The 72,089-nt window shown below is 38.2% G+C and overlaps 1 protein-coding gene across 3 annotated transcripts; it reads right to left on the reverse strand.

The window, feature by feature from the left end:
* Positions 1–6,297: 6,297 nt before the first annotated feature.
* Positions 6,298–51,182, reverse strand: AGTR1 (angiotensin II receptor type 1). 3 transcript variants are annotated; one of them, XM_067737554.1, is made up of 5 exons: positions 50,959–51,182; positions 41,657–41,741; positions 22,388–22,533; positions 14,388–14,631; positions 6,298–8,291 (listed from the first exon to the last, which is right to left on the reverse strand). In XM_067737554.1, the coding sequence occupies exon 5, from the start codon at positions 8,243–8,245 to the stop codon at positions 7,166–7,168; it is 1,080 nt and encodes a 359-aa protein (XP_067593655.1). In that variant the 5' UTR covers positions 8,246–8,291; positions 14,388–14,631; positions 22,388–22,533; positions 41,657–41,741; positions 50,959–51,182; the 3' UTR covers positions 6,298–7,165. The 3 variants fall into 3 exon arrangements, with proteins under 3 accessions (XP_067593655.1, XP_067593654.1, XP_067593656.1); XM_067737553.1 differs by lacking the exon at positions 14,388–14,631 and having other exon boundaries at positions 50,959–51,181; XM_067737555.1 differs by lacking the exons at positions 14,388–14,631; positions 22,388–22,533.
* Positions 51,183–72,089: the final 20,907 nt, after the last annotated feature.

The following is a 72,089-nucleotide window of genomic DNA, read 5'->3' on the forward strand; positions in this document are numbered from 1 at the left end:
GCCCAGTCTGTGGCTAAAACTGCTTGCTCCCCAGGGTGCGTCTTTGCCCATGTATTGATAATTTCCCTTTTTTCTCTGAGTCCCCTCTCAGGGGCACAGGTCCTGACCTGATTGTTTCTCTTCCCTTCCTGCCCAGTTCCTTGTGGATCTTTCTTACAGCCTTGGCTGTACAGGAGTCTTTCTGCTAGTTTCTATTTAGTTTTCAGTGAGAATTGTTCCATATGTAGATGTATTTTTGATGTGTTCATTGCGGGGGGGAGATGAGTTCCATGTCCTCCTACTCTGCCATCTCTATCGATCTCCTCCATTACTACTTTCTGATTCACATTAGTTGTTGGAATTTCCATCATGTCGTGGTCATCCTCTCAGCCCATGGCTGAATCACCTTGTTTTTAAGTTTCCTGTGTAACCACTCCTTTCTGCGTCTTCTGCACCCTGAAGCAAAGGTGAAGCGGTGAGCATGTTTTGCCTGATCTGTTGCAACTCTCTTCTTAGCTCTCACTGTTTCAAATAGTATCCATTTTAAGGTGATTTTCAATGATGCTGCTAGAACTTTCCTCAGGACTCATGGCTGTGATCTTATTGCCTTTATTCTCTTGGCCGCTGGACACAGTTGAGATAAATCACACTTTTGTTTTCATTATTCTAGGTATATTCTTCAACTAAATTTATTGCCAAATCTGAACTGTATAACTTAAAAGGAAATCTCTCAAATGTAATATAGTTTCTCCACAATGTTTTCTCAAAAGAACATCATTCCATTAAGTTGTAAGAAGAAAATTTGACATGAAAAAAATTAATTTAGGAATTTCTTTCCCTCTCCCATTTAGTAAATACTATCTAAATTCTTGGCTGCAGAAAAGACCAGAGCATTGAACTAATTACTGTGATAGTTAGCAGTCATAGCCTGTTTATTTGCTAGACCCAATATAAGCTCATCCAAAGTAATAGTCATGTTGATTTTGAATAAATAGACTTGGGCAGTATTTTGGAAGGTACCTGCATGATTCATATATATATTTTTAATGGGATTCTCTCTTTTTTTAAATTAATTTATTTTATTTTTGTCTGCGTTGGGTCTTCGTTGCTGTGTGTGGGCTTTCTCTAGTTGCGGTGAGCCAGGGCTACTCTTCATTGCATTGTGCGGGCTTCTCATTGTGGTGGCTTCTCTTGCTGCGGAGCACAGACTCTAGGTGTGTGGGCTTCAGTAGTTGTGGCGCGCAGGCTCAGTAGTCGTGGCTTGCAGGATCTAGAGCACAGGCTCAGTAGTTGTGGCACATGGGCTTAGTTGCTCCGTGGCATCTTCCTGGACCAGGGCTCGAACCTGTGTCCCCTGCATTGGCAGGCAGATTCTTAACCACTGCGCCACCAGGGAAGCCCCTGATTCACATTTTGTGATGCTGTTTTTTTGGAAGGGGGCAACATAGTTTAGTAAATTAGAGCACAGATTCTGGATTCAAAACGTCTGGGTTCAGATTTCAGCTCTAGCATTTGTCAGTCACGTTGCCTTGGACCAGTTATACAACATCTCTAAGCCTCATTTTGTCTCATTGGATAATAATAGAACTGATAAGATTGGTTGTTGTGAGGATTACATAATATAATGCATATAAGCATAGAACTCTGTCCTATATTAGGAATTTGATAAATGGTGGCTCTAATGATTTTGCTGAAGATTGGATTTTAGTGGATAATTTTTTATTTTTTTTTCGGTATGCGGGCCTCTCACTGTTGTGGCCTCTCCCGTTGTGGAGCACAGGCTCTGGACGCGCAGGCCCAGCGGACATGGCTTACAGGCCTAGCCGCTCCGCGGCATGTGGGATCTTCCCGGACGGGGGCACGAACCCGTGTCCCCTGCATCGGCAGGCGGACTCTCAACCACTGCGCCACCAGGGAAGCCTTCCCTTTAGTGGATAATTTTGACAGGAAACTCATCCTCAGCCAGCTTAAGAAAAAAGAGAAGTCTGGCACAGAAAGTCAATTCTTGAATGATATCATAAAGGCTTGGTTCCTCTCCAATTCTTGGTCTACCCTTTCATTATTTTAGTTTCATATGTTGACTTTACTCTTATGCTTTCTGTGAAAACACCAGGAAATTTCTGCCTCTCCCTTTGGAGTGACCAAATGCTGCATTTGCTTCTCACATTTACTTAAGTTCTGTATGATGAGAAAGAATAAGCATTTTGTCTGGTGGCCCCTGGCAAAATTAGGAAATTCACCTCGATTGGGTCCTTTTAGGTTATGTGCCTATTGCATTGCAGTCAGGGGAATATATGGGCTCATTTGCTTAGGTCTCCTCACATCCCTCATTGCATGTGTTTGGAATAGGGGTAGAGCCCTATCCAGACTCTACACTAAATGTGGGGCAGAGAGGGCACCGACATGGAAACAGGGGGCTATTTCTGTAGGAAGATGAAACAGATATGGGTACTCAAGGAACAACTATAAAGGTGATATCAGTGAAAAGGTTTTTTTTCCTACTATCCATTTACTACATGAATGAATGAAAATAACGGTTACTTATTTGCAAGGGCATCAGATTATGTGCTTGGGAATCCTTTCTCTCTCTCTCTTTTTGTTGTTGTTGCATATCTCCAGAGACTGAAATTGAGGTGCATCTTATTTTCTGCAAGTTATCGTTTAGCAACTCTGTGTGCCAATATGGCATAGCAGAACTTTATCAGGCTTGGAAAAGAAGTTCTGTGAGGTATAGCCCAACTCATTGGGATGTTCAGCCAGGATTCCTATTTCTCTTGTTTAGTTTTTCAAAAGAACCTTTGTAATACATGAAACGAATCAAAAAATGGGCCCCAGGACATATATGGCTCATCATCATTTTGATATTTGAAGCAAAGTAATCATAATAGCAAACTGGTTTTTAATAGTTTCAAAATTAACATCATTTATTTATCAAGTTTACATCTCTTGTGCACATAGATAAATATTTTCCTATCATGCTGTTTGAAGGGCAAACCTCAGGGTATTTAAGCTCTTTGAGGTTATTATACAAAGTTTCTTTGTATATGAGTGACAGAATTAAATAATAATAAAGCTAAATTCTCTCATTCTAAGTTATTGTCTTTTGAAAAAAACGACAATAATCCAATTCTGACTCTTTCTGATTGTGAAAATTCATTTATCTCATTTCTCAAGTAAGGTGGATGGACTTGTTGAATGAAGGCCTTTTCTGTTGTATTTGGGCAGGGTAGGATGCAGTGTTCACAAGGTCTGTGAGATCTAGAGAACATCCAGGTCATGGAGAGAGGGGAGGGTCCAGACAGCATGTGGACCATGTATTTGAACTCTCAGGGTGTGCAGGGTGCTCATTACCTCTCTTTACTTATATTTAATGGTTCAGATAACACTTATCATCATTTCCTGGGCAACAGAAGAGTGTTTTACCAGTGTACCACCTCAGGGGAAGATCTCAGTTTATAATAATTTACAGTAGTAGGTACTGTAGTACCTTCAGTCTCATCTAAATATGGGTCCTTTGCTATCAGCACACCTCTTCCGCTCTACCACACACAATCCTAGATGTCTTGGTCCTCGCCCTTTGATAAGGAGACATGTGAAAAAAGGATGGTCGGGCTTCCCTGGTGGCGCAGTCTCATCAAAACCTCCAGTATGGACAGTTCTTCAGAGGACTTTTTCTTTCCCAAAATGCAACCTGAAATATATAAAAATTGCTGAGTTTTGCCACATACCATTGTCTACTGTTTATTACTTGCTTCTCTTCCTGGGATTTAGGTTCTTTCTTCCTCTGGTTGGTCTGGGTCTAGTGGATCCAACATGGCCCTGGGGGCCTAAACATCTGTATGCAGCTCTCCTGGGGGTTTGCACCCTGACATTTGAGGCAGTGTGTGGCTGTCCCCCAGCCTCTACCACTCCTCAGTCTTCTGTATCTCATCTGCTCCTGATTTATTTTCTTCACTGCTCTCAGGGAAATCACCCTTCATACCAGTATTCAAAATTCCCTGGGACTCCTTTTCTTCACTCACCTCACCTCACTTTTGTGACCTGTCTGAATCTACTTTCCCACCTTTGGTCCTCCAGGTTGGCATGTATTGTTGGAAAAAAATTGGCCTGGTATACAGAGTTATAAAACTGAGAACCTGTGGCGTCAGACCTTTGTGAGCCTTTCCGTGGATTGGCAGCCAAGCTATTTCTCACTTGGTTTGCTTTCATACTCTCCACAGCAGCTGGTTGAAAAGTTTACTGTGCATTTTAAGCTGTATGTTACATAACTCTAGTCCTCCAGCACAGAATGGGTAAGCAATACAAAATTTATTGAATCCATGAATTAATGAATTATTGACTGAAAAGATGAATCTTTCATGGGGGAAACAAGGATTGGAATATCAAAAAAATATATATATATATATATATATATATATATATATATATATATAGACCTTGAGTTCTGTTGGGCACCTAGATCCTCATGGTAAATATTCCTTTCTGATTAATTTTAAAAATATTCCAAAAAATAAGGAATCCACCTAACCTCTAAATATGTTCATGAAGAATAACATAACAGAATAACAGAATAACAAATAAATCATGGTATACCATCCTAACATTTTGGTAAGTAGAGTCTCAACTTCAGTATTAAGTTGGTCTCACTGATAAAGCAAGATTAATCATGAAGTTATCAGTATCTATTTCACAAAATGGGATGGGGAAATATCACAGTATAATTTGATGAAATTCAAATGAAAACGAGGCTTGGAGCTCGTTATTCATACCAGTTAACAAATACATGAGATAGAGGGTATCTAAGTACAATTGTCTACCAGAAATCTTATCAGCTATAACTTATTGTTTCAGCAAGTTTGAAGTACTTGTAATCACTTGGCTTAAGATGATTACTGAATAAAAAAACGAATTGTTACACAGCTGACTCGGAGGGATTTCAAATAGGGTAAGTTTACACTATAATTTGAGACAAGCTAGAATTTATTTTTTGGAGGTGATTGTGAAAATAGTAAAGGACCTTTGGAGTTAGTGGCTGGCATTTTATGTCAGTGGAATTCAAAATAATATAAAAGGAAAACGAGGCACATGTAACCACATTTATTCACAAAATAACTCTATCCTTGGAAATGTGAACGATAGTAGGCTGCTTTGTGGAGATTCTGTCCAGCATTCTGTCTGACATCATTCTTTGAGTGGACCAAGGCCTCTCTGAATGCTCCCCCTCCCTCACGCCTCCCATCAGCTCCTTTATACATCACCCCAATCCTTGGCCACTGTTTATGGAGTCAGATGAGTACCTCTGCCTGCCCTGTGCGGAGCAAAGCAGCAGAGGCATCTAGGATGCTCCGAGGGGAGCAGGAACGCAACAGCACTTTCTTCAGTGCAGTTGCATCCTTGCTCCTGCATGTGGCCCCTGAATTCGTACAGTAAATTTTCCTTTTTTGCTTAAATCTAGTATATAGTCCATGCTGCTGAGGCTGTGGTGAGATGTCATACATAGTTGGTAGTATTGTAAATTGTTACGTTTTCTGGAAAATATTTGGCAATACGTATTAAGAATATTAAAAACATTCATATCTGTATATGCACTTGTACCACTTCTAGGAGTCTATCATGAGGGATTTATCAGATTCATGCACTTGAATATTCATGTACAATGCAATTTATGATACTGAGAAATCAGAAAAAAGCTAAATGTTCCAATTTGAATATTAGCTAACTGTATCATGATGTGTCTGTATTTTGTAATGTTATACAATTATTAAAATGTTTAGAAAAACATTTAATGGAGTAGCAAACTACTGTGCTGTGACATTAAGTGAAAAATGTGTATACAAAATACTACGTACTTTATGACTCCAGTATCATGATTTATACATGTACATGTGTATAATTAGTAAGACAAAAGTAGAACATTGCACCTAAATGTTAAAAATGGTAATTTTTGAGCAGGAGAACTAAATATGACATTTTTTTAACTGCTTTCCTGTATTTCTTACAATAATCATGTATGTGAATAGAAAAATCCTATTATTAAAAAATTCTGTGTAAAATAATACATTATTTTAGTGTTAAAAGGAATGAGTTTTTTCTTTGTTGCATGAAAAACTTTGGAAAATTCAACATGGTGTATTTACTCCGTGTTGTGCAGTGGAATAAAGTGTGTTCTTTATCTTTTCATGGCAGGATATAAAATCTAAAACCAACAGTGTTAACCTATCAGTTGTATCAAAATTTAAATAGAAATATGTTTGTACTTATTCACAGTTGTTTTAAAAATAAATCAGCATCTATTTTAAGTAATGAAGATTAAATACATTACAGTAACATTATTTTAATGTGAATATAACTTTGCCAGATTTTAATAAAATAACAACAGTTTAGAGATACACATATATAGGTAGAATATATACTTTTTAAAATAGTAAGGCATATTTTATGATATATAATCTTTTTACCACAAAATACATATGCTTCTCAGATACGAAATAAAACTAATATGACTAGGAAGACACTACTACCTGGGACCAGAATAACACCTTTACAAGTAGTTTAATTTTTATACATGACTTTAGTAACATCATTATACAAATAAGCCATTTAGCAGGCGTGTTTTGGCAGTGTGAATCTATAAGACACTGGTTGAATTTCACATAAACTTCTGCAACCTGACAACTACTGCTTAGCAAGTCTTTGTATAAAGTGTGCAGTAGCAGGTACAAGTGGGCCCCAGTTGCTAATAGGTAAATAGGCACAAAAGCTTTGCTGCCCTTTGGAAGTTGGGCAGAGCAATCTTGAGCTCTGATCTCCTGTTGCTCCTCTCAAGTTTTAACATATTCTAAGTACCTTTATGTGGAAATCAAAAATAACGGAGCAAGAGCAGACTGGGGAGATGGCATTTCTACCAGTAAAATTTTCCAAATCAACACACTCATCCAGTTTCCGACATCATTCTTTGAGTGGACATCGTCTATCTGATGCAAAATGTGGCTTTGCTTTTTTTAGTTGCAAAGGGAGAGGGAAGCTTTTGTTCAGCTTTTGTTTAGAAAAGTCAGTTCAGTACACATAATCGACTTTCTTAATTCTGAGAAGTAGCTCATGCTCATTTGGTAGTGAAGTGTTGTAGAGGAATGTTTCTCTTGCTCCATCTTCAACAAGATGACTTCACAGACAGGTTTCAAGTGTGTCACTCAACCTCAATACACGGGACAGGCTTCTTGGTAGATGAGCTTCCATTTTCTGAGGGGCGGTAGGAAAGTGTGCTCATTTTTGTGGACAGGGTTGAGTGGGATTTGGCCTTTGGGGGAATGTATTTCAGAAGCTGGAGAAAATGTTTTTTAAATTTTTTCCCCAGAAAGCCATAAAAGAGAGGATTCAGGCAATTGTTAAAATAAGCTAAGCAAATAGTGATGGGCATGGCGGTGTCGACAATATCTGAAATTTTACAGTCATGTATGATGCCCAACTGAATCAATACATCCAGAAAAGTGAATATTTGGTGGGGAACCCAGGAAAAGAAAAAGAAAAGCACAATTGCCATAATTATCTTGAAAATATCATCTTTTCTTGGTTTGTTCTTCTGAATTTCATAAGCCTTCTTTAGGGTCTTCCAAATAAGAGTATAACTTGTGAGAATGATCAGAAAAGGAAACAAGAAACCCAGTATATTCTTGGTTAGGCCCAGTCCTACGGGGAGGGTTGAATTTTGGGATTCGTAATGGAAAGCACAAACCGTGATATTGATATTCTCGATGAAAAATACATTGCGGTGGATTATAGTTGGCAAACTGGCCAAGCCAGCCAGCAGCCAAATAATGATGCAGGTGACTTTGGCCACGAGCATTGTGCGCCGAAGGCGGGACTTCATTGGGTGCACGATAGCCAGGTAGCGATCAATGCTTAGACATGTGAGTAGAAACACACTGGCATAGAGGTTGAAGCTGACGCTGGCTGAAGCGATCTTACATAGGTAATTGCCAAAGGGCCAGTGGTATTCCATAGCAGTGTAGACAGCCCATAGTGGCAAAGTCAGTAAAAAGCATAAGTCAGCCAGTGCTAAATTCAAAAGAAAAACACTGGCCACAGTCTTCAGTTTCATGTAAAAGTAAATGACAATCACCACCAAGCTGTTTCCAAATATTCCCACCACAAAGATAATACTATATAAAGTGGGGATCATGACAAATATGTAATTGTGCCGTCCAGCTTTGGGACAGTCCTCTTGGATTCTTTTAATACCATATTCGGTGGAAGAGTTGAGGATCATTTTGATCTCCTGGGTTAGCTGGTCTCAGACAGTATGCCAAATGCACCTAGAAAAAATACAAATGAAAAGGTAAAAAATTTTTAACTTCCAGTTGTAAATGAATAGGTTTATTTCTCAATCATTAATACAGTAACTCAACTTTAGTTTTTAGGAAAAAAAATAGATCATATTTTCTGGAGAAAAGCTGTGAACTGATAAAACCTAAGATTGCACATTTAAATTAAGTTTTGGAACATATTGCTTTTCTAGGAAATGATAAAGATCCTTCAGACAAGTAGACGTGGGGTTCTATGTGAATACTTATCTAGGTCCTTTGCCTTTTTTCTAGGAGTAAATCCTAGCTTCCAAATTGATTAGAAAAACATAATCTAAATTTCAGAAAATACTACTGAATTAAATTAGTTATTCAGAAAGACTTGAGTTTTTCCTGAGGCTAATTAATTTGTCTTTAACCTCAGAAATGTGACACATCCATATCTTATTCTTTGAACCATTTCTTTCATATCACAATCTTAGGTAAAAAAATTATTAGCATCCTCCCTTAAGTGGTCTGAATAGCTGCCTCTACGTTCTGAGGAATTGATTTAAGAGGGGATAAAAGGGAGGGCTCAAGGCTTTGGGGAACAGCATTCTTTCTGTGGTTTTCCAGGTCACTACAGGCAGTTACCACTTATTCTTTAACTTCCACCCCAGTCTAGCAAAAGGGCCTGAATCTCGTAACTTTTGTGCCCACAGTCCATTTCTGGAATTAACTCTGCGGTTAACCGTTTGTCTAACAAGGATGTCAAATAAATAGATTAGGTCAGGATTATCAATAAAACATGTGTTTTGGGGGGGCTCAAGATAGCAGCAGCTTTTTAGGATTTTAGGAAGAATCAGACGCTCAGGAATGAGCTCCATAGAGACTTTTGCAAATATTTGCTCCAATATTTTACATAATCAACAATCAAGCCATTCATTTATGTGATTTAGAAAAGCATCAGTTTCTGCCCTAGACAAGAGTCTAACAAAAAACCCTTGGAAGGGAAGCTGAAGATGCTGTGAGGATAACATGGCAGGGTGTGGCACAGGCAGGCTCCGAGGTGAAGGCCAGCCCTAGGCACAGGCGAGGCTGGCCAGGCAGGGTAGTGGTGTTGGGTAAAGACCCTATTGCTCCACCAGGAGTGGGTCCCTAGATGAGCATGGGCGTGCTTTCCACTTGTAGCAGATGATCCTGGGTAAGGAGAGGAGCAGGAATAAGACATGAATAGTCTGCCCAGGATAGCTGCACTTGGCATCCAGGAGAGCTGGATGAACTCGCGCACTTAAGGTGGTGTCCATCTTGGTGCAAAGTGGTGCTATGAAAAGGATGAGTCTCAAGTAGCCAGATTTTAAGAGGTAACACTGGGAAAGAGAGGTTCTTAAGTGGCCTCTTTGCCTCCCCCAAGGAGGCAGTTATTCTCCCTACCCAAGCTTTTGGCTCTATGCCCTCGTCTTGTACTCAAGACTATATAATCTAAATCCCTTTATTCTCTTTTCATTCATGGGGGCATCAGCATCCACCAACAGGCAGATGTCACATCATCTGTGGAGCCTTCCTGACTTGTGTGGGCAACTGGCTGTTCCATTTCTTGTGCTGCTTTGGCACTCTCGATGTAGGTTTTGACCTATATATTCCAATGGTATGTTGACATATCTGTCTTCTCCACTGGTTTGTCAGTGGCTTGAGGGTAAGGCCTGTTCGAAGCATCTTGTTCATTAGTATAGGCCCTGACACCTTCCTGGAAGCAGATGATAAATGTCTGGTAAATAAGAGAGCAAGTGGACAAATTGAATGAGTGAATATTATATAACTTAAAGCTACAAGTAGAGAGTATTGAGACTAATTTCTAGGGGCTAATGAAATCAATTTACATTCTGCTCCCAAAGAATCTGACAGAAAATACTCAGTGTCAACCTGGGCTTCACCTTGGATAACAAGCCAAAACCCAAACCCAAATCTAATCCCGAACCAAACCAAACCATACTGACAAAAAAATAAAAAACCTTGGCACTTTTAGAAATCTGTAGTTTACAAAACAGAAGAAGATAAAAATAAGGAATTACTTAGTAGAAACTAGGGCTAGGCGCTCAGGAAGGTTTGACCTACTTCTTCCTTACCCAGAAGGATTTCTCTACACTTTCCTGATTTTTTCAGTTTTTAAAAAAGTCGTAATTACTGAAATCATGCCAATTTAAAAGTATAAATTCATTTAGGTAAACAAATACTCTATTAAAAATTAAATGCTTCTTAAAAAGCCTATGAGCTAGCAGTCATTTATACCTTAAAGTGGATTAATTTACTTATTTGCTCTCCTTCTAACATCTAGTTGTGATAAGTTGGATTTTGCCTAGGAAAAAATTGGAAATGTCAAGGTTAAAGAATCTCAAAGATTAAAAGTAGCCTGGGTTGAACTGAAAATAGGGCAGAGTTAAATATTTGTTTCAGTTTGGGCATAAGGGCACTAAATGTTAGGAAGGAATAAACCGGATTCATTAGGATTCCTTGGATGCCCTGAGCTTGGGTGCACAAGAGTAGGGAGGAAACTCTCTTTCCTCTCTTGACCTCACTTTGAGGGCACACAACTCTTGCTGGTCCCATTTTTTGTCTAGAGGGGGTAGAACTTTATTGACTAGGCTGGAACTATAACCATCATTTATAAAAGAATTTCAGTGGAAAAATTTGCATTTGAAGGGACCAATTTATAAACATGGTTTTGGACTCCAGTTCCTTCACATTCTGAGGTCAGCCTTTTCTTAAGTTTCCATCGATCCATATTGACTCATATTTAAAATGTAAAAGGTTGCTCTGAACACCTAGGGAAACATCCCTGGAAGTTTGAATGAGGTATATATTATTTTAATGAGTATATTATTTGAGAAACTCTGGGCATAGCGTTGAATATACTAACTGGAAGGACATTTTATATAAATGTTTCTATAAGTAATGACCAAAACTTTCTATCTAGTAAGGCGTCGGGGAGAGGAATTTCAGGGAATGAAAATAGCAGGAGCAAGTACAAGAAAGCAGAAATGCAAATAGTGTGTTCAGCAGGCAGTCATCCATTCGTTCCATATTCACTAAACACCTACTATGTGCTGGGGTCAGGGATGCAAAGTGAATAAAGTCACAGTCCTTCTCCTGCTTTGGATGATTTGAGTCTAGCTGGGGGAACAGGAGCCTTAAAGCCAAAATTATCTCCACTGTGTTGAATACTATACCATACCAGAGGCATGTGGAATGTTCTGTATTTTTCACTGACCCAGCTTGATGGTGGGAATGTCCAGGAGTTATCAGGCACATTTCCCAGAGATGGCACTTGGACTTTGGAGGATGTATGGGAAACAGAGTGGTTACAAGTTAAAGGCAACCACCTGGCCAGCTAAGGTGGAATAGAGATTTCGTTATTGCTTGAACTTTTCCCTCCTTATAAATGTCTGAAGCTTCATCTATGGGAAACTGCTCTTGTAAATTTACAGATATTGTACAACCTTCCAGGCAGGGGTGTGGGGTCTGAATGTGTACTGGATGGGAGGGTGACACAGGCCATGCTGGTAGGTAAGAAATATTGTTCTCTCAGTCTGCACTGTTGCCACTCATAGGCTTCCCTAGAGAAACCTGGTTCTTGAGAAAGAGAGAAAATGGAACGCTTATGATTGGAGTCACCTTAGATTGATGATAAACAAGTGGTAAAGAGTAGGGTGTTTTTCTCTTTGAAGCTTGAAAGTATGCTATTTTGGTGAGCAGCTGAAGGAGAGAGAGATGTGATCTCCTAGGACACCAAACTTTTGAGTCCCAGAAAGCAGCTACTTTTCTGTTTCATCCTGCTTCTTCTTCCAGTAGGGTTATAAGCAGGTAGGATACTGATTAGAAACACAGGAGGATCCACCTCTCTCTATTTCTGGGTCTCACTGTAGCTTTTACTCAGGCTCTGTGGTTTACATGAATTCCACAACATCATTTCCTCTTGAGGTAAACAAGATGGAATTTGGAGTCAAAATGCTTGTAATGGAATCTTCCTTTACCACGTACAAATGTGTGTGGCTCTGGATAAGTCACCCAATTTTTCTCTGAACATAAGCCTCAGTTTCCTCATCTGTAAGAAATGGGAGCAATGATTCTTACTGCACTTAATTATTGTAGTAATTAAATGCAATAACTTGAAAGTACTGGGCCTATCTTTCAAATAGTAAGTGTTTAATAAATGTGTTTTATTTGAATCTTTACTATTATTTTTTTGAATGCAAGGCAAGTGCTGACTCAGCCATGAATCAAAAAAGCATGAGAGATTTAAAAAAAAGGTTTATCATTGGTAAGCTTTTGCCATTAAAAGGCTAAAAATACCAAGCTGTTTTTCTTTCAAAGTATGAGTAAAAAATAATCTTAAGCAGATGAATAAATATGCCATGAGTCAGGTGGGAACTTTCAGTCTGCTACAAACACAAGGTTGGTTCACGGTGGCCACACCACATTTATCTACTGCTTGCTTTAGTAGGAGTTACCTTTCATTCCGTGACAGCTTCCCTGGTTCTTAAAAACGAACCTAAGAAAGAAGATTTTCTTTTTTTCTTTCTTTTTTAATTCTAAGAATATTTCCCCAAGACTTTTGATTAGAATATTAATACCTCCTTAAGCTTTTAGGCAAGCCAAAACCAATCTAATTAAATTGTTCATTACAAGCTCCTTTTTTAATGATTTTGCAATCTGAAGAAAAAAAAATACCCCGAAGTTTCCTATGATAATAAAGAGAGAACTAAACAATCAAATAATTATATTTTAGGATAATCTATCAAAGTATCTTTCTTTTTTTAAAAAATTCTCTTTAATTTTATTATCTCCTTTTATTTATTTTTAAAAATATTTATTTATTTGGTTGCACTGGGTCTTAGTTGCAGCAGGCGGGCTCCTTAGTTGTGCTCTGGGGCTCCTTAGTTGTGGCATGTGAACTCTCAGTTGCGGCATGCACGTGGGATCTAGTTCCCTGCCCAGGGATCGAACCCAGGCCCCCTGCATTGGGAGCATGGAGTCTTAACCACTGCGCCCCAAAATACCTTTCTTAAATATCAAAAGAGTAGGCCAGTGTTTGTTATTTGCCTGTAGTGCTGGACAGCTCAATACACCATCCTGTTCAAAAGGCATTCTCTTTATTGCTCCTATCTTATAATTCAGACATTAGAAAGCAACTGTTTCTGCTCCTGTGTGTTCTTCCCCTAGTAATGAATGAGGCATTCTACAGGGAACAACTGTTAGTATCCATTTGTGAATTCACTGAATCATAGAAGTTGGCATTCAAATTTTTAGGGTTTCTACTTGTTTCTTTTTCAAATCCACGTGTTCTTATTTCTTAACCTTCTGTTCTTATTTTATGGGGTCTATTTCTACCCTTATCTCCTTAACCGTTCTGAACATCTGTGTGTGAAAAGCCCCTATCCAATTGCTTTACTATTTGTAGTTCTTCAGGTATAAATTCTATTTGTTTCATCTATAGACGCTGTTACTTGGCATTTGCCTTCATTTTAGGTTTCATAATCTTTGCGAGTTAATCTCTAGTAGGAATTAACTTCTTTAGTAGGCCTGAGTGGATGGCAGTGGTGGTAAAATTTCTGCTTGGGCATACAACACTCACTTGATCTGGAAAAGTTTTAATGCCAATTCTCAGCCTAGTTTCCAACCCCTTACTTTGCAGATACTGCAGATTAGGCCCTCTACCCATTCTCAAATTTTTGCCCGTCTACAGAAGTTATTTTAGCCTTTGGTCACAATGGGAAGTAATTTTCCAGTCCTGGCTTTAACCAGGAAACCCAGTGTCCGTGGCCTTCAGTACATGAGCTTAATGGCCTTTACTTCCATTCTGGTAAAGTCATTAGAACTCTATCTCAGCTGTGTATCTGGTGTTGGTTCTTCTCTGGCCCCTGTGGTCTCAATTCTTATATGGAGCTGTAATGGGATATTTTATGTATTTAGAGAAAAAAGGTAATATCCATGATTGCTTAATCCATTATCTTCATCTTGACTGGAAGTTGCCCTACACATTATTTGGTGATAATGGTTAAGTTTCTTGGATCCAATAAGCTTTGAAGTATAGTCTTGTCCCTCTTCTTGCGCTCCCTGCCCCATCCTGACCTTTGATGAAGCATCCAGGCCTTTCTGGGTGACACTTTCCTCCAGGCCCGTAATGCTGGCAGCCATGACGAAGGGAGCATGGCAAAGAGCCTGCATCATAAGGCAGGTGACCAGAATTACTCTCAAGTCAGATCCACAGGAGAATGCAGTGCTTTTGGTCAGCAATTCCCGCCTAACTTCTCTACGTTAAGTACTTTTCTTGGAGATGATTTTGTTTGCCTCTGCAATTCCCAGATTAATCTTTCTCTTAACACAAAAGATATTTTATTAAAATTATTAATGCCATACTAATTACATACTTAAGATTCAATCTCTTCAAACTTAATGAATGCAAGTGTGGTATGTCTACGTGGTAAGTAGTGGTGTCTGGCCCTCTTCCTAAGTCAATGTCATCCACTGTGGCCTGCCCTCACAAGAAATGAAAACAGCGCAAGCTACTTTTTTATTTCTGCTCATACCATATGTAACCAACTGTAGTGACGGTGGTTAAATATTCTGTCATCCTCAACCAGTCCTCCCCTTTGCTTTGTCCAAAACAGCCCAAGAACCTAAAGAACTCAGCTTTAAGAAAGGAAATTCAGAAATTCCTTCCAAGTCAGGGTATAAATTTCAAGGAAAGTAAAATATTAATCCTAAATTTTTGCTTCTTGGAAATTATTCAGTACTTTAATATCTAATAATATAACACTAAACTACAATTAAATTTCTCTCCACTCGAGAAGCTCCAATTTATCATAGATTATAGTTTAAACAAGTCAGTTGTGATGAATATCCCAAGCTCGCCAAACAACTCTCTTCATTCCTATGCTATTTCCTCCCACTCATGGCTATCCTAAACTCTTGGCTATTTCTGTAGTATGATTTTTTTTTTAATTTCAGAAAGGAAAGATAGGGATGAAAGATATGTGATTAAGTCTAATCAGGTGCTTAATAATCTTCCTTTGACACACTGGTTAGTAGAAAATAGTCTTTTTATGTTAAATATAGAAGGCAATGGAAGGTTTTTCAGGGAGTTTAGAAAGAGTAGTGTTCCAGAGACTAGGAGAAAAGGAAAATAACATCTAACTTGGAAGAAAGCTTGTACATACATGAACCCCTGTCCTTTACTACTTCCAACTTCCTCAAATTTATGGACTCATAGAATCTCCCTGAGGGAATCATAACCACATTTCGAAAGATCAGTATCTTGCCCATCAAGGTGGAAGAAACCTCATTTTTTTTTTTTTTTTTTTGCGGTACGCGGGCCTCTCACTGTGTGGCCTCTCCCGTTGCGGAGCACAGGCTCCAGACGCGCAGGCTCAGCGGCCATGGCTCACGGGCCCAGCCGCTCTGCGGCATGTGGGATCTTCCCGGACTGGGGCACGAACCCGTGTCCCCTGCATCGGCAGGCGGACTCTCAACCACTGCGCCACCAGGGAAGCCCCCTCATTTTTAATATATGGCTTTCGGAGACTGTTTACAAGCTTTTCTTTTTCTAAAGATGAAAAACGCAGCTCCTAGGTGGGCATCTCAGTCAACAACAGCTGCTTTATCCAACTTGTGAACAAAAGCCCAGATTTCATCTGTGAAGCCACTCCACATTTGCCTCTTTGAGACTTTAAATCGGGAGCAGACACTGCTTATTTCTTTTCAAATTCCACTTTAAGGGGTATGAGGAAAGTTATTGGGAAGGAAAGGATGCACTAATTAATTTATACCCTTAAGAAATGATGATAATAGTATAGAATGTGTATGTATTATGAGTTTTATGTTAGAGGTTATGGCATATAACCATATATGGCATATGACATGGCAATTCATTTCAGATTAAAGTTTTTACTGTTATGCAAATCAGATAACCATAAATTTTAAATGAAGCTAGAAGAATTAAATATTCAGTATATTGTACATGTTTCCCCAAATTGCCAAGTGTCCTAATTGAAGCAGAAATATTCTTTGGATGATAGTCTACAAATTGGTCCTGCACAATGTGTAAGGAGACTTGGGTTCTAATTTTGGCTTTCCCACTCACTAGCAAGGTGACCTTGAACCAGTCACTTAGCTTCTCTAGGTTTCTGTATCGTCGGGGAGCTGGTACATGCTTCAGAAAATCTCCTGAAACACTGAAATTTCATAATCTCTCTTCTGAATAGGTATACATCTTTTGTATACAATCTACAAAAGATATATATTAGGTAGATATACAAAAGGTATACAATAATGGCTCGACAAGTAGAAATTACCCAATAAATCATTAAATCAGCCAGCTATTTGTTTGTCTATTGATATAGATATTATTAGTATCACAATGAGTTAATAACATTCTGTAATTAAATATAAAAACTTTTTTATTTAAAATGAAATGAAAAGAATTTTACCTTTTACTGAAGATGAATAAAGAAACTCTACTTAAGCTCATTATGTTATAGTGACAGTGCGTTCCCCCCCACCCCATTTTTTAGATTAACTATTAACCCAAAGAAATGTTTCCCCAGCAGAGCATTTGGATAGCTGATTGTGACTCCAGGTTGATGAGGTCAAGATTATAGGTTTGGACGCCATCTAGACTAGCTGTTTTCACTCCATTTATGGTCAAAGACTATGAGCCTCTCAGACATCCCTTGTGTTATTCACTGGCAATTCCAGGTGAAAGGGTAAAGACAGATTGATTCATGGCTGCAAGTCAAAATTAAAAGTATGCCCTGCAGTTAGGGAGTCAAGATTATATCATCCTATGAAAAAGGTGGCACAATATGTTATTGTTAAAATAACTTATTCAAAATGAACCTATTCTCAGATTCTCTGTGGGGAAAATACAACTTTTTAAAGTTTAGCATATACTCAGAGTGGTTCAGTTGCCCAGATAAAACATAGAGGTGAGGGCAGAGGAACCTCACAGTAATATACTATTTAGAATAATACTTCAAAGTATTATATTGTCAGTGTTTTGATGAGCTAAATGGACTTTTGTGCCAAGAAAATGAATTCTGTAAGGGTTATGTCCATTTGATTTTTATCACAGTTACATTTTTTTTCAAATACAGTTTTGTATACTACTTTTAATTTTGCTTTTTACATTAAAATGTCATAAAAATGGAGAGATATTAGAATGGTTTGACAGAGAAAGCACTGGAATAGAGTCCTGTCCAATGACTTGTTTTGTCACTAAAATCATACATAGGTAACCTAATCTCTTACTTTGTTATCCCTTAAATATTACAAAGTATTTGGAATGGGAATACCAATACCTATTCTCACCTCTATTTCATAGATTGTTAAAGTTAAAAAGTGAGGTCTTTGGAAGGTATGGAGACACTCTGAAAATATAAGCTTTCTATAATGCAAGGATAAATGAAATGAACTTCATGAAAGAAAACTCAGAACTTCAAAAGATTAATGGAATTTTTTCATTCAGAAATTCAGCAGAAATATTTTTGATTATTGTAATCTAATGCTTTTACTTCAAGAATTATAACAAGGTACTTGATTAATGCTGAAAGGTAAAATGATAAGATATTGTATAGCTTCTACATTTACATTGTAGCAGCAAATGTTTGTGTACAACGTGGGACCCTCAGGCTAAATCTGATTGACAGATATATTTTCTTTGGCCCCCAAAGTGCTTATAGCTTTTGGGATTTGAATACTCTGTGGTTCACTAATCCCCACCATTCTCTCTTTTCTGATTCTTTAGGTCAGTGCTGTTCAAAAGAAATACAATGTGAGCCACATATGTAATTAAACATTTTCTAGTAGCCACATTAAAAAATAAAAAGGAACAGGTGACATTAATTTTGGTAATATATTTTATTTAACCCAATATACCCAAAATATTGTCATTTCAACATGTAATCAATATAACAATTATTGAGATATTTTACTTTTTTTTTTTGTACCAAGTCTTCAAAAGCCAGAGTATAGTTTGTTTCCAGCACATCTTAGTTGAAACTAGCCACACTTCAAGTGCTCAGTCACCACTTGGGGCAGGCCACTGAACTGGACAGCACAGCACATGTGCTTCCCTCATGTAAGTCACCTACCTAGCCCTTCTAGCAATGGTCCTGAAAACGTGGTCCCTGGAACAGCGGCGTCACCATCACCTGGGAATCCCTTGGGAATGCAAATCTTAGGCCTCACCGCAGACCTACTGAATTAGAAACCCTGTGGGTGAGGTCCCACAAAATTTTAATGAGCCCTCCAGGTGATTCTGATGCATGCTAACATTTAAAAACCACTGCCCTACTGGCATCTTCATTTGTAACCCTTGCTTTTGTGCTCTGTGCCTGTCATGACTCATAGGCAAAACCAAATACAACAAACGACAAAAGTGCCATCAGATGAAATGTTTTCATTTGGCCCCTTTGAGGCATTAATACCTGAAGAAATAGGACAAATTCCTAAATGCAGCTTGAGAATTACACATTGAACTCTGTATTTCAGGATTGGAGTAGCTAAGGGGAGCTGAACAGGAGTCATCTAGTCAAATAACCCTTGCACCTACTCCTAGATGTCTGGAATTTCTTTAACTGGGGTGGGGTGGATGATACCCACATCTATACCCCCATTAGAACCAAGATCTACCTGCAGGAGAAGACATGCTGACTCAGGTGAGAGCCAGAGTTAAGGCCGTGGAAGAGCGTGGTGCTGGGAACCAAAGACCTGAATCAAGTACACGATTTACCTCTTACGAGCTATGAAGTTTTTAGCTTTTCACCAAACCTACGACTCATCTTATTCATCTGGAAAATAACGATAATGAAGTTCATGATAATGATGAAGTGAAAAATTATCTGTCCAGTCTGGCTCACAATACCATTGTGAACATCAAATGAGATCATGTATGTGGAGATGCTATGAGATCCTGTAGCTTTAAGACTTTTGTTAGTGTTATTAAAATCCACTGTGGTATAAATGACCAATTTTTCCCTTGCAAGCAAATATGGATAAGAAGGATTGGAAAACTGCATGTGATTCTGGAAGGAGAAGAAGCTAAAGGACCAGAAAGGGGTGGAAAGGCTCAGAGAGGGGCTTGAAGGCACTGCTAGTGAGCTTCTTGACCAGTTTTTCCAGCTCTAATCATGTTCTTGAATACCTATATAATTTTAAAATATAAATTACAGTGATACTACACCACTGATTTTAATAAAAAAAAGTTTAGACCATTCTATCTCCCATTATTTACCTCTCCATTCATTTCTATGTGGGGCTACTTGTGTTCTCTAATTAATCACCCTGTGATAAGAGGCACGGATGCTGGGCCAATAAAAGGTAAACAACACTTTGCCAACTGAAAAATACGATGAGATACCGGTGACTGCTGCTTCCTGTGAAAACTTCATTAGCAATAAATGAGTTACCAGATGTCACCTATCAGATTTGAAATTAAAATATATTCCCAGTATTTGTGTGCAGTCTGAGGAGGACAAAAAAATGAACTGTTTCCAAGAGAGCTGCATAAGATAATGCACCTCTTTGCCTTCGATTGTTTGTTTCTCCTCTAAACGTAGAATAAATGCATCCCTTGGTTTGTACAGGGGAAATATAGCTTTTTTGCATACAAGGTTATGCAGTGAAGTGGCACATTACTCATACAGCAGCAGCCCTTTAAGGACAAGGTGAATGTTTTCAAACATTCTGTACCACACCAAGACCACCATCTCCTCTTGTTTTTAACTTTGCCATAGCAATTTCTGTCTTTTGTCACCTTCACTTTCAGCAAGCAATTTCTGCTTTTATTACCAACAATAAAACTGTTCAACTCAGCAACTGTCAGCGTTGACTCCATTTTTTCCCCCGTTAGTGCTTCCTTTTTATCATGAGATATGAAACCTCTCCTCTTGTTCTTCTGGCTGGCTAAGCCGACTGCGTTCTGGTCCTCAAAGTCACAAGCCTCTGATCGGAAAGCAACTGTGGTTAAGGAGGAAATCCCACAGTAGGATATCGGACAGCACACTTTCACTTGAGCCAGCAGAAATTTCAAATGATAAGCCAGTGTGGTAGAAATATCTAACACTCTCTAGTTTTTATAAACAAGTTTTTTGGCAGAAGAAGGCCCATGTTCCTTTGCAATTTCAAAATCTCCACGGTTTTTTGGTTCCAACTAAAGACCACAACTGTTCAAAACTGTTTATTTCTTTTCCTCCCTAGTTTATTTTTGTTCTTATCTCCTGTGAGATAGGTGAAACATAAATCAAATTAAGAGGGTGAACTTAATCACCCTCACTCCCAAGAAATATTTACACAGAATTTCTTTACGCAAAGAAATTCCCCAAAGCACTTAAAAGCTTATTTCTGGGTCATTTACTACTCATCAGATGCTGGGGATGCAGGATCTACTGCCCTTTGACCTTCGCATAAAGGAAGCCAGAACATCTTTGAAATAATTAGCTATGTCAATGGGGAAAATGTCAATTTAAACTTTTTTGCTGCATAACTTCAGCACAAAGTTACACACAAGTGTTCAAATAAACTTATTGTTTTATACTCTTCTGTGCTTCAGCTGGTATCTGATTCACATGGGGGACTTATAATAATAGTGGCTTAATATTAACAATAGGAACATTTATGATTAATTGAATGCTTACTATATGCCAAGTATTATGCTAATTGCTTTCATCTCTGTAAGAGCCCTGTTATGAACTGAATTGTGTCCCCCCAACCCCAAATTCATACATTGAAGCCTAAATCCTCAATGTGACTATATTTGGAGATAGGGCCTTTAAAGAGGTAATTAAGGTTAAATGAGGTCACAGGGTTGGGGCCCTAATCCAGTAGGATTGGTGTCCTTATTAAAGGAAGACACACCAGGAATGTGCTTGCACAGAGGAAAAAAACATGTGAAGACAGTGAGAAGGTGGCTGTCTTCGAGTGAAAAAGAAAGGTCTCACCAGACACTAACCCTGCTGGCAACTTGATCTTGAACTTCTAGCCTCCAGAACTGGGAGAAAATAAATTTCTATTGTTATTTTGTTATGGCAGTCCTAGCAAACTAATACAAGACCTATCAGGGAAGGCACCATTATTCCCACTCTTCAGATGAGGAAACTGAGGCTTAGAGAGCAGGTCCTTACATTTCTGACATTCTAAAGTTTCGAGGTTCAGTTCTTTTTTTTTTTTTTGTAAGGTCATCTCTATATACTCTGGTTAAGTGCTTCTCTATCAGGTAATTTTGCCCTCCAGGGACATTTTGCAATGTCTGGAGACATTTTTGGTTCCGATAACAGGGGGAAAGGGAGGAGGGAGTGTTACTAGCATCTAGTGGGTAGAGACCAAAGATACTGCTAATCATCTTACAAGGCACAGGATAGACCCCTGCAGCAAAGAATTATCTAGTCTAAGATGTCAGTGGTACTGATGTTGAGAAATCTTTCTGGTCTGGACTTTGTTTTTTCCCCTTTCAATTCTTGATGACCTGTAGTTCTTATCTTTCGTGGAATAAGTTAACTATACAGTCTTTTTTATTGGTGGTATTATATTCATATCTTCCCAGGGAAACTATAGATCCCTCAAAAGATAAAATTCTGTCAGGTAGCCTTTAAATGTTCAAGGTCATGCTGAATACTTAGTAGGGGCTCTAAAATTGTCAGTTGACTAAATATCTGTTGTGTCAGATCATTCTAGAAATTATCCTCTCTAAGTATTTTCCAGAATTCTAGGATTCTGTACAAGAACAATGGAAGAGAGAATTTGAGCTTAAATTCATTATAAGGGCTTCTAAGGATTTGATGGCTCTTATAGTAACTCCAAGGTTGCCTCTGGAGGAAGGCAGCCACCAGGTCCGGAAGTCAAACCCTGCCCTCTGGTGGCGTCACTGCCATAGGCAACTGCTGTGTCAATCTGAGTCATTAGTGTCTAAACTGACTGTACAATATTTGAATGTAAATTCATCTTTGCATTCACATTAGGCTTTTTTTCTCTACACATTGAATGTAGCCTGTCATCAAGGCTCTAATGAGAATTAAACCAAGTAGAGAAAAGTAAGAGAGGGATAAGCATACCTAGTTAGAGAGAGATAAACATACCTAGTTACAAATGATAATCTCTCCCAGTTGTCAACCAAAGAGTTTCAGTTACTTAGTTTGAGTCTCTGCTACTTGTCTCTTCTGCCCAACTGCTTTACTGATCCATAAGGGCAATGAGTAGTTGTTTTTGTAGCCGAAGAACATTTCTGAAAAAAAAAAAAAGGGTTTCTAAAGGACCAATATTAATAGAGTTCTATGACCAAAATTTTAATTGTTTATTGGTTCCTGTGGTATTTTTCCCTACAAATTTCTTACTGACTAGTTCTAGAAGAAAAGCACCATTGTGTTTGAAATACCAGCTAAATCTGAGGAAATTATACTTCCCCGAAACCATTGAGGACTCTGTTCTCTCACTAGGAAAACACTGCTGTACTTCTTATCACAGAATGCAGCCTTTTCTGTATACTGATGCCAAATGGGTAACATTTTAGTGGGACATTTGAAGTTGTGATATGCAACTCCATGGGAGACAAACAAGGTCATTCAGAAGGTCTTTTCATTGAGAACATCAGAGCTTTCAGAAGACTCAGGCAGCCTTTCCTGGATAATTGGGATAAAACTGAAATAAAGAAAAAGCCCATAAGGTTCAAAAATAAGCAATCAGATGGAAGCACTCAGAATTAGGAAGTTAAAAGATATGGTAAATGCTGATGCTGAATCTTAATATATAAAACCAATAGTGGTAAGTAAAAAAGCAACATAATTTAAGAAGCTGAAGAGTAGAAATCTGTTGATTGCAGGGTTTAACAGAGGGAAAAAAAAGACTGAGAACAAACAGTAGTCTGGAGCTGGGGGGTGGAGGACTTGGTGGCTTTTTCTTTGCCATTCTAGAAATTGAGACCTTAGGCAAATCATTAAACCTTCATTGGACCTTGCTCTGACCAATGGGAATGAGATGATAAAGCCTCGACCTCGCCCTTGTAAGAATGTTGTAAGATTCTATGTTTAAAATAATTTCCTCAAAAGATAATTTATTGTACTCATTCAGTGTGAACAGACTATATACCATAAAACAAGTTTAATATATGGCTGAAGTGGAAAGTTAATCTATATATCAAGAGGTATATATTCAGTACTTAGCATTTTAAAAGGGAACATTAATTTAATTAACGTTAGCAGAGTCTGGTGGCTGGCAGGCATCATGGGAAACAAACCGTAAGCTTTGCAGTCACAAAGGTAAGATCCTGGCTCAACCTCTGACTAATCTTGTAACTGGCTAATTTACTCATCCTCATTGAGCCTTAGTGTCCTCATCTTTTAAAACAGGATAAAAACTTGCTGTTAACATGAGGGTTAAATACAATATGGGGGAAAAAAGATTGCCATATATTAAACACTCAATAAATATCTATTTTTACTATCATTTTATATATTCTCAATATATATTCATATGTCCCCACCAAATACTAAGTGAATTACCCCATAAATTTATATATATGTATAAGTTGTCACATTATTACACATGGCTAAGAAACAGATTGGCATGATGTTAGAGCTCTGTCAATACAATACAGTATGGTGATACAATTTGTTGTTAATCCCATAAAGCAATGTAAAGGATCCAGGAAGGATCCATTTTTAAAAGAAGTGAAAGTATGAACACCTGAAGTGTAGATGATTTTAAGAGTACTTTAAGCTGGAGGGGGGAAAATACCATACTATAGACCTTTGGTTGATGAAGCTTACTTATACTAATTAAATGGCAAAAATTTCCTTCAAAGCGTAGGATTGAGAGAAAAAAATATCTTTGCCAAGAGCCCCCCTAGTATTCATATGTCTCTTCCTTGAATTATCTGACTTAACATGTGGTAATTGTTGTTTTTTAATATGACTTCATGAGATTCACTTTCTAATAATTATAAAACACTGTATTATTTCTGGTAATAACATTTTTTTTTTTTTGCTGTATGCGGGCCTCTCACTGTTGTGGCCTCTCCCGTTGTGGAGCACAGGCTCCGGACGCGCAGGCTCAGCGGCCATGGCTCACGGGTCCAGCCGCTCCGCGGCATGTGGGATCTTCCCGGACCGGGGCACGAACCCGTGTCCCCTGCATCGGCAGGTGGACTCCCAACCACTGTGCCACCAGGGAAGCCCCTGGTAATAACATTTTTGATATTACTTTATTACTATATAAAATAATGGAAAAACAAGTTAGGCTAAATATTTTTGTACTCAGAATAGAGCAGGCAGATTTGTGCAGTTCATTAGAACTTTGTGAGAATAACATAGTATGCTAATAATTTTGGATATGAAGAGGTTCTGATACAGAGAAAATATGTCTAGGAATCAGTCTGTTTCAGTAGGCATTGTTATATGCATGCCAACGATCCGCTTAAAAGCCATTCTCTAGATAAATAACATGCTTCATGTTACATCAACAAATTAAGATGTTCTCTTTACAGAAAAAGTCATTCTGTGACTATGGACTTTCGATTTAGGTTTGGAGTGTAGTTTTGTCTCAGTGTAGATCAGGAAGTCACAGAAATTTCTGCTATAGAAGGAAATCTAGGGGTCATATTTATTGCTTTTCTTCTTGAGAGAAATACAGGAATATATATGTACGCCCTTAGAGACACCAGGGGAGGCAGAGACAAGATGGTGGACAGGAAGAACTTGAGCCCACCTCTTCTCACGAAAACACCAAGATCACAACAAACTGCTGAACAACCGTTGACAAAAAAGACTGGAACCTACCAAAAAAGATATTCTACATCCAAAGACAAAGAAGAAGCCACAGCGAGACTGTAGGAGGGGCACATTCGCGATACAATCAAATTCCATACCCGCCGGGTGGGTGACCTACAAACTATATGTATGCCCTTTGTCCCTGTAAACATACACAATTACGATATTCTAAATGGGGTCTTGGTTGTCAGGCTACCCAAGCAAAGTCTGTTTTAACCTAGAATGTAGTTGAAATATTATTCTCTATAGTCTTTTGCTTTTATTGAGACAACTTGAGTCAGAGATTCATAACATTTTACTGCTGGAATAGGCCCTAGAAATTACATGCTTCAGGGTTCACATATTTAAATACTAATAGGGGCTGGGAGCAACAGAGATGGGTGAAGTGGGTATGGTGGTGGACCATGGTGGTGGACACTTCCCCTTTCTCAGAGGAGGTGGGGACGGGGATTCTTAATTGTGCCAGTCGTGATCAGGGGAAGATACAGGCTGATTTTTTAAGATAAGCTGGAAATTTCAAATTTTACATGGAGTATCCTATTTTGAAATATTTTCAACTAAAGCAAATGAGAAAAAATCAACACTGCGTGGAAGTAAACAGAACTCTTTTGCAGACCAAATTTGGTCCAAGGGCTGCCAATTTACAACTCAGGATCCAGGCCTAATTTTACAATTAAGAAAACAGACTTCGGGCTTCCCTGGTGGCACAGTGGTTGAGAGTCCACCTGCCGATGCAGGGGACATGGGTTTGTGCCCCGGTCCGAGCGGCTGGGCCCGTGAGCCATGGCCGCTGAGCCTGCGCGTCCGGAGCCTGTGCTCCGCAACGGGGGAGGCCACAACAATGAGAGGCCCGCGTATCGCAAAAAAAAAAAAAAAAAAATAGAAAACAGACTTCAAGCCCCAGCAAGATGCTGCAAACCCCCATTCCAGTGTTTTTATAATACACTAAATACTTGAAGTGTGCTGTTGTTAGAAATCCCCCATTCCATTTCCACATTCAACAATAATCCATGACCAAGGAGTAGCAGGTAGTGGGAAAACAAAGAGATATGATGGGATGAGGTATTACCCACCCCTGCTCTCATGAGACTAGCCTGGTGCAGAGTCTGAGAACTGTCTCAGAATGGCAGCTGGTACTGCACCTCCCCACTTCTTTGATCTTGCCAGCAACTTACCTTTCCTTTTTCCTTTTTATATTTTGGTAAAGAGACTGTTATGTTTTCTAGAGCTGTTGTTGCATTTCACTAAAGTGATGTCTCCACGCGGGTGAATACAGCACACAATCTGTGATATTTGGTTCTTGCACATTATTTTAACATCTATTCAAAAGGTATCATCTAGTGCCCAAAAGACGATCAGTAGTGAAAGGGTCTGATGCCATTTCATAGAGCCACAATGACCACATGGCCCTGGTTATATAACTGGTGATGAGGTGAGATTTTAAAACATTTTCAGTAAGTGCTGAAAAATACTTATTCTTGAAAGCTTCGTTGTCAAGTAAAGTGTTTCTAAAGTGAACTGTGATGTTCCAAGCATGAAATTATCTACATATTTGTGTTGCAAGGCTACGTTTGTGTTTTTGATATTTTTTTTCTAAATTCATTCACTGCAGGTTTAGGAACACACACACACAAAATACATAGAGAGACTATATCTGCTGTTAAGTGGGTACATTGACTGAGGGCATTACACAGGATTAATACTGGATGCATATGGAACATTTCTGATGAACAGTAATATTTGGCTAGCATATACATTTCTTGGAATTCTAGCCCTCATAAAACTTCCTAGACAAGTAAATTGATTTTTTTTAGCTTGGTTGGAAAAATAGTTTAATTCTCATGAGCATATTTTGAATTCTGTAAAAGGACAACATGTACATTTTGGTTAATTGTCTCATTGGCTGGAAGAACACAGTTCATGGTTTTATACATAGTGCCTTGGATGGGAAGGGTGGGGAGCTTCAAAAGTATCAATACTAACTTCCATTTTAATTGTATTTTGGGTGAAGAGAACAAATTTCATGCTGTTTCAAACTATAGAGTTTTCATGTGAGATGGAAAATCGAGATGGAACATGGTGGTCTGATGATGTAAACTTGCTTATAATTCGGAAGGTGCCACGTTGAGGACTGCTAGTAGCTACTCTACTGAGGAGTCCATGCCAGAGAGGAGTGTCAGTCCATGGACAGTGATGCCATCTGCTCCACGAGCCAGAGAAGGGCCTCGGGGGTGGGGGAGTCAGAGTGGGTTGGGAAAGGGCCCATGTGGAGCGCCTTTGGGAAGTCTGTTGTCTTCATCTGCTAAACCCCTCTTGAAAGGAAGTATTCATCTGGGAATTTCAGTATTAAGCAAGTAGTAAGTATGAGGCCACTGGGATCAAACTCATGATCCAGGGAAGAATATGGTGGGGGCAGTGGAAGGAACATGGTCATAGTGTCTGAAGTCTTGGTTTGAGTTTTCAGCTCCAGAAATTCTATTTCAGACATTTGAATATTGTCCATGTCTCTTCAATATGTTCAGACCTTCCCCTAGCTTCTTGAACATATGGAATTCTATCATCTGTGTCATTACTAGGTCTGTTTCTATTAATTGATTTTTTTTCTTTTTATGGATTTTATTTTCCTGCTTCTTTGCATGCCTGGTAATTTTTGAATGGATGCTAAGCACTGTGAACTTCACCTTGTTGGATATTGGATGTTTTTGTATTCCCATGTAAATTCTCCAGCTTTGTTCTGGGAAGCAGTTACATTACTTGCAAACGGTTGGATTCCTTCAGATCTGGCTTTTAAGCTTTGTTAGGTGGGACCAGAGAAGCATTTAGTCTAATTTTTTCCTATTCTTGAGGCAAAACCCTTGTGAATATGCTACCTGATGTCCCATGAACTATGAGTTTTACCCCTCAGGCTCGTGGGAACAACAACTATTTTCTGGCTCTGGATAATCTCTGTGGAGTGTGCCCTCTAATCCTTCTGGGTGATTACTCACATGCACTGAAACACAGGGAGGACCTTTCAGATTTCCACGCTCTTTCTTTGTAAAGCTCTCTAGCGTCTGGTACTCTGCTCTGTGATCTCTAGCTCCTTGCGTCTCTGGACCCCAGCTCCGTCTCCACAGCTCAGGGACACCTGGGAGCTCCTTCTGGATTATCCTTTCTGAGCCCTGGCTTGGAGCTTTCTCCAGGCAATGATGTGGGGCTCACTTCATTTGTCTTCTATCCCTCAGAGACTACTGTCCTTTGTTGCCTGGTGTCCACTGTCTTGAAAATCATTGTTTCTCATATATATATATTCATATATATATTCATATATATTCATATATATTCATATATATATTCATATATATATAATATTTTAGTAGTTTTTTTTGGCGAGACAGTAAATCTCTCTCACTCCATCTTGCCTGGAAGTAGAAGTCTCTGGGTTTGAGTTTGACCTACATCTTATGTGCTATTTAATTTTGGAAGAATTATTTAGCTTCCTCCTCTTCTTTGTCTATTTATGAAATAGGGATAATAATATAATGATTAGGCAATGGGGTCATATAGAACATGTTATAGTCTATAAGATAAGGCAAAGGAGGGACTTTCTTGGTGGTCCAGTGGCTAAGACTCTGCACTCCCAATGCAGGGGACCTGGGCTCTATCCCTGGTCAGGGAACTAGATCCCACATGCTGCAGCTAAGAGTTCACATGCGGCAACTAAAGATCCCATGTGCCACAATGAAGATCCCGTGTGCTGCAACTAAGACCCAGAGCAGCCAAATAAATAGATAAATATTAAAAAAAAAAATTAGGCAAAGGAGCAGCCATACGTTGAGAGTGGACTTTAAAAAAAGACCTGCATGGGGTGCACCTCTTTCTCCCTCGCAGAAATCACCCGAGCTCTTTTCTCTTGCCCAGAAGGGATACTTGCCTTATTTTTTTGCCCTCATACCAACTAATGACCCTGCCCTTTACCTTGTGGACCTGCTGATGAAGGGTCTATAAGCCAAAGGCCACTTGTCTCCTCTCAGAATCCATGGGGCAAAAAACCAGTTTATCTGAAACATTTTGCCAAAGCTACACCACCACACAACTGTAGTACCTCAACAGAGTCTATGTGACTTGTGGTTAAAAAAATCGATTTTTTTTCTTATTTACACCATAATTTAAAATAATCATGTTCGCCAAATTCCTGTGAAGCAGAATGCATAATACTATTAATTGAGAACATCTGTGCACAATTATAAACAGAACTCATTCAGCTTATAGTTAGTACTTTAACATTTGAAAAGAAAGTGTTATTTTTTTAAGGGAAAGATATCTTTCTTCTGCCATATTAAAATTCCAACTTACTAAAGTAGTAACGTTAAGTGAAAAAATAATAAAATCTATGGCTTTTTTTATTACATGTTTATTTAGGCCAAACCAGTATGAGGCGGCTAGATTAATTACTTTTATACTGTTAAGTACTATACATAGTTAATTATTTCATCTAAGTCGTGTCTGAGCCAGATCTGTGAATTACTGTTCATGCAGGGCAATGATGATAATTTATATACTCCCTCCATGCTACAGCCTGGTAATATACTATTTTTGATTGAAACTGGATGTTAAAAGTTTGTAGGAGGCTTTTCAAGACTACCCCATGACATAAGTTCTAAAATTATGGATTTCAAAATTCAGCTTGATAACATGCCATGATAGGAACTTATTTGGATGATGGATTTTGTCTGAGAAATGTTTTTCCCATATTTTACTCTGATCTGTTGACTCTTAAGGGTTTCAGCTCGTGCTTTTTATTCTGCCTGATTTTACGATGTGGATGTCACCTTGGGCCCTTAGTAGTTTTTCAGCATGCACAAATCCGATCTCAGGCACTCTCCCAGTATGGCTAATCAGGTATTTAATTGTGGTTACAAACGCCTAATTACTTCAAGTGCTAGAGAGGTGCTCACAACCACCATGAACTCACCACACTAAACAGATGACACTGAATCCATTCTTAAAATGTAAGGTCAACTTTACAATACTTGAATAACAGGTTCCCAGAGATTTTTGTACATAGTCAAGTGAAAGAGAACTTTAAAAGTTATATAAAGTCAAAAATTAAATTTTGAGATGACATTGAAGTAAAAAAGAAGAGAAAGATGAAGAAATCAGTGAAACACAGTGTAATAAAAAATTAGAGATGTTAGAGCGTCTCCTTGCTCCTCCCAGCTGTGGTCCTGGATGCCAGTGTCAGCATCACCTGGGAGCTTTCTAGTAAAGCCATCTCAGTCCCCATTCCACACCTACTGAGTCAGAATCTGAATGTCAACAAGATTCTCCAGGTAGTTTGTGTAGCTATTCATGTTTGAGAAGCGCTGGTCTAGAGAGACATTTAATAATCACTGAAGCTTGTGCACGGATCCAATAGTTTGCACCTCATAGAGATGGAGAAACACCCCAGACACTGAGCCCCAGTCCAGTGGAGTGTGGCTGTCCCCATGGAGAGAACCTGGGAAAGGACAGGCAAGCAGTGGCTGTGTGAGATTCTCTTGCATTTTCACGGGGAGCCCTTGGAGTTTAGAGGAAGAAGAGTCTCATGGAGGCAAAACTGTGTGCCAAGGAAAATGAAATCTATTTTTACATAACGCAGATATCTGCCAGCTCCATTCATATAACAAGTGAATTGGACATTAATCTTTCAGAGGAAAACCAATACAGATCCAGACTTCTTGCTGGGACTTTGATGGGAGGGGTCCTTGCTTGTCTTGGGAGAATTGAGAGCACCTAAAAGGGTGGGAAGTGCTCCATCTTCCCTTGTTGCACAGTATTACCTTTTTTTGATTTGTATGAACTATGTGAATTTTGCAGTGTAATTGTAACTAGCAACAGTTTTTCCTCTTTAAAATGCAAGCACCTGGGCTTCCCTGGTGGCGCAGTGGTTGAGAGTCCGCCTGCCAATGCAGGGGACCGGGTTTGCCCCGGTCCGGGAAGATCCCACATGCCACGGAGCGGCTGGGCCTCTGAGCCATGGCTGCTGAGCCTGCGCATCCGGAGCCTGTGCTCTGCAACGGGCGAGGCCCGCGTACCGCAAAAATTCAAAAAAAAAAAAAAAAAAAAATGCAAGCACCTGATGCACAATTTCCTCTTCTTGCAGAGGCTTTCAAACTGTTCAACCACTAGAGGTCTGTATTACCTATTTAAAAAAATCATACCCAACTGGTTGAGACTTTCAGCTCTCAATTTCAACACCTAGTTCTATGTTTTAAGATTTAAAATCTTTTAAAAACATAACACCAGGGAATAAAAATCACACTTTAGGAAATGAAGGAGAAAAGCTAATAGGCACCCTTTCATTCAGAAGGGTACCAAGTCTTCCCTGCTCTGTCTAGGAGACAGTACACCTTCACACTCAGAAACCCGGAAATCAACAGCCAGTTACAAGTCCAGGGAACAAATTTATCTTCTGTAAAGTAGTTTTTCCTCCAACATATTTTAAGATCTCTGTGTTTTAACTTTAATTCTTAAAGCATTTATTTTCCTATTGCAACAAAAGAAAAGTTAAAGCAGTGTGATTCGGTTTAGTTCTTAAAACACCAATCTGACTACTTTTAGGAAGGTTTTTAAATAAGAATTTCTTGTTGATCCAAGATTAGACTAAAACTTAATGTTCTTTCAGGCTTAATTTATAAGGCTTTGCTGCAACTTTATAAACCAATGCATGAGCCTGGGCTTGCCTGATTAAAGCTGTAATAGTGGCGATGATTGCCAGTGGTAGCGACTGCAAGTTGCGTCTCCCACATTTTCACTGGGTTCCACGTTTGCCGGGAATTTTTCACTAGTATAGTGCATTGGGGTCTGCCTTCTGCCAGCAGCAGCAAAGGCTCTGAGCCTTCCAGAAATGGAAAAAATGAGGTGTCCCATTTACTGCATACCTGATTAATAGTGATGAAACCTTTCCATAGCATTATAGAGCAGGCCTCCTAAAACACCACACACTCATATATTCACATACTTAAATGAAATTGTTGAAAATACTAGAGGTAAAAAACGGTAATTTACTGAGTATGTATTGCACCAGGGGTTTGGGATTTAGATGCTGGATTTTCATAGATTCTAATTACCCCCGAGTTTGGAGTAAGTGTCTACATTTGTTGCCAGGCAAGGTGTAAAGCTAAGTGGCTCCCTTCTTTTAAAAGGCATTATTGCATAATGTTCCTGGTCTGTAACGCCTCCAGAAGCATAAGCAGGTCTAGTGTGGCTTCTCTCTCAGTCTGTCACTTTATTAAAACACAACAATTTGCAAATGTTATTTAGCAGATCAGCTGAGTTCATTTCAAAGGCTAATATTTAACAGAAGGGAAAATAACCCATCCCAATCCTTTAAAAAAGTGTTTTCTATGTGTTCTCAGGCAAACTGCCTAGTGTTTTATATAGATCTCAAAGCTAGGATTCAAGGATAATTTTAGTAATGTCTTACACCGCTTGCCTATATAATCCAAATGATCAGTTCTACAGCAGAAGGACACAAATTCACAGTGCAATAATTTGTATTGCAGACCAGATTATTTAAAGTAGTTAAGTTTGTCATTTCCTGTTGCATTTCTGCATATGGCTGGTGGCATATGAATTAATTTTCTCACTGACATGTGACAGAAAAATACCTGCTTTACCCAATCCTGAACATTACTTTCAGAGCTCCTGACTCTTCTACTATTATTCAAGATGACGCTAGCTTATACTTGCATCCAACATCAGTATAAACCTATAGTTAAATATTAGCACAGTGTTCGCTTGTATACATATATGTAAAAAAAGTGCTGCTAGTGTAGCAGTTAATTGAAAAAAAGGAAGATCTCAGGCTTTGAAGAATTTGATGGATGACATCTGGGAGAGAAATGAGAACTAGGGCTTTGGAGTCAGTCCAAAATTCCAGTTCTTGCCCTGGTATTGGTTAGCAAGATGGGCCCCTTAGACTCACTGTCTGTAAAAAAATGAAGCCAATAAGAAAACCTAGCTTGCAGTTTTGTTTTGTTTTGTTTTTGTGAATTAAGAAAATGGAGATAAAGTGACTAACCCAGTGCCTGACCAACTAAGTGTCCAATTAATAGATGTTAACTATTACATTCTCTTTGTGTCTGCATTTAAAAAAATAGCAATATAATACAATGGCAATAGTCTTAGTTACTTTTTTTTTTCAGGTTTACTGAGGTATACTTTATTTTATTTATTTATTTTTCCACATAAAAACACTTTATTACCATATTAAATAACAAGTTTATTTTTTATTCCTAGTTACTTTTAAATGTTGTTGTGAGAAGGTGATAAGATCAAGTGTATGAAACTACCAGGCTCTGGTTGCTTCCCAAACTGGTCTCCCAAAGTTTTCACCCATGAAACTAGACTGCAAGTTGGGAGAGTTTTAAGGATGATTCACTCCTGGATTTTTTATTTTTTATTTTTTTTGAGTGAGAAGATTGTACCATTTCAATTACTTGCTCAGGTTGATGACTTAAATTTGTGACTCTACTAGATTAAGAAGATATAACATTGCCCTGAATAAGAGTCAACTAGAGACAAACTATTTTCAGCGCAGTTAAAAAAATGAAGTTTAAGAATCTGTTCAACCTCAGGGAACTTAAAGAAAAAACATGATGCTTAAAATGCTATTTTCAACCCTTTTATTACCTTATCCTTAGCGATTGACAAAAGTTTGTTTTCCCTAAAATGCTGTCGAGTATCTCCTTTCAGGAGAAAAATCTGGGGGAGAGGGATTTGAACGAAGCTGTGACTAACTAGCTTTTTATTAGGGACAGAATACTTATTAAATTACAGGCATTATTTTAACTCAACTTGTCTTCCTAATACTATTGGGGTTTAGAATGAAAATTGTGGTATTTTGCAACAAGCACTGAGGAGAACAAAGACCAGCTACTGACATACAACTAAAAGATTTTACTCAGAGGAGAAGGAATAGACTTTGGCAGTTTGGCCTTTACGCAGCCATTTCCAAGGACACACTAGAGTTTCAAAAGAGATACATGCTTCCTGAAATCACAGGCCCTGGCCTGGACAGAAGTCCATGTCAATTCAAACCAACTTTCATGCTTTTGCATGAGAAAAGGAAATTTCCTCATTTAAAGTTACATGCTGTATGTTCTCAGAATGTTCTAGATCTTTTGCAGGGCTGATTTTATGAGATGTCAATGATAAGAGGGGTCCTGGGAAATACATTCCTGTATAGTTGTATATAAATAACTATTTGTACCATTAACTAGCCCTGGGACCTGGAATTGTACCAGAAGAAGTTCTTTTGGGGTTATATTTCAGTTTAGAGAGCCAGTCACATATTACCAGTTAAGGACTGAATCCTTTATTTTTCTGTCAACTCAGCACAACCCCGTTTCCAGAAGCCTCCTTCTATCACCACCACTTTGGAAATCAAATCAGCATTTCTACTTCTAAGTGCATACCTTATAACTCTCCACGTGTGTAGGAGAAATGTATGAAAATGTTTTACTGTAGCATTGTGAACCAGCCACTGAGTATTGTTTTTCTAGAATAAAGGAAATTGCATTTTTTCCTCATTCTGTTCATGATCACTTCTCATTTCTTCGGTTAGAAATCTCTAACCGAGGCCTGAAAGGCAGCTGGCCTATTTGGGGGAAGCATGACATCACAGATGATTGTCTTTTCCTTGGCCCCATCTGCTGGAAATAGTAACTAAGTCCTTTGCCTAAGCTGGTAGGAGAGGAGCTGTCGAAAATCAAATTAGCAGGAGAGAAACTATTAGTCTTCATTTTCTTGTTTACAACCTGCAAATACAGATTGTTAAATATGCCTGTTCTCTAATTCTCATTAGGAAATCTTGAAGAATAGCAGGACAGGAAAAAGGCATGGGATTATGAGAAAACACTACCACTAAAAAATAATACAAAGTCAGAATTGTTCCTTCTCATTCAGACTATCTTACATATTTAGAGGTGGCTGAATTTGAAATTTTCCATTAAATAATTTTATTTCAGTTATATGTGGATGGATGCCACATGTACAATCCCAAATGTATCTTTTTATTTAGAATTTTCTTTTTGTTGGACTTGAAGATAAAATAATTTAAATGGAATAACCAGTATATGAAGTCATTTTGCATTCAGTGGTAGCCCCAGGAATTATTAAGTTCATCAGTGCATTTGTGTCAGGAGGCAAAGCTTTCACTAAAAATAATCTAATGGCAATGTCATGCACCACTAACTCTGTTACAGGGAGTTTTATTTTCAGGCCCAGAGACATGGGATTACAGGTCAGTGATAGGCAAAGTGTTTTGGGGGTATACCAAAGGTGCCAAACAAGTCACTTGGTTGTCCAGGAGGAACTGACATCAAATGCAGGTTTTTAGTGATTAGAGTTCTAGACGTAGCCCCTGACCATGATGGCTACTGAACCAGTCATTGGGGATTGAATCATGGACCTGACTTCTTTTTAAAATCTCTTGTGTGAAAATATTTCACTATATTTCAAAGCATTTTCAATATTTAAACCATTTCAGTTTAAAAATTTCATTTGTTCCCCTCTTCTAGCATCCATTCTAAATATGTCTCTAGTCTGTCAGTTTATACCCTTCAATACTGGCTTTTTGGATACTGGCCTATTTGCTGTGCCTCGAATATGCCAGTATAGTGCTGCCTCAGGGCCTTTGCATTTGCTCTGCTCTCTCCATACAGCCATCTTCCTCCAGATGTCCACATAGTTCCTTCCTTCTTACTAAGCAGGCTTTCCCTAAACTCCCTTTACAAACTGTACCCTTCTCCCTCACTGCCTCCACATTCTATTTCCATTATTCATGCCATCCAACATATATACTTTACTTGTTTTTCTGTCTACATGCACTAGAATGTAAGTCCTATGAGGGTAGGGATTTTTGTCTGCTTTGCTCACACTTTGTCCTTAATGCTGAAAATAGTGACTGGCATGTAGGTGTCCAATAAAAATACTTATTGAGTGAATAACAGCAGAATCTGTTGCAAACTGCAGCCCTAAATAGGAATACCTTGTGTTTAATATAACTTTCATTCAGAAGACTTTTTTACTGTCATGACATTTCTTTGATCTTCTTATTTTAGAGTCAGAAGAAAGGAACTTTAGGGTTACCCCACCCCTGTTCAATAATAAACTTCTAGGTCACCATAGTTGCAAACTGAAATGCCATCAGGATTTAGGCAGTTAGATAAATGCGTGAAGTGCCATTAAGGAGTGACAAATAGTTGCGTTCCTGTGCTCTTCTACTTAAAGACATTCAGATTCGAAAAACAAATGTAAACATAGCCCTGTCAGAAGAAAACATGTCTACCTGTGGTTTCAAAGGCCCACTTTGGCTGTTAGTTTGTGGTCAGTAGGACCATGAAGACATTTTCTAAGTCATGCTGCTTTTTCTACCTCTTTCCAACTATAAACTCAGGCTTGGGTATGTGCCTAATTCCACATCAGGACAGGAATATTCAACTGATCAAATCCAATTACATTTGCTTCCCAACTAAATTGTATATCACCTTCCCCTCTTGTGAGGGAAACGGCCCCTCTTGGGTCCTTGGGAGCTGATTATTGCAAACCTAATTGATTTGCAGCATTTCATTAATAAAGTTAACTAAAACTAATTATACATATTGAGTAAGAGTTTCCTGTGAAATGAATTATTCTATTTAGCTTAAGGGTTCTTTTTTTTTTTTTTTTTTTTTTTTTTTTGTGGTATGTGGGCCTCTCACTGTTGTGGCCTCTCCCGTTGTGGGGCACAGGCTCCGGACGCGCAGGCTCAGCAGCCATGGCTCACGGGCCCAGCCGCTCCGCGGCATGTGGGATCTTCCCAGACCGGGGCATGAACCCGTGTCCCCTGCATCGGCAGGTGGAGTCTCAACCACTGTGCCACCAGGGAAGCCCCAAGGGTTCTTAATTGTTAGAATAAATTGCTGAGAAGGATTGCAGCATTACTTTCTCTTGAGATATATATATCTATATATCTATCTATCTATCTATCTATATATATATATCTATATATATACACATATATATATATGTGTCAACCAATATGGATTGATGGATGTTTACACCATAGAAACTGATAAAAGAAAAAAATTAAATATGAAGGTTAAAGATATCAAAACATACTCCTAAGAAGATAAAAATCACAAAATAGATTACACATAGATCTCTTCATTTTAAGATGTCAAATTAGATCTGTTACATTTGTCATATAAAGGAAACAAGTCAATTTTTAAATTTATTGACATTTATTATTTTATTCATAGTAAATTTTTCCTTCACTTATTGGTTCATATTGTATTTCTCACTCTTTAATTCAGATGCTATGTGTCTAGTTCATTGATCTAGTTAAATCAGCATTCTAGCAGAAATCCAGAGGGAGCCTATACTAACTACTTCAAATGCCCCAAACCAGGCAGATGCATTGTGGGCCAGTACTTCTCACAGGGCCATTTCCAACATTCCCTATTTGTTCAGTTGTGTATAGATAAATATGTTCTATGTAAAATGAAGATGAGCATTCATTAATGGTTTAGAATTGAATAAAATATGGCTGGGCCATTAGTGTTACAGAATAAACTTCTATATCACATAAGAAGCTATGGTCATCAATGCCTCAAATTTGCATTGCTTTCACACTGCCAAAGCAGGTTGGATTTCCTTCTCTGCATTGTTAAGGAAGATACTGAGTTGTTTTATCCTCCTGCTCTGTACACTGACCGCACTGGAGGGACCAAGAGGCAGCAAAATGCCCATCGTGTTCTTGTTCGTTGGCCTGGAGCATCACTGAGGAGCCAGGGTTCAGACTCTAGGTCAAAAGACAGCCTTACCCACTGCTTGGTTTTATCTACAGTGGCTTTGTTTGCTTTTTATGGTGGCCCATGCTGTGTGCAGAAGTATTTTGGCTTCGCCTGGATAAGAGGAGAAGGAAGGCTGCTCCTGATTGGATTTTGGACTTGCGGTATGACATTGCTCCTGTTGTCTCACAGATGCCCAGGGAGAGTCCGGTATTTTGTTCCAAATCTGGAAAGATGCCAAAGACCTAGTTCCAGATAACTGGTTACCTTCTGCCAGGTCTGCACTGTACTATTACATTTCTGAGATATCTTAGATCTTCCTAGAATTAAAAAAAAATGACTCCTATATATCCAAATCATCTCAAGATTCTTAAAAGGAATGACTAGCTAGTTGAAGGGAGAGGAGGACAGCACTTTTGGTACTAGTGAAAAGTTCTTCCTGCCGGCAAAACAGAACCTCTAAATTTAGAGGCTAATTCTCTGAGCTCTTTTAATTGTTAAAAGTATTAATAGTTGTATGTTGAGCATATCTAGCTATATTATTTAAACCTAGGAACAATGTTACTGTAGATAAACTGTGTGAATAATAGGTTACTTGGAGTAAACCTGTTATTCTATAAAGAAAGCTATTTTTTGGTTTATTGAAGAAAAAAAAAAAAGCCCCACAAGTGGCTAACCTTTACTTTGCCTTTTTTTTATTGGTAAGACTCGGATTCATATTTAACAGTTCCAAACTGGGTCCAAACTTCTATTATTTATGCTTTCACTGAAAAATGATACTATTAAATCTGTAAAGGGAATATTGGCTGGATATTTATATGCCTTTTTCACAGCTAGTTATATAGCTATCTCAAATCCTTGATATTCAGTAACTCAAAGATAAACTTGTTTTTAATTTCTTGCCTTGTGTAATGCACAACCGTTAGTCCAGGAACCAAATTTAATTGAATTACTAGGTATAAGTGACTGGAAAGTAATTGAGACTGATGTTAAATAACAGGATCGTATCAGTGGAAAAATCGTGACTAAGAAGTTGAAGAATACACTGTAAAAGGGGGTGATTATATTAATTAAAATGATAAACAAAATATTGTTATCTGTGATACATACAATTTTGAAATCAAAATACTACACATTTCCATAAAAAAGATAAAAAGAAATAAATGATCTAATAGTTATTTTGCTTGGCTCTCCAATTGCTGAAAAAATGTAAATCAACTTTAGTTTAAAGTCAGTATCATTGAGACACATCTATCATTGTAGGAAAAATAAAATCTTACAGAATATCAACAATAAAGAAAAAATATTGGCCTTAAAAATGATCCTACATCTTTTCTAGTTTTTTCTTACTTGGAGATGTCAGTGATTCAGGTAAAAAAGCCAACAACCATGTATTAGCTCAACATAATTGTGTGTACCACTTTTCACAATTTTTAAGGAAATGAAAACCTCTAACTTTAGAAGAGTACATAAAATATTTAAATAAATATTTAAGTAAAACATTTAATTCCACATATTTTAACAGGCAAATAAGTAGGAAAAAGGAAAAGGGGCTTGTGAGAACTAACTATACACCAGATAACCTACAACTGAGAAAACTGGAATTTAAAAAATATTTTAAAATTTCCAAATAAGTATAAAAGAGCACAAAACTTTCTTGCCAAGTAGCAGTGGAAGTCCACTGCATTATTAATAGTTTGTTTATGATAGTATTGTCTAATAGAACTTTCCATAGTGATAGAAATGTTCTATATCTGTGCCATTCAATACAGTAGCCACTAACTACATGTGTCTATTGAGAACTTGAAATGTGGCTAGTACAACTGAGGAACTCGGTTTTCAATTTCATTTGTTATAATTAATTTAAATAGCCACATGGGGCAAATGGTTACCAAAGATTTTGAGCTACTGAACATGTTCTTTATTCTATGTCCGAACCAGGTTTTCCCATTTTTCATAAGTAGATTTCAACCTAAATATTTTTGGTTCAATAAAACAAGCTCTGAAATGCTGTTTACACATTACTGGTTTAAATCAATAAGAGATCAAAGTTCTGTAGTTGTAAGTTGGTGAAAGTTTTAAAGTGACAATACAAAGTTCAGAAGGCCCTTGGAAAACACTTTTTGTATTTCAATATAGTGACCATGGATTGGGATGGGGCCTTGAAGATTCTTTCACAGGAAACCAAAGGCAAAGTTGCTAGTTAGTGGCAGAATTGGTATGGCATTAGTTCTTTAACAAAAAAAAAAAAAGTCTTAGAATTAAGTATGTTTTGCTCATTCATTTGAACCTTAAAATTTTGAAAAAGTTTAAAATTTTACACAATGTTTTTGTTCAGTGTTTTCTTATTTGTAAGCAAAATGTCACAGTTATTTGGAAAATTTTGCTACAAATATGGGAATGTTAATCAGAAACTGATGGGGCTTCCAAAATACAGGAGAAGAGAGGATGGTCTAAGAATCATTTCCAGTAGGAGCCCCCCATATTGCTGTCCCGATTCTTCTGCCTTAAGGCTGATGGGGTGTTACAGACAAAGAGTTCCTTCTGATCCGTACTCTTAGGATGCAAAAGAAAGCTTCCTGTCTTGGTGTCTTCCTAACTGATTCAATAGATTTTAATGTACGTTTTCCAGAGCTGGATTTTTGCTGAAAACATGCACAGCTCAGCTTCCTAGGTTTAACTACACCTCACAAAAAAAACCCTAAAGATTTCCAGTGGCAGAACTCTGTAGAATGTTACTAGTTTAGTCTCCAAGATTAAAGCGGTCCTAAATAGTTTACTAACACCACTGTGGAGTGCCTTCCAGCAAGTGTTTCCTACTTGTCAATCAAAAAGACTAGTCACCTCTAACATATGTAACCCACCACCTATCTTATCTACCTTCTACTCTGATAAAATGCAATCACAACATATTCAGAATGGGACAAGCTACTCTTTTCATTCTCCTTGGAGAAACTAGGGAGTGTCTCCCCTGTTAGTTTGGGAAGCTGAGGGCTTGTTCTTTGAGCCGAATTTACATCAGGAGAAAAAAGTCCTGCTAGCCCGGTAAATCCAGGAGTCTTTTTATGAAAAATATCATTCAGGCCTATGTGATAGGAGTTGGACCAACAGAGCAGTCTCTAGCTGCCCTCTGAGGTTCTGAGTGTAATGCCCCGCCGTGTGACTCCACAGGACTCACATCTACCAGGGGGCTAACCTGCATGGGAATTAAAGGGCACCTCTATATCCAATTTCAGAGCCCTTTTCCTATATCTTACTGGAGTAAGGGAGACTTTTGTAAGAATAAGACTCTGAGACATTCGGGTTTTCTGAAGGTGAGCAGGTAGTTTCAAGGTTTATGGTGTTTAGACATATGCCTGCCTCTAGAAGTGAGTGCTGGGGCATCACAGAGCCCCGATTCCCCATTTGGTGGCCGATGAGAGAGCACAGTCATTTTCCTCCTGGCCCTACTAAAGCCCTATGTAGCATGGAACGCACTGCTCAGAGCAATTGGCCTATGACCATGAGGAGATCCTCGCCAAGGGTTTGCACATCTCTCACATGGTTTATCATCAATACATGAATATCTTGGTAATTCTGAGACTGTTTATATTGAAAATCATATTAATATATATGTTCTTAAGCTGTATATTGGAAGGGATGGGGTAAGACTGGAACTTCATTCTTTTCTGCCTCCTCTGTTTCTGTCACCTGACAATGGCATATGTGACTTTTTGTGCTACCTTCACTGTTGACACGTTAGAGAAAACTACTGACAGACACAGCATTATAGGTGTAAGACATTTACCTGGATGCAGACCTTCTGGGATGGCTTCAGTGACTTACTCAGATAAAACCTCAGCCATTTTAGACCAATTTATCATGTATTAAATCTGGAAAGAAAAAGAAGATAAATGAGATTCACTGAATATGGTCAGATTTTAATTTTCTAATTTATAAAATAAGCATTAACACTACATCTTAAGAAAGTTTTTGAAGGTAATGAAGCCATCTGGTTGACATCAAGAACATATTCTTCCTTATATAGACTTGGGCTCTGCTGAGTGGCTGACCTGGTCCTGTTCCTGCTTATAGTCGACATCTTCCCTCACACCCTTTTACATGAACGCTAGAGAAGGAGAAAAAGACTGTTTCTGGGTCAAAAACAGTGCAATCTTCTAAGGCATTTCTGTAGACATAACTACTAAATATAAGAAATATCCTAATAGATTAGATTTTTACTTGTGAATTTACATTTAAACTTTGCTATGATTCTAGAGCTTATACAAGTGTTATTGTACCATAATTTTGAAAAAGAATCTTTTAAAAAGATGTTTTCAGTTTTAATCTTTCATTGCAGTAATAGATGCATGTGATATAAGTGTCAACTTACAGAAACATATAAAACAAAAGTACACGTCTCTTAACTCTGTCTCTCCACATCCACTTCCCAGAGATACTTACTACTAATAGTTTCTTATGTACCCCTCTAGGACTTTAAAAAATGTATATACGTGCATATAAATGTGTATATCCATGTTTTTTCATTTTATACATTATATGTTCTGTGCCTTGCTTCCTTTTTTTTTAAACTTAATAATATGCTAGCAGAACTTTCTACATCAGTATACATAAATCTAACTCATTCATTTTAATAGCTATATAGTATTCCATTCATTGTACTGAAATATGATAATTTATTTAACCAGCCCCTATTATGGACTGTAAGGTTGTTTTTTTTTTTTCCAATTTCCCTTTTTGGATGCTTAAAAAAACACCCAATGATCATATTTATACATATGCATTTTTGTACTTATATGATTATATCAGTAGAATAAGTTCCAAATATAGTTGTTGATGCAAATTGTTTATACACTCTAAGTTTTTGAAAGATACTTACAAAATGTCCTCTATAAAGGTTACATGAATTTATGATACCAAAAATCTGGCTTGTATCAAATCTTAAATTTTTTTCTGGCTGATAAGTGAAAAGTATATGTTTGTTTTGGTTTGCATTATTTTAGTTATGAATGAGGTTGAGCTTCTTTTTGTTTTCTTATTTTTTGTAGTCATTTTTCTACTAGTTTGCCCAGTCTTGGCCTTTGCTCATTTTTCCATTGGGTTGTTCATTGTTTCTCATTTGAAAGAGCTCATGTTGAAAATGGGCGTTTTACATATAATGTGGGGCAAATAGCTTTCCCAAGTTCTTGTTTATCTTTTGACTTTGTTTACGGTGCTTTTTAATATACAACCATTTCAGTTTTTTTTTAATGTAGCCAAATTCATCAGTATTTTTCATTATAGATTTGGGGACTTTTTTAAGTAGGAAATTTTTTAAAGTTAAAGAGTTATTCAAGAAGACTGTGTAGAGGTTGCTTTTTTTTTTTTTAAACAACAATGTACACCAGCTTTACTATCACATTGTGATAACAGGAGATATAGGAGAATTTTGGCATTAGAAGTATCTATTTTTATCCCAATTTTTTGGTGATTTTGTTGTTATAGCAAAGATTTTCCCATTAGATGATCCTTCCTATAAAATACCACTCTGGTGTAAAATCTGTGGATTCTTGTAAGGCTCTAGTGTACCTTAGGGACAAAAAGAAAACAGAGACAGGGCTGACTTGCCAGTATCATTCTCCAGAGGGTTAACAGTAGCGTCTACAATCTGAAATCTAGAGTGAGTTGGAGGGAAAGGAAAAGAAATTCCAAGATAAACAGCAAGTATGAAGTATAATAGAGGTTCATTATAGGAAATTTTGAAAGCCCATGCAAAAAAAAAGGGGGAAAGAAAAAAGTCACCTTTGATCTTAGCCTTGATCTTAATAATCCTCAAAAGCATTTAAGATTTGTTATATATTTTTGCTAGTACTTTTTATCTGTTCCACAAATATGCAGGCATTTAAAAAATATATCAGTGACTTACTCACAAATCAGTGCTAATATAACTAAACTATTTTCATTAGAATACCAGTGACCCAAGTAAGACCTTAATGGCACCTTGACAAGAATCTATCAAACACATACACACACACAGGCTCTCACTCGATTTATGTTTTATATGTTGCTATATTTACTTGTGATTATCTTTCCTTGTCACTAAATGTTTTAAAATATATTTATATAAAAATATATAATGACTATATAATGTTTCATCATATGGCTTAATGTAATGGGAATTTAAAAGAGTAGCTTTGTTTTTCTCTCAAAAATCCATTCTGTTAACCCAGTAGATCAAACACTAGGACACATTCAGGAAATCATTACGTAGGAATCACATCAGATTCTTTTCCATTCCTGATAAAGTGGCAGTAATTAACTGTGTGAAGGTTAAGTGCTGGAAGACATCATGGTACAGTGTGTTTTATGTGACATGACATCATTTGAATGGAAAGAGAATTAGATTATTAAAGCTGGGTTAATGGACCATTCTTGTTCTAGCGGCATCCCACATAATTCAGAAGCATGTAAGATGCATTTGAATTGTATAACAAGAAGAGTTTGGGTCAAAAAGTGAAGAAAAGCGTGTGTGATAATAAAATTGTAAACGAATGAAGTTTACTAGAAGAAATGCTGTGAGATTTTTTTTTTCAATTTATTTAGGAAAAAACCTGGTGCAGATTATATTCAGCCACAGTCACAGATATTTGGGGTTAGTGAGACAAGCAGGACTCTAAAGGGTCATAAGAGAATCACTAGGACGTTATCATTTATTAGCACTAAGAAACTCTGCCTGCTAACATGCAGGATGTCTCCTGGGCACGAGTTCCCTTGCTACTTGGCTTTATGGCACCGCTGGGTTGATTTCGCCCTCAGCCATAACTTACAAGGGAGACGCTGTACTGTTAGCACTGCCGGAAGTTCTAGATCTAAGCAGCAGCTGGTGAAATTCTGTCTCCTAAGGATGTCCCTTTATCACGGAGAAAATCATGGCTGCTCAGTCCCGTTGACACACCTCTTCTCTCAAACATGATCACAGGGAGCCCAGACTCACCTCAATCTTTTTTTTTTTTTTTTTTTTTTTTGCGGTACGCGTGCCTCTCACTGTTGTGGCCTCTCCCGTTGCCGAGCACAGGCTCCGGACGCCCAGGCTCAGCAGCCACGGCTCACGGGCCCAGCGGCTCCGCGGCATGTGGGATCTTCCCGGACCGGGGCACAAACCCATGTCCCTTGCATCGGCAGGCAGACTCTCAGCCACTGCACCACCAGGGAAGCCCATCACCTCAAACTTTTGACCAACATCAGTGAGGCCCTGTCAAAGCAACAGACATTTGACCAGATCCAACTGACAACTCTCAATCTATATGTATTGGGAGAAATCTTTCAGAGACTAAATCATCTGGGGAGTCGTTGGCTTAAAATAAGTCACCCTTGTTTGCAGACTGACTGATTAGTAACTATATTCAGCTAAAGTTTTGTAAACTATGCCTATAGGTAAATAAGTGTTTATATTAAAAGCTGAAAGAGTGATATATAATTTGAGTTGGAAAGATGAACGGTTTATATATGTAGGAAATGGCTTGTTTAATTCAAGTACTTTTAAAAAAAAGATCATCAGAACACAAAATGGTAAGGAAAAAAAGTAAATTTCAGGTAAGTTATGGGAAAATAGAGATATCAAACCTTAAGTTTTAAATAATGGGCTGTCATAGTTTTCATATTTTTTTCCCAACTAAAGAAGGAATTTCTAGAATTCTTCATTATTGCAGTTAAAGGTAAGATGACAGGCAAATGTTAACCAAAATGGAGGACATCTTGTTTTTTGCTATGAGGGAAACAGAACTTGATTTCCAGTTATAACTTTAAATAAATTATCATATAATTAATTGGCCTTCAAAAGCAGGCAGCCTAGTGTAGAGCAGACAGTGTGGCTGGTGGCTCAGAGCACAGTAATCAACGTTTGTGTTTAAATCTTGACTCTACCAGTTACCACATCTGGGTAAGCTACTTATCTCATTATTACTCAGTATCCCAATCTATAAGATGGGGATAAGGCAGTGACTATTATATAAGGATGTTGTGAGGATTAAATAAAACACAGTATTTAAAGGCTGAATATTGTTTGGCACATTGTATGTGCTCAATAAATATTAGCTTTATTAAATTTGTTTATTAAAAAGCCAAGGAAAGAACCTCTAGGTAATCATTCTGAACAAGCCAGAGGTACTGTCCACTTGTACTTCTCTAGCTTTAATGTGCATTTGAATCACGTGGGGATCTTGTTAAAATGCAGATTCTAATTCAGTGAGTCTGGGTGGGGTCTGAAAGTGTGCATTTCTAATAAGCTTCCAGGTGATGCCCATGATGCTAGTCTCTGGACCTGGACACTTGAGGTAATTATGGAAGATTGGTTCTAATTTGTAATAGATGTGGTGGTTCTCAATAGGGGGAAATGGGGAAAGGAGGAAAAAGGGAAGTGTAGACATATGTACAGATTTAAAATGCTCCCCAGGTGATTGTCATATTGCCTTACCTGCTCTCTAAAGCCTGAAGAACCACTGATTTGATATTTCAACCTTTTATTCTTTTTCATTTCTCCTTTTCATACTCTTTTCTCTACCTTGCCCTTGCCATTACAGCTTTAGACTAAAAAAATGGTATTAATACTTAGTTCCTCAATTAGTAAGACTACAGCATCAATTTTAAGTCATTTTATTGTGTGTAATAGGAAGTGGTTTCTCTCTAACATTTCTCTTCTACAGTATAGGGATCTGAAAATGTATTTTATGTTTTCCATAGCTTTAGCCAAAAACAAACAGGCAAGAAAGTGACTTGTGGAGCATTTAGTAACAGAATACAAGGATGCAATTGGGTGTGGTGCATACAATCAAAGGAGTTATAACCCCATGGGGAAAGGAAAGTTGTAGTGGTTATTAGGGAAGTGGCTAGAACCAAACAATGTAACCACATTAGACATTCCACCTAGTCTGAAAGGTAGGAGGGAGGAGGGTTGTTTCTAAATGGCTTCCCACCCCAGCGGCATTGAGATGATTGGAGAGACCCATATCTAAATATGTACTTAGCTTGACCAACATCTCTCTAGGGCAAAGACCATTTTTATACTTTGGTGTGTCCTCAGGGCCTAATATCACTCAGATCCATTGAATTCCCTCTAAGTATCTTCTACTACTGTTGATATATTTTGTAGATATAATTCTTCATTTTCCAAGGTAGATAAGAGGAGCTCTGATTAATATAAAATGGGAAATAGCCAAAGAAAACTTAGAGGGGAAATTAGCAATCATTAACTCTCTGTAAAAGTGCAGAACCAAATGTGTATTCTCTACTATTCTTAGTCTGAAGTTCACTAGTCAAAGTACTTTAATTCATTGATCTAAATGAGATTTTAATGTCTTTTGAAGAACAAAGCAGCGTGTATGTATATAAAATGAACAAGAAATCCCATAAAAGTTGACCCAAACTGAATGATTATTAATTCTATGATTTTAAGTTTTAAGGACACCTAGAATTGGGACTTGGAATGGGAAGGCACAATGAGATTATGAAAAATAAAGCATGTCTATTTCTTACCCATTTTTCCAACTTGTGTTAGAAAAGTAATTAACTACGAGATTGGCCACACAATTTAAAATATTTTTGAGTATGGGAAAAAAAATCAAACCATAATGGGCAGATTCTAGACACTTATTTCTACTTAAGACATTTAGATGATACACCTATTTAGGAACCAGACAAACAAACATAAACTCTTCTAAATTGAGCTATAAAAATAATGTATCAATAGTATAAAGCAGCTGTACGGCATTTACAGTATATAGTGCATTCTTTGTTAGTAAAATATTTTGAAAGAAATTTTGGTTTTCATATTCAAGGGAATTTTTTTCCCTCTGTGATCATTTACTATCAAGAGAAAGAATCAAAATCAGATAGAAAAACTTTCAATGTTAATACAACCACAGTTAAGATTCACTTATCATTTTTGTGATTGTTATAGATATATATTTCATTTTCTAATCGTCAAATTTGTCCTTAACTACCAACGAACAAAACATCTGGCGAATTTATAGCTCTTTAGATAATTTTTTTGCTGTGATTTATTTTAGATGTATTTTAGAGCTTTAATAGGATAATGGTAGTCATTTGCCAAATCATTTGAATAGTACCTTAAATCCCTATAGATACTCCTAGATTTAAGATGGCTTTGTGTATTAAGCCACTGAAAAGTTGAGTCTTAGTAGCTAAAATTCATATCATGATGAAGAATAGAAAATGTAAAGTGATAGCTAAATTAAGGCTGGAAATGGAACAAAATTTACTTTTGCTTATGGGAGCTTTAGTATACTGTTTTAATAAACACTTACATGAAGAGAAACACATGTAATCCAATGACTTCAGGCAATTTTGAAAGAGAAAGCTTATAAGCATTTTGAAGAAAATAATAGTACTTTCCAGTGGTGATGAGTTGGGAAGCTGATTTTTCCAATTTGCTAGATAACATGGGAGAAGAGTGTTCCTAACCCAGCCTTGGATACTTTGTCATATTTTGTTGCTCTGGCTCTATATTTGTTTATTGCCACAGGCTGTCTTCAAGACAGCTTTTTAATTTTCACAACACTTGGATTTACATCAAACTTCTAAATAAATTTCTTAATTTGCTAGCCCACTTGGGAGAATCTCTGGCATTGCTCAGTCATGACTGAGCAGGAAAAGGACCAAGTAAACTAGCGATCTTGGGGCTGAAGACCAGGAGCCTGTGTCAGGCAGCGAAAACATCTAAGTGCGATGGGACTTGATCTTGGTCCCTGTAACAAATTTGAGAGCAAAATACAGCAACTATCAGCTGCATGAAAAGGACAGTGTGACAGCACAGATAAAACTATGGGAGACGTGCACCACGCATTTTAACTGTGAGTTTCAAACTCCTTCTCAGCTAAGTATTTTACCTGGGCTTTGGGTAAGGAGCAGATTAAATTTTCTTTCATTATTTTCCCTCTAGCATAGGGCAAGCAATTAGTCATAGTAACAACAACAACAGCTATAAACAGCAGCAGCAGCAGCAGCAAAATCACCCCAAATTATATACAGGTGTACCCACACAGTTCTTACCCAACGTAGGAAAAGAAAAAACGAAGAAGTAAGAAACCTGAACAATTCACAGAGTCACAATTTGAACACTGAAGCAGGGCGAGAGAGTGATAGGAGAGATTGAAGCTCAGAGCTCTTGGGATGCAGAGCGTTGCCAAAGCAACAGTGACTGAAAGACACTTTATAAAACTCAAGGAAGACAAGTCTTCCTTTGGCATCAGTGGAAGAAAACCAGTTTTCTTCCGAGCTGGATGATGGAGCAGTTTATTCAGTTTAAGATCAAAGAAGAACCGAGCTAGAAATCAAGGCCTCATGATGGGCACAAAGAACAATGAAGTCAGGGGAAAAAAAGGGAGAAAAAGAGTAGATAACAGACTTGACACTAACAATCATGAAACTTTAACAAATGTTGAGATCTAGCAACTTGGGGCCACTCCCTGAGCCTTAAGCCAGGTTGTAGGAATTGCCAACTCTAATCTGGGGGATGGACACTTGGACCTAATGATTTTCCAGACAATTTACCAGGAGAGCTATTTAGACAGTTTTGAGGACCACAGACATGGGCTATAAAAGGGTAATTATTTTAGGCTTTTATTTTTTTTAAGCAATAACTAGGAAACAAAAGGAATCAAGGAATTTTATCACTGGAGGGAAACTTACAGGCGGGGGCTTGAGGTTCAGAGTTGTGAAATAACTCTAACAGCACATGGCCAGTTAAGTGGGAGTCTCCGTTCCCAGCTCTCTGTGCTTCCCTGCTCCTGCACTGTCTTCCAAAAGGGTGGTGGACTCCACCACAGCCTGAGGAAAGATTATCCACGCGGTGGGGCCTTTAGAGCCAGGGAAACACTGCAGGGGACAAGGGAAACAGACAGTTTCCTTTTTTGAGAAGACTTATAAAGGTGTTACTGCTTATGCTAAGGAGAATAAACCGTGGAGACCCAGGATCCTTGGGTGGTAACTACCAAGAGAATCATGGTGGGGATGAGGCACCTTTAAGAGGAGATACAAGTTGCTCAAAAAAGTTATAAAACAGAGAAGCAGGGTGCCAGATTTCCTCCCTGCCTCATTGTTACTTTCTCCTCCAGGAATGACACTAGGAGTAAACGCAGCAGGTCGAAAATGTGATCCCAGCGGAAAGTGAGCACCCAAACGTTCACCAGGAAGAGAGGGCTCCAGAGGGCCACTAGTGAGTGTTTGATTCTTAATGAAGCCATCAGCAAACAAAGATTAGGTACAGAGGCCCCAGATGGGTTCAATAGCCAGGTCTCTAATGGGCGCCCAAAGTCAGGGCAGGAGATGCTTCTGGAGACGAAGCATCTGGCACTTTGGAGAGATTGGGCTGGATATTTAAGAGAATTGGAGAATGGGGTGCTAGGTAGAGAGGTGGATGAAGGGAAGGGGCCAGCAAGACGTTCTGTTCAGTCTTGGAAGCAGAAGAGCTTCTCCTAGAATCCCCCTCAGTTACAAACGTGCCCTGGCCAAAGCTGTGGGGATTGGGGTGTGGAGAAGCCCCGGGTTTTCCCCTCCCCAATTAATTCGATGTGGGCACGGCATCCTGTGCCAAGGACCCACCGATATGGTTTGCAGAGAGGGGTATGGGGGAGGTGAGCTGTGTTGGTGCGAGGCCTGGGAAGGCAGGGGACGGACGCTCAACTTCACTTTTAGAAGTGGCACAACTTTTAAATGGACGCCCCGCGGAGTCATACACTCAGGTCACATTTAAAAGACAAGAGTTAGCTAAAAGCGTGGGGAAGAAAGTTTACTTGGCTGCATCCCATTTCTGCAGATTCCTTGCTTGTACTCGATAGAGTTGTGTCAAATCGGAATGAAATTTCTGGGGCATGCGGCAAACAAGCTCAAATTGTTTCTTCCCAACTCAGACGCCGCTCCTCTGATTTGGGGAAGGGCCTCCAGCTCGGGGTGGGCGCCGGTTGGAACTAAGCTCGCTCTCGTCTTCGTCCCCGGGAGCCTCCCGGCACAGCGCCCGCAGTTCACACCTCGGCAGGAAACTGACTACCCTCGCCCCCAGCCCCCAAGCCTGGCAGGGCAGTCCGCGCCACTCACCGCCACTCGGGACGCTGCGCCCACGTCCGGCCGAGCTGGTGGCGCTGGTGCGGGGTGCGCCCTCACTCTCGGGGTCCGCTCGGGTTCCTCCCCATGGATCGCCGCCTCGGGCCGGCAGAGCTGCTAGTCTTGCGTCCGCCCAGGCGCTCAGTCGCCCACTGCCTGGGGCCCTTGGCTGACAGGCGCTGGAATCATTCACTACGAAGGCAGCTACAAATTTATAGCGAGGGGCGTTGCTGCTTCGAGGGTTCCAGGGGCGAGGCTGTGTTTTGAACTCCCTCCTCCTCCGCCCCGCCCGGGAGACCCTCTCGGCCCAACCCCCTTTCCTCTCCAGATGCTGACGGAAGCGGGATGATGCCACAGTCACCCCACTGTCACTTATTAGATCTGAGTACCAGGCCCAGAGCCCGGCATCGGGGGAAGGAGTGGAGAAATGGAAGAGAGCTGCGGTTGCAGGAGCAGCTTTTCACACCGAGATCATTCCTCTACTTTTTTTTTTTTTAAACTTGGGAAACTTCTAAGGACTAATTAGGGGACTTCTTTCTCTTCCCTGGGAGTAACTCAAACTTTGACAATTCCATTGTGGATCATAGATCCATAGATTAATCTCAGGGTTGTTACAGAGTGAATGGGTGGACATTCATTTCCTCCTATCGGACATGCTATTGGAGTTACATTTTTTTTTTTAATGTAAAAATAGAAAAAGTTAAAAAACAAAGTATGACCAAATATTTAAGGAAGAATTAATATAAATTCTTCCAAAAAAACAAAGGAGGAAGTATCACTTTCCAACACACACTATGAAGCCAGTATCACCCTTATTCCAAAACCAGATGAGACATCAGGAGAAAAGAAAACTACAAATCTTCCATATGAGTGTAGATAAAAATCCTCAGCAAAATATTAACAAATCAAATCCAGTAACATATTAAAAGGATAATACACTATGACCAAGTGAGATTTATCCAAGTAATGCAAGATTAGTTTACCAAAAATCAGTTGATGTAATATACCATATTCATAAAGGACAAAACCCACAGGATCATCTTAATAAATCAGAAAAGGATTTGACAAAATCTGACACTTTTTCATGATAAAATCATTCAGCAAACTAGGAATAGAAAGGAACTTCTTCAAACTGTAAAGTCTATCTATGAAAACTCACTAACATCATACTTAATGTTGAAAGATAATGTGTTTGCATCTAAGATCAGGAAAAAGACAAAGTTATTTGCTTTCAACGCATCTATCAAACATTGTACTAGAGGTTCTAGCTGGGGCAATTGGGCAAGAAAAAGAAATGAAAGGCATCCAGATTAGAAAGGAAGTGAAACTATTTTTATGTGCAGATGACATGATCTTGTATTTAGAAAATCCTGAGAAATCAATAAAAAGCTATTAGCGCTAATAAATGAGTTCAGAAAGTCTTCATGATACAAGAAGAGTATACAAAATCAGTTGTATTTCTATACATCAGCAATGAGCAATCCAAAAATGAAATTAAGAAAAAACTGCATTTACCATAGATCAAAAATATTAAAATACTTGGGAATAAATTTAACAAAAGGGTGCAAAACTTGTACTCTGACAACAGAAGACATTGTTGAAAGAAATTAAGTTAGACCTAAACAAATGGAATGACATTCCATGTTCATGGATTGGAAGATTTAGTATTTAGTATTGCAATAATCTCCAAGTATTATACAGAGCAAACACAGTCCATATCAAAATCCCAACAAGCTGCTTTTGAAGAAATTAACAAGGTGATCCTAAAATTCATGTGGAAGTGCAAGGGACCCAGAAGAGCCAAAACAATCTTGAAAAAGAACAAAGTTGGAGGACTTGCCTCATAGTATCAGATATTTGGAATCATTTATCACAAGACTTTGTGTAGAAAAGCCAAAAGTAGGTGACAAATTCCAGAGTCTGTGAGTGATATTAGGAAATGCTCCTGTGATTATTATTTAAGAATCAGGAGAGTTTTATATTTTTAAACCTATTTAGTGCTAGAAATCATTAACCATAGTCACACCCGTACTAAATTTCACCTTGATTTTAGAAATGATAATAGTTTTGAAGACTGGACGTTTGTTACAAAGTCAGTTGTTTTGGGTGAAATTTCTCAAAAGGGTGGGGTTCATTCCTTGGGATGTTACATCATCAGACACAATCAGATGAGGACAAGTTTCCAAGAAGTTAATGGCATCATTATTATTGTGTTGAATCAGCTGAGTAATAGTATGGTTTCAACGCCCAACACTTAAGCTGAACTCAGCTTTGCTGCTTGTTAGCCTCATACCCAAATTTACCCTCTGATATGGATTTTTTAATATATAGGGTAATAATGTTCTCTACACTCTTGTCAGGATTAAGGGAAAGAGCATATATATATATATGTAAAAGCTTCAGGTACTGTGCCTGGTACATAGTAAAGTGCTTAGTAATTGGCAGTCATTTTTAGTGAGGAACTGGCAGTTTTCCATACTGGTCAGGGATGTATTGGCTTTTTGATGCTTTGAAAAAAGAGATAAACTCCTTGATATCTTTCTAAGGATTAAATTTGTCTCTGGTATTTAAAATTTGAAATTTTGATATAAATGAAGTCTTCTGATACAGCGGACCAAGGTGTAGGCTTTTTTTCTCTCTTTCCTCTCTGTATGCGTCATGTGAGGCAGAATCAGAGTGAGCCATCACCATGAAGCTGGAAGTGGGAACACAGAAGGAAAGGGCAGTGGGCTGTTGAAACGCTAGGTGAGCAAAGGCGGAATGCAGAGCCTCACTGCTGCTGAGGCCAGGGCTTGGCTCATGTCGGATTCTAGATCATCTAAGAAAGACTCAACTCTGAATATCAGTCTGGAATAAAAATTTGACAGGACATGCAAAAGAAGTGCAGTGCCCAATAAACATGAAACAAATGTTTAGTCTTCAAAGTAAGAAAAATGAAATTTAAAGCAACAAGGTGCAATTTTTCACCTATAATATCACCAGAGAGTAAAGAAAAAAGATAACACCGGAATTCAATTTTTGCAAGGTAGTAGGTAAGTTGGTAGTCTCAGAAGCAGAAAAAAAATATATATTTGATACTGTAGGATTGTTGCGTACCATCATCAACCAGGAATTTATTCTAAGTAATAATCGTGGATATATTCAAAGCTTTATGTACAAGGATGTTATTTACATTGTTAAGCATGATAGTACATAATTGGAAAAAATCTTAATGTCCCCTAAATAAAGGGTTAGTTAAATAAATTATGGCACATCTAGAATAGAACTTAGCCATTGAAAGTAATGCGGAAGGATATTTAGTGATATGGAAAATATTCATGATATGTAAATTAGTGAAAATCAGCTTATTGAACAATATGTACACTATTATCCAAATTAACTAAAACATACACACACACATACACACACATGTATACACACACATTCACATGCATATGCGTAGAAAAAAAATTAGATGTATATTCACCAAAATGTATACAGTGGTTTCTTCTGAATGAAGAATGTTGGGGCTTCACTGGTGGCGCAGTGGTTGAGAGTCCGCCTGCCGATGCAGGGGACACGGGTTTGTGCCCCGGTCCGGGAAGATCCCACGTGCCGCGGAGCGGCTGGGCCCGTGAGCCATGGCCGCTGAGCCTGCGCGTCCGGAGCCTGTGCTCCGCAACGGGAGAGGCCACAACAGTGAGAGGCCCGTGTACCGCAAAAAAAAAAAAAAGAATGTAGTGATTATGGATACTTTTAAATTATATTTTATTTTTATGTTTGTCTGTATTATCCAAATTTTACATAACAATTAAATCACCATTAAAAAGTTAGCAGAATGAACAAGAAGGCGGGGAACTTAGCACAGGAACTGTTTGGAGATCAAGGAACATCAGGGGGCACCTTTTGTGGACAGTTTCTGCTGACACTAAACTTGAAGTCCCCATGGCTTCAACACTGTGAATGCACCTATACCTGTACTGTTTTTGAATATATAAAGTAGCATGATTTTATGGGAAGATATGTTAACTAGGAATTCAGAGACCGGACCCCATTTTCCATTATCTCTAGAGACATCAGTGGAGCTTGGCCAAGACAGCTGACATCTAGATCGTTCCTTAAAATAAGGGTTTTCCAATATCCTGTTTACTAGCTGTGTGAATTTGGGCAAGTTATTTAATCTCCTATCTTTTAGCTTACTTATCAGCAAAATGTGGATATGAATAGCACTTAATTCAGTGTAGATGAGGGTTAAACAAATTAATTAATGTAAAGCAAATAGAACAGTGCCTGGTCTGTAGTTAGTACTCAATACATTTTATCTTTTTTTTTAAAAAAATTAACCCTAATAATTCTACATATGTATGATGTCAAAATATTCAAATACAGTCACTATTCTAAGAAATGCTTTTAATAAGACAGGGATTTATCTTACTCAATATATTTTACCAGAATTGGTATCCCTGCTTTAAATAGTTTTACAGGAATATAAAGAGATGAATATGACAACCAAACAACAATTGTCGGAGCATTCTTGACTGGGGCATGTACATCGCCTCATTAAGTGTAACTGAGTTTTACAATGCCATGTATTATAATGAGGGCCTATATCTCAGGTGATTTACTTCAGTTGTCCATATAGTATACTGCAGAAACTAATATGTAGAGTGAATAAACAGCTGCTTTACCCCTCTTATTTTCTGTCTTACAAACCTAACTGATTTTTAAAAAACAGTTCTAAACTTCATAGATCATTAATCAGACAGGATTTCTACTATTCCTTATCACCCCATTTATAAAGATGGAGAATGAGTATTTGCAAGGTTCTGTAACTCACCAGAGCATAAGGATATTATTCAATAGATATTGTCCAATAAGCTGGTGAATGTGATAAAATTTGTAGAGGCTTGGAAGACTCTAAAAGAATAAAACATTTATTCAAGGTATATTTTGCTTTAACTATGAGTTATATATTTTAATATTATTTCAATGCTTATGAGGAAAGAGGAGAAAACTAGTAGGAATAAAGCTATTGTTAACGATAGAAATGAAGTCAGATGTAGTAAATGAAGATGGGTCAATTTCATAGAGAATTAATTTCACTTTCTAAAAAAAACAAGGTTACTGTATTCACCAATAAAATGTTGATAGATAATAGGAAAGAATGAAACATTCTATTTACCACACAAATATAATTCCCAACTGGAAAGTTGTAATATGTGAGTGTTTCAAATCTGTGAACATCATTGTTAATAAACATTGAATAAATACATCATGCTCTATATAGGGACTGATATACTAAGAGTTGTATAATTTCATAAACATTTAAGAGAAGGAAGTTTTATATGGTAAATGCTAAAAAATGGAGGTACTGAGAAATAAAGTATCTGGGAAGAACAAGGGTAGGTATTTAGGATGGCAAAGGGGTATATTTTGACCCATATAAAGAACTCAGCCGACTTTCAGATTAAAAAGTCTAGAAAAATGGGTGACATTTGCAAAATTGTGTTTGAATTTAACTGGCTGAGGAAAGATAAGGAGATGAGGTTGTCCCAGTTTTATTTAAATTCCCATTGTCTTCAGAATACAATTCAAATATTTTCCACCATATTTCTTATTTTGGTTCAATTTTGGTGGGTGGTCCCTTCTTTACTGTCAAATAGTTCATTCACACAATCATGCTGGCAGTCCTTTACTCACTACAGAGGTCATGATAACAAGCTGTCCACTTTGGCTGACGCTTCTCTGGCACCCGGCCACCTTGAGAACACCCCTGCTGGCTGAGGGCAGACTCCTGCCCTGCTGATTGAGCTGCGTGATTCCTGGTCCAGGCAGAAGGCTCCTCCCTGATCAGTGAAAGGCATGTCTTTGACAGAGGGGAGATGTTTATAGCTGATCTGAGCTCCTTTGGTTAGAGGCAACTAATGTATAAAGCTTCTCCTGGCCCATTTAGAATCTTCAGGTTAACCCTGCAGTCCAAATACTTCCTTACGCGTAAGTAAATTATGTTTAAAAAAGTCAAACTGTATATACTCACATGCAACCCCTTGATTGCTAACAGCTGTCATCTTGTCAGGATTTCATCTACACTAGTTTTCATGCTGGAGGCATTCACAAAGTCGTCCATATTTGGCTGGCTTGCAAACCACTTATTAGCAAGGTTTGATCAATTGTTTTTTGGGAGATGAAGTGTGAATGTTGAAGTAATGCCACTGGTAATCCTGTGCATCATTTGGAGTTCAGTGGTGGAGGCGTGGTTGAGTTGAAGAGATCTTCTGAACAGCAAGTTTTTTAAATTAAGTGCTGTCTTTTCTAATATATCAGTCAAAAGTTAATTTTATACTAATTCTTATAGGATTATTTTAATTGAAACCAGTTTTTCACATGGCTATTGGTATAATTTTAAATAGACAGATTCAGGTTTCTTTGGCTGACTCTGCTTGTAGTCACTTTCTGTTTGGTTTGTATTCCACGATCTTTCTACATGAACTCATGCTGCCAGTTGCTCATTAAATTGTTCTTGCCTAAGTACTTCCTGATCAATTTTATTATTATTTGTTCTTTTCTTTCCCAGTATTGATGTTAACTTCTTGGTAATTTCCTGGATCTCCCCTTTGGCACATCTTAAAGATTAGAATAGTTATTATTATAATTGTTTTCTTGAATCTTTTGCAGCCCATCCATCATTTTCTATTTTCTGCATTGTTTATGACTTGAAGGTTTACAGGATGTACATACATTATTCATATAAAGCAAATATCTTATTGTGAGGATAATATTCTCAGATATTTCTTAGCAAAGAGATTTATATTTCACTAAAATATACTTCAAACACACTAAAATAAGAAACAATTTAGAGGATAAAATAAGCATTAACAACTAAGTATGGCTTTGTTGGCAAATTGGCTTTTCCTGAATGAACAAAGCATAAAAGTCAAATGTTAAAAATTTATAACTCAGGATATGCAAATAAAGTACTATTTTATTCATATTATTTATACATGAGCAACATATGTTGTGTCTTTAAATATTTTTTACTATTTAATTTTTTCAAATATTGCTTATTATTATAGTGTAGATATAAGCCAGTTTTTGGCCTTGAGTCACAGAAGAGAGACAACTAACTAATCAAATCACCGATAATGACTACTGAATTAGGCATGGGGACATCAATAAGACACAACCCCTGAATATAAGATGTCCACAATCCAGTGAGGTAAGAGTAGCAGGGATGTATAATATTGTGTTTAAATAAGAGAGATATGCTCAGATAATAAAAAGAAGGACAGAATTAATCTGAGAGCCACAAGTTGCCGAAAGTTCCCATCTCAGAGAAGGTAGTTGAGCCTTGCCTTGAAAGTTAGGGTATTCTAAACAGAGGTCACGACACTATGACAGTGTGCCTTTTCCAATATCGGTATAAGAGACATGGCAGTGGTACTTTGTTTAATTTTGATTTCTTTTGCTGGATTGGAATCCCCCAACAAGCAGAGACCATGCTGATCTTATTCACTGCTGTGTCCAGAGTCTGGCATAACACTTGGGACGTAGTATAAACTCAATGAATATTTGTAGAAGGAATGAATGGAGGTAAGGGCAAGATTGTGAAAGGCCAAGTTCAAGTGTTTGGATTCATCCTGTAAGTAATAAGAGCTACAGGCATCATTGAGCAGGGATCCCATTTGTTATGTAAGAAGATGAAAAGTGATTCTGGTGGAAATGTACGGGATAACTCCAAATGGGACCAGACTGCAAGCTGATTTGAGTCAGAAATTCCAGATAAGAAATGAAGAAAGAGGACTTAAACTAAAGTGATGGATCTGTGAATGGTGGGACAAGCTTCTGAAAGGCAGTGGAAAGGATTCATTGACTAGTTGGAAATAAAGGCTGAGAGAGAAATAGAAAGGAAAGGATGAGATTTCTGGGTTGGGAGACTGGGTAGATGGCAGTGCTATTAACTGAGTTTAGGAATACAAAAAGGGAAGATATTTTCAGAGGAAGGGTGAATTTAATTTCGGATGTACTCAGCTTGCTTTCTTGAAGGGCATCCAAGTGAAGCAAGAGCTGGCTGGGATTTGTAGTTTTGGGAGTCATGAGTATGGAGATGATGCCTGAGGCCGTGGAAGGAAATGAGGTTTATAAGAAAGAGCGTGAAGAGAAAAGAGAGGCAAAAAGTAAAGATGAATCTTGAGGAACACACATCTAAGGGATAGATAGAGGGGAAGGAGTCAGCAGACAAGACAGTTCACACTGATTCGAACACAGACTGTGAGAGATGCTGTCTTAGGTACTCTGAGTATGTTGTCTTGTGTGTGATCTTCACAACAACTCTTGGGGGGCCTTATTGGAGAAGAAGGAGCTTTTCCAGGAAAGGCATCCTGAAACCTTGACTGGAGGGCGTTTAAGTAGGTATGTGTGAAGTTTTTCTGTAAAGGGCCAGGTAGTAAATATTTTAGGCTTTTAGGGCTATACTGTCTCTGTGGTAACTACTCAACTCTGCCTCTGAGGCCAAAAAACAGCCATAGACAAGCAAATAGATGTGGCTATGTTCTAACAAACCTTTATTTATGGACACTGACATTTGAATTTCATATAATTTTTGTGTGTCAAAAATATTCTTTTTTGACTTTTTTAACCATTTAAAAGTTGGAAAACTAATCTAAGCTCATGGTTTATATTAAAAACAGGGAGTGGGCTGTGGTTTGCCATCCCTTGGTTTAAAGAAAAAGAGGGTGTTAAGTGTCAGATGTAGACATATAAGCCCTAAAAATACCACTGAATCTTGCGAAGAGCGGGGTAGTTGATGACCCAGCAGAAATGGTTTTAGTAGGGTGGAGGGGCAAAAACCCTATTGAAATAGGTGGGGGAATAATTAGGAGGTTGATTGAGTAAGTATAGAGACTGTTTTAAAAATTTGGCAAGAAAAGATAGAATTAAGGTGATTTTTAAAGGGAAATGCAATGTCTAGAGAGGTTTTTTTTGTTTTGTTTCCTTATTTTAGGATTTAGGAACTTTGATCATTTTTTGAATGTAAAGGAGCCAGGTGAAAAAGAAGAGAGATTATTGGTTTAGGAGAGAAGAGATCACTGGCAGAAAAACATCCTGTGGAAGACAGGAGGACATAGGGTTCTGTGCACAGGTGGAAGATTACCTCCGGTTGAAGTTGGACTAAGCCATCATATCCGTTTCTGTGATCCCTGTTCTGAATGGTGTTTTTAAAACAGCTTCTACGAAGGCTAAGAGGAATTCTATTTGATTCTTAAAATAATCCTGTCTGACATATAAATCTAGCGTTACATTCCACATTTTACACATGAAGAACCCAAGGATCGGGAGGTAAATGTATCCAGAGACATCTAGCTCACAGATGGCTGATTAGAACCTAGACATGCTAATTCTTCCTCCAATTCTCTTTCCATTGTATTCTGCTTCCTTTCCGGCTTCTAAGCGAATTTGCAACCTACAAGAGAGTTTAGTGGTGGTATTTTAAATAAGATTTGAATGAAACATTCATCTATTTGCCGGTATTTAGAGGTCTTTTGATTTAAGGGCTTATGTTAAAATGGAGTCATATACCTGTAGTTTTCTATTCTGGAAGTCTGACGTAAATGAATATTGATTTCTTTTAAGATTAGAGTTTTAGTTTTGGATTCTAGTTGTTAAGATCTTTTAGGAAACTTGAATTATAACTCATAGCTACATAACTGTAATTAGGTAATTCCTATATATATGCATAGGGACCTGCTCTGCTGACATCATTTGGAGGACAGTTAACTTGGCATGGCTATCCCTCAGTTCTTTCTAGCCATGAGACAGATAGCAGGCAAATGGATAATTCCTGAGGGTGAAAAAAATTTGCCAAAAACTTAGGGATGTTTGTAAATAGTTGAAAAATAATGGAGACAATTTAACCTATGCTGAAATAATTTTAATATTCACCACATTCTTTTTTCCATCCTTTTTTCCTTTACTTTCAAAATAATTGAGGAATGTTGTGGAGATATAATCTAAAAATAGTGAGGGAGCACAAGCAGGGATGTTTAAACACTAAATTCTACCTGCAGTTTGAATTTTGCTAGGGCTTCCATAGATCACAGCAGTTTGGAGACAATGCTACCTCACCTGACAAAGAAGTAACTGTTTCCTTTGGCTAGCCCCTCCCCCCCTTCCCCACCAATGGAACAATTCCTAAACCCTTCACCTCTATGAGTCCTTAATGTGTGCTAACCAGGAAGGGCAAGGAGGCTCCAGGGAAAGTCATTTAAAAGGAAAAATGAACAAGCATAAAAACAATGCAAGTGGAAACGTTTTAGGTCATGAGAAAAATATGTTGGGAAAAGGAGTTTGACAGAGAAAGGAAGTCTTCGTATAGCTTCAGAACACATTTTCATTTAAAAATAGAAAAAAGTTAAAGAAAATTGGCAGAAAAGGATAATACTCAAACCCACTAAGCTTTAAATATTTCTCATTACTTAAGATAAGTGACGTCTCTGATGTGCTTGCATATGAAAGAAAAATAATGCCAAGGTATAATGGAACTTTTCTAAATTTCAAGTAATAGAAATCAAGTATGTTATATTAAGACTGGATTATCCTTTGACTGAATTATTTCTCAGTTCTAATTAGGATTCTATTTTAAGTTACATTTAATTTCATTAGGCCTGTTCCCTCCTGCCCTAGACTTGCTTTCTTTCTACTTCTCCAGCTGCATCCCTGAGGACATCACTTTCTAATCACTAACCTTGACCCTTACCCTGATAAATCCCTAAGTCCAAAGTCACCCAGAATCCAACTTTATATATATTTTTGGCACACTAATATTATTTTAATTATTATTTAATGATGTTTCCATACACTAATTTTTCTCTTTTGAGCTCAAATCCTGCAGTTATATTTTCTATGCTGTATTTCCTGCTAAAGGCAGACGCTTGACATGTGTTCTGGGACAAATTGTCTTCATCAATAGAGAAACACCTAAGATGTCTTTTCCAAAGAGGTTTCAGAAACAAAATGTTTTGGATTTTGCCTTCTAATTTATTATATTTGGTGAGTGCTATAATTAAAGATTAGGAACCAAAGGAAATTATTTCAAAGCTCAAAGTTTCCTGGAAAGGAATTATCTAATTACTAAGAAGCTGCTCATTGCAAAATTCAAAATTTTCAAGTAAAAGAAACTCAGGTAATAATTTAGAAAACATTTTTATTGTGAAATGTTATACAGAAGAATATAAAGAATAAACATACACTGTGGCAAACCACTATAAAGCAAACATCCATGTAAACACCATCTGTTATGACTGAATTCCCAAAATTCATATGTTGAAAGCCTAAACCCAATGTGATTGTATTTGGAGATAGGGCCTATAAGGAGGTGATAAAGGTTAAATGAGATCATGAGAGTGGACCTGAATCTTATTGGACTGGTATCCTTATGAGAAAAGGAAGAGACACAAGAGAACTCTCTCCTATTCCACAAGCACAGAGAAGAAAGGTCATATGAGGACACATTGAGAAGCCAGCCCTCTAAAAGCCAGGAAGCAAGGCCTCAATCAATGATGGCACCTTGATCTTGTACTTCCAGCCTCCAGAACTGTGAGAAAATAGATGTCTGCTGTTTAAGCCACTGAGACTGTGGTATTTTGTTATAGCAGCCCTAGTAGACTAATATACCATCTAAAGCAAAAAATAGAACATGGCCAGAATGTCAGAAGGCCCCGTGTGTCTCTTTTCTATCACATTCCTTTTACAGGTCACCACTATGCTGACTTTTATGGTAGTCATTTCCTTGTTTATCTTTATACCTTTTCCGCATATGAATGTATTTCTAGACAATATAGATGTTAAGCTTCATATAGATAGACCCATACTGTTAATGTATTTGTCTCTATCTTGCTACTTTTGCTCAACATGTTGGTAAGAAGTTTCTGTGTTGCAATGCATAGCTCTAGTCTGTTCATTTTCATTATGATAGAGTATTTCATTGTATGAATATACCTACCACATGAATTCTATTGTGGGTAGACATTTGGGTTGACACTTTGGCTATCATGGGGTATTGTTGGAATGAACATCCTTGTACGTGGCTCCACTTACATATAGATTTCTCAAGGGTATATACCTGGAGTAGAATAACTGCGTTACAGACTCTGTTAAAATAATAATTTTCAAGTATAAATTATTTTAGAAATGTAACTTCGTGCTTCTATTCTTCACTCCAAAAGACAGGATCATGCCTCGTTGCAGAGAAAAAGTCCCAGTAGTAGGAGCATAAGCTTTCAATTGGCCATCCTGTGATAGCTTTGAAACAACCACTCTCTTAGGAAATAAATTTAAGTTTTTTATTCTTTTCATGCTGTTTTCACTTGGTGAACCCAAGGAGTATCCTATTTACTTTTCCAATTCCTATCTTAAATCTAAAGGGCGCTTAGCTATTCTGGTATGTTGATTAATCTACACCCCTATACTTCCTAAACCCATTCTCTCTCCTTCTCTATCCTGCTCTATTCCTTGGAGGATTGACTCCTACTGAGGGCTTTACCTGGTCTTCTTGCTGGTTGGCTTCTGGTTGGGTTTGAACTATAGGAGATTGGGTTTAGATTCTGGTTCAGGCATCTTGTTGGGTTTGGCTAACAGGAAGCAAAGGCAGGAGATCTGAGGGGTGAAAGGTTGGGGTATTTCTTCCTGGCTCCTTCCCAGCTTTGATATTGAGTCTCTAGCAGTATTTCCACTCCTTCTTGCGTCTAGTTCCTTCTGGGAGGCTCATTCTTCTTGGCTCCTGTTTTCGCTGAGTTCCAGGACCACCATTTCCTCCCCCGGTCTTCTTAGTCCTAGGATTGGTAATGGCCTCTCACTATTGCTTGTGTCTGAACACCTTACTCTACTGTATTTGGCTCCTTAGCCCTTCCCTGCCTTCTATGAGGCTTTTTTTTTTTTTTTTTTTGCGGTACGCGGGCCTCTCCCATTGCGGAGCACAGGCTCCGGACGCACAGGCTTAGCGGCCATGGCTTACGGGCCCAGCCGCTCCGCGACATGTGGGATCCTCCCGGACCGGGGCACGAACCCGTGTCCCCTGCATCGGCAGGCGGACTCTCAACCACTGCGCCACCAGGGAAGCCCCTATAAGGCTTTTGAAAGTCTTTACTGATCCTCCCGGGGTGAATTCTGTTTCATACTGGGACCCTGTCTGATACCTGAATTTTGAATTTCTATTAAGTAGAAATTGCAAGTGTCTCTTCAGGTACAGGGTCTGTTCAAATTTTCTGAGTATTTGTCACATTTTATTCAGGTTTAAGAAGAAAAGTATTGCTAAAACTGAAAACCACAATCCAAATACAAAAAGAGATACCGGAGACTGACTAGTGTAATTGAATAACAGGTGGTATGCCTCAAAGTGAATTGAAATATCCAGCATGTGAACTAACCCAGGATCACAAATTGGAGCCCATGTGCCTGTCTGCAAGTTGGTGACTAGTCAAATTATTCCTGGTTTTCTAAATCTCTAATACTCAAGGATTTCTAATTTACCCCACTTTTATAAGTATGTTCAAGAGGCTCTTCTTTAAGATCAACTAAGCTATTCTCCTGCATTATATCTGACTTCCTTTTGTTCTGGTCTCTGCAGAGAGAATGTCATACTCACAAGTATGGTAACAAGGCTGGATCTTTGAGAGAATAGGGAATTTCAACATTTCAACTGGCTACAGGTTATACCTCCATTTTCCAACACCGAATCTTAGAAGAAGAAAATAGGCACAACCTTTCCAGAATTCCTGCTCTGTTGAGCTCAGTACAGTGCATAATCCTAGTTTAGCTTTTATAGGCATTGTTGCTAGTGCTGTCTCTAAGGTTGGCACCGATTCCTAATCTACAATGAGCAAACACCTATGTTTGGTAACCTGTTTTTGTCTTGGGTATTTTGATTTTATCCAACTCCAGCCTTAATGACTAAAGGAGTTATTTTAAAGAAAAGTTATAGTTTAATTTGAACATAATATAAAAAGTCTTTCTCTAGCACCATTTATGTTATTTCTGAATGTAAAAGCGTGGACTGTTTAAGCACAAATACCCAAACACCCAAGGGCTCCACACCTACAGAGGGAAGAAAAATAAAAAATAACAAGCTACCTATTCAGTTGGCCCCAGATATGCTATGGTACTCTTGGATAGGTAGAAGTGAAGATTTTATTTGTTGAAATATTTTAGTTAGCTACTTGTGAATACATAAACTTTAGTATGTATCTAAAATAATATAAGACATCTTTGTCTTGGTATTTTATTTCTAAGGAAAAGGAGGGTATAAAATTGCCAACGATATTCCTATAGCTCAGAACAATGCCTGGCACAATGTAGATGCTCAGTAAAGAACATATGTTGTTGTTGAGAAAGCCAAATATCATCCATTTACTGAAGAGATCCATTCTGATTCCTCATACCTGCCACATATTTATTATCATATAAGCCTCATTTGATATTCTAACACTTCTATTGCTTATAGGTTTAGTGTTTTGCATGCAGTATGAAACAGATGGTAGAGATGAACTCCTATGGAATATGCTGTTGTTTGAGGCTAATTTCCAGCCACGGAGATGCTGTTTATATTGCTTAATAGCCTCTGAAGTCAGTATGAGACTAACGTACAGTTAATAATTTTACAACTATCCCCTCCTGACATAAAACATAAGGCTTTTAAATAAAGAGAACAAGTTTAAATATAATTTGCATCAACACATTACAGTAACATTTGTACCTAGGGAAAAGAAAAAGCGTATAATGGGCTTTACCTGCAATGCAGGTAGACGCTCAGCATTGCTTTGACACTGCAGTGTCTTTATAGTTTTCAAAATTAATTATTTTTCTTTTCTATTAACTTTTAATTACTTAAGGTTCTTAAGTGAAATTTCTGAGGATTTGGAATGAATCTGTTGTTTTGTGTGCACACACACATATATACATATGTGTGTGTGTATATATATATATATATAATTTTAATTTTAATTTTTTTTGCGGTACACGGGCCTCTCACTGTTGCGGCCTCTCCCGTTGTGGAGCACAGGTTCCGGACGCGCAGGCTCAGTGGCCACGGCTCACGGGCCCAGCCGCTCCGCGGCATGTGGGATCTTCCCGGACCGGGGCACGAACCCGTGTCCCCCGCATCGGCAGGCGGACTCTCAACCACTGCGCTACCTGGGAAGCCCTTATATATATACTTTTTAAAAGTCACATCGTTACTGATTCTGGCTTCTGACCCTTGGCTCTCCTTTAATTGAGTGTGGTCAAGACTTGGAAAAATACAAGATGAAACCAATTCATATCATGGAGAAAAAACAGTGCTAAGGTAGGATGCCAAAGTGGAAATAGAGTATAAATAACATTAACTATAGAAGGAGCAGGTTTAGCAGTACCCAATCAATTAATTAAAGTTCTTGAGTGCTTTAGAACTGTGTAACAAGAAAGTATGCATATAAAAACATTTATCCCAGTCTGGGATATAGAGAGATCTCAGTGCATTACTAGCAACATCCATCTCCCCTCTCTTACTGGAATAATATCCCATCTATGTGATATGTTGCAATTCACCCATACATTCTTTAAAGCTTCCCTGTTGAATGAAATTTGTATAGATTTCTCTCTTTCCCCACTACAGACTCAGAAAAACACATAGGAAGTGTCCTCCTGTAAAGACATACTGATTTATCAAATTTTTAGAGCTGTAGAGAGCTATACAGAACTCAGAGTGCCCTGTCCTTGTATAGGTGAGGAAGTTGAAGCCTAGAGCATGGAAGCAACTCATTTAAATTCACTTGTTACTAATAAAACTAGGACCAGAAGTCAAATTTCCTAACTCCCTCTCCATTGCTCTGTTATTTAGCACACATCAAATGGTGAATTAAATTTAAAAGAATTTTGATAGATCAGGAAAAAAAATACTATTCTTAGGAGTTTTAACTCCCCAATTGATACTCCTATGCATTATTAGAGTACAAATGTCTTTCACACACATACAAAAATGAGCACTAAATGTAACAAGTAAATTCTAGATATTTTAAAGGAAACAGTGTGATTTGATGAGAAAATAAGAATTTTTACTATTGCCATGCATTTCACAGGTTGATAATTTTTAACTATTTTATAGAAAGTAGAGTAGAGAAGAAAGAATACAGAATGGGAGAAGACTTGAGTTCTTGTCCTGGATTTATCATATCTCAGCCATTTGACTTTGGAAAGATGAACTTTTCTGAGTTTCAGCAATTTCGGCTTGAAAATGGATATATTTTCTCTTGGTTTTGGTGAGACGATCATGTGATAGCATTTTGTAAACTGCAAAGCATTACATAATGCAAGGTGTTATCATTCCATGGTAGAACATAGTATCAACAGTTGAGAATGACTTGAACTGCACTGTTTCTGCCACTTATTGGGAAGTTACCTCTCCAGGCCCCACTTTCCTCATCTGTAGAAGAGATATAATAATAGCACTTACCTCAAAGATTTTGTGAGGATTAAATTGGTTAATTACATGAAACTACCATAGTACCAATATATTTTTCAACACTATTGGTAATGACATCAAAATGGTTTTATGTTATAAAATTGATATTTGTTACATTGCATAATTAATAGAATGATACAATAACAGTAATTATTAAGAAAGGAAATATTATTCTAAAATAGCTCATCCATTAAAATGTATGAAATAGTGGTCAAAACTAAGCAAAGAGGAAGTTCCTTGAACACATTCACATATGATGACTCAAGGATGAACATGGCTATTTAAAAATCAGTCTAATAACTATCCTTACTTAGAATTCTTCTCATTTCTTGGCTCCACTGACCATTATAACCTTATTTGTCTTAATGATAATTCCTCATTTTATTCTCAGCTGTGCACCATGTCCCAGAATCATAGAGGATTTTGGCAGAGGATTTCAGGCAGATTTTGGCCTGAGTCTAGTCTTCAGAGAGAGCAATTAAACATGTGAAGATTAGTAAAGTAGTTTGTACTTTGCATGTGAAAAAGAAGGAAATGAGAATCAATAAGTAACAGGTAAATAGGATTTTAAATAGACTGGTAAGATTTTTGATCACTGGATAAATTCCTCTCCAGAGTTTAACACTGTAACTAACTTAGTTAAACTTTTTTCCCCTATAAAAGATATGTTGAAAAGGGAGAAAGAAATTCAGTTTGCAGAAAGATAATATCAGGAACTCAGATTGCAAAGTTTTTGAATTGATAGAGGTATTAGATTCTTCAGTTTGGGGGAAATTTCATAATTGCTTGAGATCTTTATAGTGAACATTCATGAAAATATTATCCACAATATAATTTTAGGGAAATTTTAATTTTTAATTGCCTCGTTATCATTTGTTGATTTTGAAAGAACTCATTGTTGAGCAGACAAGGGGAAATGACCCTCTGAGCTTACATCGGGCCCTGGCAAGGTACATTTATCATAGGAAATTCATAGCAATGGGACCCTTGCAGAGGTGTTGCCCAGCACTCTGAGGAAGCACACAGAGACCTAGCAGTATCATATGCCATTGCCAGTGCTAAGAGGAAACCCTTGGGCTGGGGACTTTTAAGCTGAACGACTAGGGAAGTCTAACCTTACCCTGCCATGATCAGGAGCTGAATGAATATCCCTCAAAGATAATGAGGGGACTTCATATCCTCATTTTAGTTGTACGTGGGATAGTTGTATCATGTTAGCTAGAAGCTTGACTTTGTTATTGTTTTGTTTTTTGGATGTTACATATGATTTAAAGGCATATGGGTGCCATGTTGACAAGGGGTAGACTGTGGTGTCCTGTCATACGTCAACTCGCTAGACTCCATTTCTCTGAATTTCCTTCACTGTATGTTTCCAATTGGGATAGGCCACAAGCAGTGTTTTTTGCAAGATTTGGAGGATGGAAAAGAAGCAGCTTCTATATTGTTTTTACGCTCAGAAGGTCAGTGCAGGTGCTATTACAGCTCGCTCGTGTTGTCAGTTGCTGGTGTGGGACAGCAACCAGGCCTACAGCTGCTTCATCTTCCTCTGAATCCTCTCTCAGCTGCCTCAACTTGTGGGTGAGGTGAGGTGTGTGTTTAGTTCCACAATGAAGAGCACCAGCTTTTTTGGTTAAGACACACATGTCATCAATGTCAGAGATAGTGAGAGTCTGATTGGGTTGCAGCCTATCTTGTGGGCTCCAGTTTGAGCTTGTGGGTAACAGCTCTCCCTGTAACCCACAAGAGAGGATAACTCTCTCTCCCCCATTTTATATGTGTCTTCTTCTTAATTGCTTGCCCTGAAGACTTTAAGCTCCAGCATCAGATGTGAAGACAACAGCTTTACAGAAAATTTTATACCAACTCCTACAATTACATAAGGTCAAATTATAAAATAACTCACACATATAATATATATTCTAGTGCTTCTGCTTCTCTTATTGAACTCTTATTAATACAGAATTTGGTACCTACGGTATGGTATTCTTTGGAAGAATTCTGTTCCATAAAGGAGGCAGAGAAGTGGTTTGATGGCAGGGAGGGTGAGGTGTGGCACAAATAATTTATTAAGAATGCTAAGGAGAGTGAGACATAAGTTTGGGTGGGCACCGGACAATACTTCTCGGAAAGGGCAATATTTAAGCTGTACCTGAGCATTCAGTTAGAAGTAAAATCAAGGGGGTATAACATTCTAACAGAGGGAATATCATTAGTAAAGCCGCAGACTAGTTCCTATTTTTCTCTAACATTTTCTACTATGTATCTAGTCACCAAAACCAATGGGCATTATCTTTGATTCCTCCTTCTCTGTCAAAAGTAACAAGATAGGGCTTCCCTGGTGGCGCAGTGGTTGAGAGTCTGCCTGCCGATGCAGGGGACACGGGTTCGTGCCCCGGTCCGGGAAGATCCCACATGCCGCAGAGCGGCTGGGCCCGTGAGCCATGGCCGCTGAGCCTGCGCGTCTGGAGCCTGTGCTCCGCAACGGGAGAGGGCACAGCAGTGAGAGGCCCGCGTACCGCAAAAAAAAAAAAAAAAAAGTAACAAGATAGTCAAGCTCAGAGTAGGAGGGAACTAAAAAAAAGCCCAAGTCAAAGAGAATACGTACAGGAAGGCCAATAATTGGAGCCATCAATGCAATCAATCACCCTACATATCTAATAAGACGTTAAGCTCAATTGATTAAACCTTCTCAAATGCTCTTGAACCTATTTCCTCCTTTTTGGTTCCCTGTCACTACCTTAGTTTTAGCCTATCCTCATCTTTTGCCTGGGATATTGCAATAGCTCCTGTACTGGGATGAATAATTTTCCCCCCCAATTTTTTTTTTTTTATATTTGTTTATTTATTTATTTTTGGCTGCATTGGGTCTTCGTTGCTGCGCACGGGCTTTCTCTAGTTGCGGTGAGCGGGGGCTACTCTGTTGCAGTCCGCAGGCTTCTCATTGCAGTGGCTTCTCTTATTGCGGAGCACGAGCTCTAGGCGTGTGGGCTTCAATAGTTGGGGCACAGGGGCTCAGTAGTTGTGGCTCGCGGGCTGTAGAGCGCAGGCTCAGTAGCTACGGCGCACGGGCTTAGTTGCTTCGCAGCATGTGGGATCTCCCCGGACCAGGGCTCGAACCCGTGTCCCCTGCGTTGGCAGGAGGATTCTTAACCACTGCACCACCAGGGAAGTTCCCCCACCCCAAATTTATGCTTCAATAACTCCTGCACTGGGATGAATAATATTCCCTCCAAATGCATGCTCTCCCAGAACCTCAGAATATAAGCTTATTTGGAAGTAGGGTCCTTTATGGATGTAACCAAGTTAATTCATACTAGATTAGGGTAGACCCTAATCCAAGGACTGGTGTCTTTACGAGAAGAGGGAAATCTGAACACAGACATACATAGGAGAATGCCAAGTGAGGGTAGAGAGACACAGAAAGAGCGCCGTGTGAAGATTAGGCAGAGAATGGAGCGATGCATTTACAAGCCGTGGGACACGCAGGATTGCTGGCAACCTCCAGAAGCTAGGAAGAAACAAGGAAAGGATCCTTTCTTAGAGCCTTCAGAGAGGATGTAGCTCTGACATCCTGATTTTGGACTTCAGTCTTCAGAACAGTTAGAGAATAAATTTCTGTTTTTTTAAGCCTAATTTGTGGTAATTTGTTTTGACAGCACTTGGAAGCTAGCACAGCTCCCAAACCACTCTCTTTGCCTCCACTTTCACCCCTAGAGTTGATGAGATTCCATCCTTTGCATTGCCTAAAATGGAACTTTCCAAAGCAAGTTTTTTCATAAGACTCCTCTACTTCAGTATTTCCTTGGAGACATCAGAGTGAGCTATAGCATCCTTAGCATGACATGAAAAGACCTTCATAATTTAGTCTTCTGCAAGCCTCTCCGTTTGTAACCCTCTTCACTATCATGCAAACATCCTAAGGCCCAGATGTTCCTAAAATTATTAGCAATTCATCACATGTTCTCACCTCCTTAACAAATTTTAAGACTCAGCTCAGGAATCCTCTGTTGACTTTCTTTGATCACTTAAGATTGGCCAGGATCTTTGCGTACTTTTTATGGACATTTCCTACTGTATTTTAATTTTCAGTTACTTCTGTGTCTCCCACACCAGACGCTAGACTTTTTGGCAACCGATATTTCTCCAATATAGTATGACTTCAATAAGTAATTTTTGTTTCAAGGGACATAAATAGATGGGAAATAGAGCATAACTTGTTTTGGCTGAGGAATCAGAAAGTCTTCCTTGGGAACTATCTTCCAGATTGTCTCTTTTCTCTTCTATGAGATAAAACTATTATATAAACCCCTCTAATTTTCTGTAAGTCTCCAAGGGCCTTTACTTATTCCTATTTCTTAAAAAAAAAAAGGTTCTCTTTCTTTTAAAACTTGAAAAAACATTGAAAATATTAAAACAAAAGTTTTCTAACAGAGTTATATAGTGTTTTCTTCATAATGCTTAGGAGTTGGCCACACAAAGAGTGCCCATTTTCCTCCCACTAGAATATAAGCCATATGGGAGCAGGGATTTTACTTGCTGGCTCACTGATGTTTGCCCAGGACATAGGACTGTACCTGGCACACAGTGTGCACTCACTAGGTATCTGTGGAATAACTTTTTTCATGAGACTGCTTTGACTATCTTAGTGAGATACACT

This window comes from Pseudorca crassidens, chromosome 5 (genome assembly GCF_039906515.1).
Source record: "Pseudorca crassidens isolate mPseCra1 chromosome 5, mPseCra1.hap1, whole genome shotgun sequence".
Taxonomy (NCBI): Eukaryota; Metazoa; Chordata; class Mammalia; order Artiodactyla; family Delphinidae; genus Pseudorca; species Pseudorca crassidens.

Bases quoted from the DNA above. Each gene is read 5' to 3' on its own strand.
- AGTR1 (XM_067737555.1), bottom strand. From the start codon at position 8,245: ATGATCCTCAACTCTTCCACCGAATATGGTATTAAAAGAATCCAAGAG.